Here is a 72,089-nt window from a genome sequence, read left to right as displayed (position 1 = left end):
AAATTCCCTCAGACTTCAAGAAGAATATAATAATTCCAATCCCAAAGAAAGCAGGTGTTGACAGATGTGAAAATTACCGAACTATCAGTTTAATAAGTCACAGCTGCAAAATACTAACGGAAATTCTTTACAGACGAATGGAAAAACTGGTAGAAGCCGACCTCAGGAAAGATTAGTTTGGATTCCGTAGAAATGTTGGAACATGTGAGGCAATACTGACCCTACGACTTATCTTAGAAGAAAGATTAAGGAAAGGCAAACCTATGTTTCTAGCATTTGTAGACTTAGAGATAGCTTTTGACAATGTTGACTGGAATACTCTCTTTCAAATTCTGAAGGCGGCAGGGGTAAAATACAGAGAGCGAAAGGCTATTTACAATTTGTACAGAAACCAGATGGCAGTTACAAGAGTCGAGGGACATGAAAGGGAAGCAGTGGTTGGAAAGGGAGTGAGACAGGGTTGTAGCCTCTCCTCGATGCTATTCAATCTGTACATTGAGCAAGCAGTAAAGGAAACAAAAGAAAAGTTCGGAGTAGGTATTAAAATCCATGGAGAAGAAATAAAAACTTTGATGTTCGCCGATGACATTGTAATACTGTCCGAGACAGCAGAGGACTTGGAAGAGCAGTTGAACGGAATGAACAGTGTCTTGAAAGGAGGATATAAGATGAACATCAACAAAAGCAAAACAAGGATAATGGAATGTTGTCGAATTAAGTCGGATGATGCTGACAGAATTAGATTAGGAAATGAGACAAAGTAGTAAAGGAGTTTTGCTATTTGGGGAGCAAAATAACTGATGATGGTCGAAGTAGAGAGGATATAAAATGTAGACCGGCAATGGGAAGGAAAGCATTTCTGAAGAAGAGAAATTTGTTAACATCGAGTATTGATTTATGTGTTAGGAAGTCGTTTCTGAAAGTATTTGTATCGAGTGTAGTATGATGTATCATGCAGCGTAACTTGCTGTGACAGTGCGAGAGAGAGACAAAGATATTGTTTATTACTCTGTGGCGGTCAGCGCTCACATAATTATTCTTAGGAGATAGAGTTCTTTTGTTCTTGTTAAGAGTATTTTTTTAGGGGTAGAGAGCCATGCTTGTGATGTAAAAAATCGACGCCATTGCGAGTTTTTGATTCACATTGTAAAATATAAGTGCATATGGAAGGAAATCAGTTAATAGAACAATAAAATATTGTTAATTTCAAGAAGGTACGTCTTATTATACACCCAGCGATGTACTGCTATTGTGATTTACTAATAAACACCAGTTGAGAACAGTTCCGATGGGAGCGTTCAGTTCTAGTGAAATAGTTCGATGTTTTCTTCGGAAAAGAAGTCACTTCATGGATCATTCAAATCCACAATAGTAACTGGACATTTCTCAGAACTGAAAGCAATCTGATTGCTATGCAACAGAGCCCCGAAGAATATTTCTCCGTATTTTGGTTACCACTTTCAGCTCAACACGGTATCTGCAGCATCTGGAGCAGATTTCTACAACAGCGGAAGCGTGTAATCGCCATCAGTTTCACACACCGCCCTGTGTCCGCTGTATGTATTTACCCACAACAGTGAACATACAGTTACTCACACAAATAGAAAGACAATACTAGGTGGTGTGGGGAAACATTTCAGTATAATGGCCCTGTAGAGCTAAACAGTAATTAGCCTAGTAAGAAAAGGAGTCGTTATAAAATGTCTACCGTTAGACAGGACACGATCCTGATACAACACTCATAGTGAACCTGCAATATAAATATGTTAGTAATTTAGTAAGTAATGTTTCATTGTGTGTATATATGTCTAGTCTTATAGAGTAACTACATTATGGTCCTTTGTATGTTTCATGCTAACGCTAACGTGCGGGAGTATCTTGTGAAGAGAACGAGTGCGCCGTCCCAGCAGCCGAGCAGAACATTTGAATTACTAGCTTTCTTGAGCATTTATGCATTGTAGTGACCCTTCATGTAGAAATTTTCTAAGTATAAATAGAGTTGCTATATTACTTTTACTAGAATTCCAGTATTTCAGTGGATATAGTAAGACAACATTTTATGTATTATCTATGCACTGTTTAGGAGATTAACGTTTTTGCGTGTGTAAAAGTTTAATAGTCACTTTTGTAGGACTTATTTAGAGGAGAAACTGTCAATTGCTCATTTACGTGGTGATAACGAGATCTATGTTCAAAGCCAATAAGCAAGCACGCATCACAATGCCACAAAATGAATTAAATAGTGTGAATGCATCGTCAACTAGTGCCACAGAATTTATTACCGCCGTAGTTAGCGATATGTCGATTACGGCTGAGCAACCAGCAATAATTAATGCGCTCATGTCGTCGACACAAACGGTTGCTAGTTCCGACATTCATATGTCGAAAGAAGTCCAGAGAAATATGCAGCAACCAACAAACAACATGAATTTCATCTCTGACACAGACGCGTGCGAAAACGAAATGACTGTACCGAAAATTGTGTCGGTACAATCCTCATTAAGCCCAGTGCAATCGCCAATTGCTGAGAATACCGATTTGTTATCCCAGCTGATGTCAAGTTTGACTGTCATAACACAAGGGATTAAAGCATTGGAAACCACGCAATCCACGTTTGCAAATGAGATGAATCGTAGATTCCAAGCATTGGAAACCACGCAATCTAATCTTGCAACGGCACAATCCACGTTTGCAAACGACATGAATCGTAGATTCCAGGCATTGGAGAGTGCGCAATTTAATTTGGCTCAGGAGCAATCTAATAAACTAAAAGAAATAAATGATAATATTACTGAAAAATTCCAGAGTTTGGAAACAAAGCAGAGTCACTTGATTACCAGTCAGGCACAACTCATAGTTACACAAGAACAACAGTATCAGGAATTAACAAACAAATACAAAGACATCTTATGTCGTCAAGATACACTAAATCATCAAGTGCAAGAAGTTATTCATGTACAGAACACTATTGCGCAAGACGTGAATACAATTAAGCACGATAACGAGCAAGCTGTCATTGAGCTTACTCGGAGGATAGACACTCTCAGTCTCGAAGGCGAGAATCACACAGAGAAACTTTTCAATGAACATAAGATCGCATTTTCTAAGGACATTGAAGTTTGGGCGAAAGAGCAAACCGAGACAGTGCGAAATTATGTTGACAAAACCTTGAAAGAAACAGTTTCTAACGAGCAAGTTAACAACGAAGCTGCACAAGAACAACTTAAAGCAGAAGTTAAAGAGATTAAGGAGAATATAGGAGATGAATTTCCTGCTTGGAAAGCAAAGATAGAAAATACATTAAAAGCATGCCAGCAGGGTCTAGTTAATACTAGAGGGGCACATACTACTTGCAGTTTATCAAAAGCAGACATTATTCCTGATGAAACCAGTGAAACCGAATCCATGCAACAATATCCATGTATTGGTGCATATTTACGTAATCAACCAGAATCAAATTATCGAGATTATCATTCACCGCGTAGTAGCCACCAGAATACACCTGTGACTATGAATGAAGAAAATATGCTTAAATATCGTCAATTCCAGATATTTATTCCCGAAAGGAAGTCGATCAATCCCGTGGTATTTATCAAGCAATTTAAAGGGATATTGCCGCGAATGTGGACTGAGCAACAAAAAAATTATGTACGTTGCAGGATTCATACATGGAGATGGATCGATGTGGGCGTCAGAAGCATCCGATTGGTGTCAAGATTATGACCAATTTGAACGCGCTTTCTTGCACAAATACTGGAATAAAGGTGTACAAGAAAGACTACGTAAGGAAGTTTTCGACCCACAACCTTTTTCTTTCAAAAATGGATCTTTAAGAAAGTATTTCGAGAAGTATATAAATAAAAGTAAATACTGGAATGAACCAATCCCGACGCAGGATATCATTCGAATATTAAAGGGCAAACTTCCACTTGAAGTTAAGGAAAAACTTTTACATGTGCCTGAACAACATGTGGAAGATTTTCTAGCCACATTGGATTCAATAGACATTCTGTTCGAAGAATCTCGTGTGCGCTATAACCAACCAAGTTACCAACCTAACAAATACAATAGTAACAACAAACAGTATGGAAACAAACCTTTTGCACACAATTCACCAAACCCACAGGTGAATTATTTCCAGAAAAACGTGAAATTTGGTAACGAAAATCCCGACCAGTGTAACCATGACCAACAATGTGAACAAACATATAAACGGAAATGGAGGAAGAATAATAAGAAGAGGAAAGGATACTATCAAGAAGGGAATTATCAGCAAAAACGGCGATATCAGCAACCAACCCAAGAATATCACAACCAAGGACAAACTTCAGGTTGGGTACCAAATGATAATGCAAATGAATGGAGAAATCAACCACCAATAATAACCGACGTAACGGAGCAGACATCTACTAATAATGGACAATCGTCAAACTAAACTCGACTGTCAGAAGCCCCGTCGGTGCAGTCGAGGAAGTTTTCAGGGGCGAAAATTCGAGCGTCAAATTTTTCAGGTACAATGAAGGCAGATTATTAATAAAAGAACTTCAGCAGGATATGATGCCTTGTCAAGAGGAACATATCACTGTACCTGTTGCGAAAATTCAGGCGGCGATTGAAGGCATTAATGTGCAAGTTACTTTAGATACAGGAGCAGCAGTAAATGTCGTTTCTGAGAAGTTATTTCAAAGAATACTTCAGAAAGCAAATCCACCGATTTTTCCTGTTCAGTGTTGTAGAATTGTAGGTCCTACTGGTCATAAGTCTTCTCAGGTTAAAGTGCAGACTCAACTCCAGTTAGATATAGGAAATGTAGCTATAAATTGCACGTTCCTTGTAATAAAAAAATTGGTTGAGGACTGTATCCTGGGTATAGATGAATTTAGAGAGAGAAATTGGCATATCGATTTTTCTCTAGGCCGTGCCAGTTTTACAATAATGGATCAGAACATCAACTGAATCTTCTCAGGGAATATAGTACCCATGGAAAGTATTGTCAGGGACGAAAGCTGCAAATAAAGTGGATACATAGCAAACCTGTACGGTATTACCAAATTAATTACTTGCAACCAGTTTTAAGCCCTGAAATTATGGTATATGAAAAGGTGCAAGAACCTGAATGTTTGCAACAACACCAAAGAAAGCAATTATATGATCTTCTACAGGAATATCATGAAGTCTTTCAAGAAAGACCTGGTGTAATCGAGGGATACACATGCCATTTAGATGTGATACCACACCAAGTTTTCTGCCGTATTTTTTATCCAGTACCGTGGCACCAACGAAAGGCAGTTGATGCGGAAATCCACCAGATGCTTGAATGGGATCTGATCGAACCTTCGACGAGTCCATACTGTAGTCCGCTTCATGTTGTCTCGAAAAAGGGAGGAAAAGTTCGTCTCGTGCTAGACGCACGGCAGATAAATAAGATTATCATGCCCGTGCGAACTCACCCGGAAAACATCGATGAGCTAATTCAAAAGTTCGAGGGGATGAAATACTTAACAAATATTGATTTGAGAAGTTCATTTTGGCAGGTGGCTCTAGACGAACCATCAAAAAAGTACACCGCATTTGTACATGCAGGTAGAAGCTATCAATTTAAGGTTTTACCTTTCGGGCTAAACGTGAGCTCAGGAGTTTTCATAAATGCTCTAGATCATGCATTGGGACCTGCACTTCGAAGCAATTTAACTTTATTTGTGGACGACATGCTCATAGCTACAAGCACATGGGAGGAGCACGTTGATTTATTGAGAAGAGTGTTAGAACGTTTCAAGGAAGCAGGCATAACCGCAAATCTGCAAAAGTCCCATTTTGCTCGAGATAAAATCAAATTTTTGGGTCATCTTATAAATGGAAAAGGCATCTTACCGGACTCCGAGAAACTAAAGGCAATCAAAAACTTTGCAGTTCCAACAACAAAAAGACAGTTAAAGGGCTTCCTCGGAGTTGTCTCTTTTTTCAGGCGTTTCATTCACGACCACTCTATTAATGCAGAACCGTTGTACAGCTTGTTGCGCAAAAATACTCCGTGGGTGTGGACGCAACAATGTCAGAATGCATTTGAAGCAATAAAACATGCCTTAGTCAATTCACAAATATTATATCATCCAGATATGAGCCAAGAATTCGGTTTAATGGCAGATGCTTCGGAAATTGGAATAGGTTCATGCCTCTTCCAAGTAAAGATGTTAGATAGGAAATCAACTTTCTGTCCAATAGCTTTTGCTAGCCGACTCTTAACTGCTTGTGAAAGAACATATACGACTACCGAAAGGGAAGCATTGGCCGTAGTCTGGTCATTTAAGAAATTTTACTATTACTTATATGGAGCGAAGACAACAGTATACTGTGACCACAAAGCGTTAAGTTTTTTGCAAACATGTAAATTATTACATCCAAGATTAGCAAGATGGACGCTCTCACTCCAAGAGTTTCAATTTGAAATTAAATACCTAAGCGGACAGGATAATTTCATCGCTGATGCACTGTCTAGAATGCCAGATGGAGATTTGTCAACTATCAACATCACCGGCAATCCGTCCGAATTTAACGTTCTTATAATGACTGATAGAATATATAGGAAACATTTTCTTGACATGTGTAAGAACATGGAAAAATTACAGAATAAAGATCCTCGTTGGCATTCAATAAAGGAAACTTTAGCAAAGCCTGGAAACGATGATCTGAAGAGACTGTACAAAGTTGAGGACGATGTCTTATTTTTCAAAGGGCATCTTGATTCAGATAATTGGAAGGTGTGTATTCCCGAGAAGAATGAGAATGACTTAATTTTGCACACGCACATCACTTGGGGACATTTTGGAGTATTAAAGTGTGCTCGGAAGATTCAAGCATATTGCTACTTCCCAAACATTTGCATGAAAGTGCACAGACAGTTAAGGAAATGTAAAATTTGTCAGCTAGCCAGACCAGAAAATTTTTGTGTGAAAGATTTCCTACATCCTATTATACCCACTAAACCGCTGTCAATCATTTCGGTCGACGTCTGTGGTCCTCTACCATCATCAAGGGGAGGATGCAAATATATTGTAGCTTTTCGTGATATATTCACTAAGTATGTCAAACTTTATCCATTAAAATCAGCTACTGCTGCATCCATAGCCAAGAAGCTGGTCAAAGATTATATAGTCAAAGTAGGCAAACCAGAGGCTATTCTTCCTGACAATGGGTCAATGTTCACTGGATTTCGTTGGAGGCAAACAGTTGCCAGTTGTGGTATAAAACAAATTCTAACATCAGTGTACCACCCTTCAGCGAATCCCGTGGAACGAATTTTTCGTGAATTAAACCGGTTCATGAGAACATATTGCCACAACCAGCAACCCAAATGGATCTTCACGATTTTCAGGAAATTGTAAACAATATGCCACATACTACGACAGAATACACCCCATACGAACTGATGTTTGGAAAACAGGAACAGAATGACTGGATTCGACCAATTCCTAAAGTAGCTATTAACAAAATAGACCTACAAAATAAAGTACGACAATCCTTACTCAATATAATGGACAAGGCAAGAAAAAGGAAAATATATTTTGACAATCGACTTGGAAAATTAAAACATATAAAGTGAAAGACCAAGTTTTAGTAAAAACTCATCCTAAGGCTTCACTTATACAGAGAAAGAACACAAAATGGCAATTATTGTATCAAGGACCATTTGTGATTACCAAAATACCCCATCCAGGAACTTATGTTTTGAAGGATGTGAAGAATGGAAAGGTGAAAGGAATGTATCCTCATCACTTGTTAAAGCAATTTCATGATGACTGAAGATTGAAAATACTATTCTTATCAAATAATATTGATTAGAGAATTTTCATTAAACCTATGAATCATATTTAGGATAGTTTATTTTTTTTTGCAATTTAGTAGTTAGTTTTTCTTTTCAGGCATACTGTACGAGATATATGCAGACATTATGTATAGGTTTTCCACTGTAAGGATAAGTTTTCTTTTCAGTATGCAGAGAATTTAGCTATAGTATGAATGATTTCTTTTAAAAAATTTTTTATTTAGTAGATAGTAATTTCAATCAGGTTTCACAATGCATAATGACCATGGGTTAGTGACTCAAATGAATCTGGTCTATGGCAAGATATTTTTCCTTATGTCAATTTAACAATGTCAGTGTATGTTTGCATTTGCTTTTTTTTTTTTTATTTGCTGAGCTGAAGTCATGCTGTTCGGAAGGGGTAACCCGTTCTCAGTTTTAAAAAGGACGCCTATTAGTTTGTTTCAATATTTTGTGATGAACATTGTCTTTATAATTGTACTATTGTTGTAACATACCTGTGTATGTAAATTATGTTATGTCAATTGTTACTCGCGAAGTTACCAACTGAGCAAATGCCTTTCAGTTATAAGCACATCAACAAGTGTAAAAGTCCATCTGAAAGATGACGAGCATAAGTTGACATGGCAGCACCAGTTGGATTTGTGTATAGTGCATTATAGGGTTGTTGATAGAAATGAAGAACACCTTACGACTTCCGAATATTTCGAATTCAGGACAGACAATTAGAAAGAACTTTAGATTAGATTCTATTTCAGCTCAGCATAGATCAAATACCTTTTCCACGGAACTTACACTGACTCTTATTTTCATGTTAACCATATGCGGAAAACCATAATACCCACGAGGAGACGGTGAAATGGGAATAGAATTCCATCAGTTACCAGGAGATGACAGATAGAAGGGAATCGTAGATGGACATAAACCAACGCGTCGACAGTTCACCTCAAGACACAGAAGATTAACAGTGTTGTGTTTCTTTTGTGAACAGTATTTAAATTCATTTAAAAAAAAAATCCATATTGTAAATATTTTTTTTATTTTTCATTGTAATTCAATTAATTTTCTTTGCAAATGAGAAATACGAGGATGGTAAATCTACCCCGAGGTTTTCCTTTGTGGGGCTTGGCCGAATGGCTAGATTATCCGTTTGAGACATCCCAAGGCGAGTGACAGAAGCTTTGAGTAATGATGAAAAAGGTTTCTGATCACATCTCATGCCATCCTCGACAAATGAATAAAAGCAAGCATGTAAGCTATGCATATATGCTGCATCAGGAATTCAGCACCGGCTTTGTCAGCAGTGTATGCACCCAAATCAATAATTTACATTTAGATAGTCATTCACTAATACCAAAATATCATAAGAATTACAGTGGACATTAATACTCTAGTAGACATTAATACAGTGTCATAAACAATTACCGATACAGTGTTGTGTGAACGCTCGTGTTTGTTTTTGCCCAGAAACATTCATCCACAAGAGGGGCATATATGATGTATCATGCAGCGTAACTTGCTGTGACAGTGCGAGAGAGAGACAAAGATATTGTTTATTACTCTGTGGTGGTCAGCGCTCACATAATTATTCTCAGGAGATAGAGTTCTTTTGTTCTTGTTAAGAGTAATTTTTTAGGGGTAGAGAGCCATGCTTGTGATGTAAAAAATCGACGCCATTGCGTGTTTTTGATTCACATTGTAAAATATAAGTGCATATGGAAGGAAATCAGTTAATAGAACAATAAAATATTGTTAATTTCAAGAAGGTACGTCTTATTATACACCCAGCGATGTACTGCTATTGTGATTTACTAATAAACACCAGTTGACAACAGTTCCGATGGGAGCGTTCAGTTCTAGTGAAATAGTTCGATGTTTTCTTCGGAAAAGAAGTCACTTCATGGATCATTCAAATCCACAATAGTAACTGGACATTTCTCAGAACTGAAAGCAATCTGATTGCTATGCAACAGAGCCCCGAAGAATATTTCTCCGTATTTTGGTTACCACTTTCAGCTCAACACGGTATCTGCAGCATCTGGAGCAGATTTCTACAACAGCGGAAGCGTGTAATCGCCATCAGTTTCACACACCGCCCTGTGTACGCTGTATGTATTTACCCACAACAGTGAACATACAGTTACTCACACAAATAGAAAGACAATACTAGGTGGTGTGGGGAAACATTTCAGTATAATGGCCCTGTAGAGCTAAACAGTAATTAGCCTAGTAAGAAAAGGAGTCGTTATAGTGGCCATGTATGGAAGTGAAACGTGGATGATAAATAGTTTGGACAAGAAGAGAATAGAAGCGTTCGAAATGTGGTGCTACAGAAGAATGCTGAAGATTAGATGGGTAGATCACATAACTAATGAGGAGGTATTAAATAGAATTGGGGAGAAGAGGAGTTTGTGGCACAACTTGACTAGAAGAAGGAATCAATTGGTAGGACATGTTCTGAGGCATCAAGGGATCACCAATTTAGTACTGGAGGGCAGTGTGGAGGGTAAAAATTGTAGAGGGGGACCAAGAGATGAGTACACGAAGTAGATTCAGAAGGATGTAGGCTGCAGTAGGTACTGGGAGATTAAGAAGCTTGTACAGGATAGAGTAGCATGGAGAGCTGCATCAAACCAGTCTCAGGACTGAAGACCACAACAATAACAACAACATCCATTTAAAAAGCATAAGTCTGTGTTGAAAATAATATTTGCTTACATTTTAGAATATCTCATAGTATTTACATACATGAGCTCCTCCTTACATTCATACCACTAAAAATCAATTTTCAGAATCTATTGTGGCTCCAGAGATATCTGCACTGAAATGCTTAAGTGGGACATGAATCTCACTACTTATGGCAGTGACTGTAACAGAAGACTCTCTGACCATTAAAATTCATAAATTAAAAGAATTTAAGTCAGTTCACGAGGTGTGCTGGGATAGTCTAATGGTTAAGCCAACTATTTCCGAAAAGTAATGAAAGAGTTTCTGGAGCAAACTCTTCAGTAAGTCTTATGTATATACTGAGTGACCTCAGAAGATGCATCTGCTGAAAGTTATTAAATGAGGAACAGAATGTACAGCGTGTATAAACATAGCCATTGTATACAAGGAAAGCAAGACTTCATCCAAATAGATCTGCTGCTAACTTGGGTAAATGTAATACAACTGAGTTGTGGTACGTGCTGCAGTGACTGCATGCTGAAAAAATGTTCACACCAGACAAGCCACACAGCACACAAACATGTTAGAGCATCACAAAATAGCACAGACCAGTAGAGAATGGAGCAGTGTTGGTAAGTGCACAACAATATTCCAGTGTGTACTTGTCAATAAAATTGGGAAACAAGAAATGACATCCAAACACAGTGCATACGAGTGAACCATTTCCTTTGATGTATTGACACTGCACAGATCTTGTTCACTGTTGCACAGAGTGGTGCTGTTTGACATTCACACGAGATGTACAGCACTATGCCAAGTGGGTTTGCACATCTGTGAATGGCCAGTAAAAATCATCCACAAAGCAACAACAACCATAACACCACTCTCATTATTACTTCAGTGAAATGAAATTGACTAATGACCTCAGCAGTTGAGTCCCATAGTGCTCAGAGCCATTTTTTTTTTGAAATGAAATTCCAAGGTACAGAAAGAAAACAGATCAAGGGAAGAATTTCAACTTTGGCTTTTGTCACACTTTCCATCTCAGGAGGCAGCACAAGGAGAGCTCAGCTGATTGCACAAGAGGAGATCTAGTGCTGAGGAATTAACACATATGAACAAAATGAAACTTCCTGGCAGATCAGAGCTGTGTGTTGGACAGAGATGCGAACTCGGGATAATGTGCTCTACCAACTGAGCTACCAAAGCACGATTTGTGACTAGTCCTTACAGCTTTACTTCCGCTGTGAGGACGGGTCTTGAGTTGTGCTTGGGTAGCTCAGCTGGTAGAGCACTTGCCCATGAAAGGCAAAGATCCAGAGTCTGAGTCTCACTCCAGCACACAGTTTTGATTTGCCAGGAAGTTTCATACCAGCGCACACTCCACTACAGAGTGAAAATCTCTTTCTGAAAAGATATGAACTAAAGTTGATCTTTTACAGATGAGACAGGAAATGTCAATGACAATTAAGATTCTGGATCTGATTAAGTGTTCTACACAGGGGATTTAATCAAAGATTTATTTTTAACATGTACAATATTTACATATCAATAACAGAAATTATATTAGTGAAGTAATACAAAGCAAAAAGGTAAAATGTATTTGAAACAATACTGTTTGTGCATTATCACAGAAGTATAAACATGTTACATTCAGGTATGTGAAAACAGTCAAAGGTTTCATGGTGCCTGTTTACATACTAACACAGCCATTCATGTCATGTAAGACAATATAAAAATCAGACTACGTTAACCATCATTAACATGTCAATATATATGTTAACAGTGTGTTACTGCTACAAAAAAATATTTAAAATCTGAATTTTGAAACAGTCATATAGGCTTTGGATATCCATCTCTTTGGTTTAAAATACTTCCTTTGTTTTTGATGCTGTTTGCTATTATTGTCATGGTGTTCTTTTTCAGACTCATTTGGTGGAGGATCTGGAATTTTGCTGTATTCACTGCCAGATTTCTGACGACATGACTTTCTACCTTCAGCTCTTTGAAAATACCAGTTATTCATATCCCACTTCCCATTTCTTTTAGCTTTCCTTGCATATGCTCTTTCAAAGAGCCAATCACTTTTGTGTTCATTCTCTCTAGATTCTGCTCGTGCTCTATTCATGTCAATTACCCAATCCCCAGACATGTTGCTATGCCTGTAGTCTTCATCTTTATTCCATTTGTATATATTATGAGTATTTTTCTTTCTTGTGTCATACAGTTTGCTTTTAAAATGTTTTTCTTCTTTATAATGATATTGCTTCTTTAAATTTCTTCCTTGGTCACGATACTTTTCCTTCATTTTTTTAAAATCCTTGTGTTTCCATTCATCCTTTCCATTGTTTCTTCTGGTTTCAGCAGACTCTTGGTTAGATTTTTTGTACTTTTTCTTATCATGATCTTGTTTTTTCTTCTTTTTCTCATTTTTGATTTCACGTGTCAGTCTTTTGTCATATTTACTTAGTTTTGAATGGAGGTGGTGCTGAGTAACAAATTTATCATCAGTTTCTATCTTCGGCAAATTTTCGAAATTAGAAATCTTTCCATGTCTTTCTATAGCACTCCTCTGCGATAAAACTTCCACAGTAGGATCATCTATGACTTTTTTACGTGATGGTGTTTCAGTTGCAGTATACATATTGTTTTCCTCATGAGGGCTGTTAGGATGTTTTCTATAGTGCTCCATGGGGTGTGTATTGTGGTGATAATTAATAAAAACCTCATTAATGAAATCAGAAACAGTGCAAACATTACTTTTCTCAACATTTAACACAGCACTTCCTTTTGGATTTAAGGTAACTTCAATTACCTGCAGGGAATCCATAGCTTTTTCTAAGTGCAGTGCATGGAGGTTAACACTGCTAAAAATTTCATCAATTTTTCTTTTGTCGGTCATTTGAGGACTGTTTTCCAGGACTGAATAAAGCATGTCTTTAATATACTGCAGATGTGATTTAAGTTTTGTGGTAGCTTCCATGTTTAGTAATAGTGCTGACTTAAAAATTGGAAAGCTTTGCATCAATTTCTTTGCTTCGTTTCTTATATCCCTTATGTCATCGTGATGCAATGCAAGTACAGATTCAGTGATTTCCTGGACAAGATCTTTCACAATATGTTTTAACATACTTTTGTTTGGATCTTCTGTACTAACAGGTGAGTCCTTGGAATCAGTGGCAGCCTGGCATCTTTCAGAAATGTGTGTAGCTGTAGATATAGAAATTTTAGATGGTGACTTAGCTAGTGAACCGATCAGCTCCTCTGACAATGCACTTTTTCTTGTTTCTGCTTGGCCTCCCACCCTCACTTGTGCACTTTCTGGAATACTTGTCCTTGTCATGTGTTCATGTATTTTCTTCTTAGAAGTGTTTTCCTCTTGTGTTTTTACTGTTACACTTTCAGTGTACGCATTAATTTGTGAAGAACATCCTTTGACTGTGACAGTTTCTGTCGTTTGCGAGGCTGTGGCAGTCTGTCCCTTTCCTTGTGTAGTAATAGTTCCTCCCTCAGTTTGAAGTGCTTTCTCTGGAGAGTTCATGTAGTCAATAACTCCATCTCCCTTGGAGCGATTCCGTAATAGATTACCAATTCTGTCATGAAGCTCATCATCAGAAATGTGACCATTCAGAATATCCTGCCGTAAGTCATCCAAAGATGTTTCAAAGCCTGACACCTTAGCTTCAGTATGTGGACAGGTAAGATTTAGCAAAACTGTGAGGAACACACCATAATTTTCATTAAAATGTTTCAGTTCTGTATAAGCATTACCTGTAATATGCATTACATGATTGTCATAGTTTTTCAGTGTCAGGCAAATGTGATTCTTTAGTTTGAAGTTCTCAGCTTGCAATTTCTTCACTCTTGAGCCCATGTCGTTCACCTCCTCTGAGTAACCTAAAACAAAATACTAATAATTGAAATAAATAGATCTTCAAAGGCATAGAATATAACTGCATCAAATTGCAGCAAAGGCAGTAGCAATTAGCACATGGGTGGTTTCATGTCAAATCATACAGGTGATGTCAACCCGTGGTCATGAATTTTTCTGGAAAAAATATATATTAGACCTCTATATCATAAGTGTTAAGAAATAAAGTATTTTCGTTCATCTTAATTTTTGTAAATGATACAGTCCTTTGAAAAATGCATATTTTGTAAAGAACTCTTAAAACAGTTGAGAATAAAAAAAATATACCTAGTAGACCAAAAGTACTAGAGACCTGGCACATGTTTTGCATTAAAGCTCCCTCATAGTGTGTTGAAATTTATTTGACACCTGCGCTCTTATGGGACTCCTTTAACTTACAAATTTAAGATGAAAATACGAAATTTAAGTTAATTTTTCCACTGTTTTTCTAATTTGGAAAGCCACAGAATGCTACCTTGTCATATTACCTAACACTACTGTAGTAATTATAAATAGTATCTTCTCTACACCAGATACCTGTATTATATAAATATTTATTACTGAAAATGTGGGAAATATTTTTCTGTGTAAATTTTTTTTTAACATTTTGCATACTTCACGTCGCTGAATTTCTAGAGTAAAATACGCATATTGGCACCACTGTTTCCAGCATTCTTCTGTTAATCACAAATGAATGAGAACTTGCACATAAACCATTCTGCATCAAGTTTTGTATTTGGTTTGAACTTTCTGTTAGATACAATATCAGTCAGGAAATACAGCAGTGAAAGAGTGAAGTGTGTACTATGAAAAATAGACAAAAGAAGGTGCTTAAGAAAAGTGAAAACACTTCACAAATGTTGGAAATCTGTCAGAGGTATTGCAGAAATATATTGGTCCTCAAGTAATGGTATTAGCATCACATCCATTGTGCAGGAATTGTTACAATCACTACAAGAAGAAATTTAGTGACACCCCATCTGAATGATCACCATCACCTGAACATGTAACTGAAGAAGACAGTGCAGACATTTATATTCCTGGATGTGAAGATGTTGATGCGTTGAATGTTAGCACTTCTGCTATAGCCTCTTCTATGTCCCCCCCTTAAATGTCCAAGGAAGCTAAGAACCACAAGAAGATAACAGTATGTAAAAAGAAAAGTGGAAGAAATTGAAATAAGTTTTACACAAGCAACACCTTCAAAACTTTGTGAAGTGCATACTGCAGATGCACCTGGTGCAGAACCTGAAGATAGTGATATGTAAACGAAATGTGATGTGTGGTTTCAAAACCTAAATATTGATATTCCAGCAGCCACTTATACTGAGAAGGTACAGTTACTGACACTGACGCCAGGTAGCTGCCTTAACCAGCAGATACAGAAATACGTGCCCACCGCCTCACATTATTTGATTTCAAAAGCTCATAAAATAAAGAACGAAAAAGGTATTTGGGCATGCCCACATTCCTATTGTAGGCAAAACCAAAATGGGTAAAATGCCAGCCATTGAAGGAAGCATGCACATGTATTTACTGCACTAACTTCCAAATTGTCTGTTTTGCCATAAACAGTGTCATAGGAAAGAAGTACAGAGAGATGGACCTGATGCGTTTGTGTATGTGTCATGAGCTGCAAGATAAATGCTGGCTGCAGAAGTGTGCAATGTGTCCTGGTGCTGAAATGATGACTGTTGAAGCATTACACCTTTAGGATATTGACAATGATGTAACCTATCCATTATGGGAGGGGGAGAGATGCTGAAGAAGACAGAAGAGCCAGAGAAGTTTGTTACAGAGGTTAGTCACTGGGTCATGACAGGAATAGCTCACCATCACATCCAGAGGTTTCAGAGACAGGCCACAGCAGAAGCAAACTCAGCCACATCCCAGAATACTGACACGTTAGTTCTTCATTTTCACTTTGCTGAGAACTGGTCTGTTGCTTTGCAGAGTAAAATTCAAAGTCTCCACTAGCACATGTCACAGGTTCCAGTATTCAATATTCACATGTGTTGCTCACTTCCTTGACAAATCACACTGTTCTGCTATTGTCAGTGATAATCTCATTCATGACAGTGCACATGCATGCTATACTGTCAGCATGATAACTGATGACATAGCATCTCAAGGCCGTGCATTTCCTAAACATGTGCTTGTGACTGATGGTACATCATCTCATTTTAAAAACTGTTTTTAGCTTTATAAGCTTGGTCGACACTGTAGTACACGAACTAAGACAAAAGAGATGAATATTTTCAGGAACAGGTCATGGAACAAGTGCATGTGATGAGGTAGGAGGTCTCTGTAAACATCTTGCAATCTTGCAACAAGAATTAATCTACAGCACAAAGCTGTTAATGCTATAAGAAATGCAACTGAAATTAGTAACAAAGATGTAACTCTTAATTCTAAATAAAGTACATTAAGGGAATTCTGTTCAAAAAATAAATAAAAAATAGAGAGAGAGAGAGAGAGAGAGAGAGAGAGAGAGAGAGAGAGAGAGAGAGAGAAGAGTGGTCTCTTACGAAGCCTGTGGTATGAATTAAATCAAGTCACTACTGGGTTGCATGCCGGAGTAGCACATACATTGCAGGAACATTTCTCCACGAAATGCAGCATGTTATTGTACGTGAAATGCAGAGATCACAATATACATTAGAAGACTTTGTAATGAGTTACTTCACTTCTTGTGTGTATGACAATCAGTGATGGGTGGGACAGATAATAAGTGTCTCTCATGAGCTGCAAGATATAACCGTCTCCTTTATGACACCTCATGATCCTGCTAATATTTTCAAATGGCCATCATCAAAAAATCAGTGTGTAGTTCCCATTTCCCAAGGACTGCTGTTGTTGGATCATCCCTGTCCACATGCAAATTCAGCTTGGCTACAAAGGTTCAATGATAACCTTATGAAAAATACAAATGAACTCTTTTCAACAATGCAGTGTTGATTGTTACATTGTAGGCAAAGTATGGAAAGTCATGAAGTAGTGAAATCATGACAGAAGATCACAATAATTTGTGAATATCATCATAAAAAGAAAAATGGGGATAAATATTCTGTATCACATTTTTGTTATAAAATGCTCTCGTACAAAATTGTGAATTGTTTTACCACTCATTTATAATGTTGTACAGTAATTATTTTGACTCAGAAATATTAGTTTTGCATGATATTTACTTAAACTCAGCAATCAATTTGAGAGTAGAGCTAGGTCTACCTAAAAAATTTCTCACATTTTGTACAAACAAGGATTGTCCACTCTTATCGCACATTCCCTCAGTACAATGACCAACTAACGTACCATGAAATTTTTAGAATATTTACAATGGGGTTTTTGGAGAAAATAATTTCTAAATAATAATAATAAAAAAAAATTCAGATTCTTTTATCTTTATGTACACCTATTTTGACTGTTTAAGCATTTCATGAATTAATGCCATAACTGATAGTTTGCAGTTCTTCCACTTTATCATTTCGCAAGACAGTTAACATCCTGTGACTATTCATATTTTCAAAATATAATTTTGAAATTAAAGTTACAAATTTTCGCAGTTTATTTAAAAAAAGGTTTCTTTATTACAATTTTTCAATTTTCCTTTTTGTTACATTTCCACAAATACTCTCATTTAGAGATGTCTGTAACATTTTAACAAATCATCAGAAAAACTAAAAAATTGTCATTTTGGAGAGGTATCACGTGGAACTTCAGTACATATTTTTTCAGCAACGTTTGAAATAGTGATGTGACACATTTACTCTTGACCCGTTTTGACATGAAATCACTCGTTTCTCAATTCGATGAATCATCCTCAATGGGGAAAAAAAAAAATCATTACCTAATTACTGAAAGAAAAAAGTAAAAGATACTGGTACGAGACTGCAGACTTTTAATGCAAGTGCAGAGAGCAAAACATTAGGACAAATAACTAAAACTTAGTCATTGTTGTATTACTTGTGGGAAATGTATGGCAGCAATTAGATAAAATCATGTCAACATTTATGGTCAGAGAACTTACAACTAGACCAGTTAAAAGTGAACTAAACTGTAATTTGTTGTACATCAGCAGTAATATTAATGTCAGGCACGCATATACATGTGTAGGGCTGATTTGCGGCCGAGGTTGTTGAGAAAAATTATGGCTCAAATGTGAAACAATCTAATCTGTGTTATGCAAAGCTATGACATCCTCTACACATAGAATTGTGGAAACAGATATTCAAGTATCATTTAAATGAAATGGACTCTAAATAAAATTATTTTATTCATACATCAAGAACAGTTCTCTCTCTCTCTCTCTCTCTCTCTCTCTCTCTCTCTTTCTCTCTCTGTGTGTGTGTGTGTGTGTGTGTGTGTGTGTGTGCGTGCGCGCTCAATGAAGTCAAATCATTCACGAATACTGGCGTATCATTTCAAATCTGAAGGTAAGATACAAATTGAACACATGAAATTTTACAGAAAAAGATGATATACAATCAAAGAATACGATAGAGATGAAACGAAAGGAAAAAGGAAAAGATCTTGAGAAGCACTACTGGATGAATAGTAACAACAAAAAGATATGGTACTTTCCTTCCAGGAACCTGGAACAAAAATGATAGTATTTTGTTTCAAAGACATGGTGAAATGAGCTATGCATCCTGGCAATACTATGAGTGATAAAACTTAACAAGGTACTTTGGATTTCTGGAACCATTTCTTAAACTTAGGTTAGCATAATGAGTTTACTCAAGGCAGTCATAGTGTGGCAACACATCACAATAGTAACATTTTCATGCATGCAATTGTTGCTCCCATCTTCCATTGCCTCCGCTCCCCCCCCCCCCCCCCTTTTCCTCCCAATGCTGTAATATTAACTGTTAGCCACGTCTGCAAAAAATGTCTGTTGTATTCCTACAAAACTGGCAGGACTTGTGTGACTCTGAAGTATATGTGTGGCATTCCCCATGATTCTATCTCATGGCAACCAAACTCTGTTGTTAATTATTTACACAATTCTATATTAATTTCATATTTTAGTAACCGGCAAGCACAGTGATAAACATCCTATCATGAAGTTTTAGCACCCATTATGATATTTAACACCTGTAAAAAACAAGCTATTTTCTTAATTTCGATTCAGTCATTTTAAAAACAAATTAGGCTTTCTACAGGCTGAAGTGTAAAATGTTAGATACCTTTATTGGGTAAGTAGGTTAGAGAATTTAAAAAGGGAAGTGGATAGGTTGAAGTTAGATATAATGGGAATTAGTGAATTGGAGTGGCAAGAAGAACCGGGCCCCTTGTCAGGTACATACAGAGCTATCAAAACAAAATCAAATAGAGGTAATACAATAGTAGGCCCAATCATGAATAAGAAAACAGAAATGTGGGTAAGATACTACGAAAAGCACAGTGAACACATTATTGCAGTCAAGACAGACACAAAGCTAATACCACCACAGTACAAGTTTATATGCCGACTAACTGCAAGAAGAGAACAGAATCTTTTGAAATATGGTGCTATGGGAAAATGTTCAAGATTTGATGGGTATATCGATTAAGAAATGACAAGGTACTGATTCAAATTGGGAACAAAAAGAAATTCATAATGCAAGTTGACTAAAAGATGGTATCACTTGATAGGACACATCCTCAGGCATCAAGGAATTGTCTATTTGACTATGAAAGGAAGTGTGTGTGTGTGGGGGGGGGGGGGGGGGGGGGTGTACAAATTGTAGACAAGAGACCAAGGCTTAAATACAGCATGCACGGTTGAACTGATATAAGTTGCAATAATCATGCAGCAATGAAAAAGCTTGTACAGGATAGACTAGCACTGACAGCTAAAAACAACCAGTCTTCAGACTAAAGGCAACAACAACAACAACAATTTTAACAAACACAAAATTAGTTGTATACCTGACACCTACAACTGCTGTACAGATTGCACACTTAAACTTGGCCCTAGAGCAGAGGATGCTTGGTGTGAAAGCATGTGATCAGCTCATGGTGCATTGGCTGCTAGGTCAATCCCACCTCCCTCTCACAGAGCAGCCAGCTTTTCGCTTTCAGAAAAAACGAAAATGTAATAGATGAATACATCTCAGAGTGGCATGAAAGTTGATAGCAAGTTGCTAGAAGGGCCAGGTATAGACACTTTGCTTATTTTTGTAAATAATATTATCAATCACTATGAACAACACTGCACACAAATCCACACAAGATACACAGTGGCTACTTACTGCTATGGCATTCAATACTGTTACAGAGCTGAGACTGGCAATGAGCATAAACATTCTGAAGCAGCAAAAAACCAGTCAACTTTCACCGGTAAGAGACAGGTAAGTTAAAGTGAGCCATCTGTGATATTTGTGTGTGGGCTGTGTCATATTTCACATCACTCACTTGTATCTCAACAGTAACACAATATATGGTAGATGCAACTCATAAAGAAAGTTGAGAAACAAGAATAGGTTATGAAATGAATTTGTCAATTGTAGGAAAAAAGTGGGAAAGGTACTGGTACAGGATGGAAAATGCCGTGTCGGGTAGACTGATCGTCTGGTGCAAGTCTTTCAAGTTGACGCCACTTCAGTGGCTTGCATGTCAATGGGAAGGAAATGACGATGATAAGGACAACACGACACCCAGTCCCTGAACGTCTCCGACCCAGCTGGGAATCGAACCCGGGTTGTTAGGTATGACATTCTGTCATGCTGACCACTCACTGGTGTAAGATAAATACATAAGATATATTACATGCATAAAAGAGAAGAAAGTTGAAACTGATATTTCCAACAGTCAAAATTATTTGTCTTTGCCAGGCGACTTCATATTGGTCACATAGGTTAATACCTTCTTTTTTGAGTGTCATAAAAGTCATATTAAGACTGAATGTATTTTGCTTTATTTTAATGTATGTTCAATGGTGAATGTAACAATATGGTTTTTCTTACAATTTTGTTTGCTAGGATCATAAAGAAGGGAGATAACACTGACTGATATTAAAAAATCTGGTATGTACCAACTCCAGTGTAATGGTTGTGTTGATCTGTATTTAGGGCAGACCAATAGAACATTTGAAGCAAGAACATGGAAAAACATGGAAATATGGCACCGACCATTTAATCTTCTATGTAGGAACACAAAGAAACACACAGCTGTAAAAGAGAAACAATTTACTGGGTCACAGAGTGACATCGACAAAAATGTAAAGTGTTGTTCGTGTAGTGCTGCACGTGCACGGTGGAACTGGTGATGACAGTCACTAACCGGGCTGCCCCTCATGGTGGCCTCGGGTATTTGCAGGCACGCTGTTTGACGGTGATGTGCAGTACATTTGCCAAAGTAGCCTGCCTTTGTTCACTGTGGGCGGTAGGTGCAGTAAACAGCAGGTTACTACACTCCTCCTTCCTTGTGTGTGTGTGTGTGTGTGTGTGTGTGTGTGTAGGTGGGTGGGTGGGTGGAAGGGACAGTGGGGGAGCAGGTGTCGCCATCCATGATGCTGTGCACTGTGCACAAAGACTCATCCATGGCGGTGCTGGGGATGGTCGTCAAAGGCATGAGAAGTTCCTGATCTGTGCAGAATAATGCATACAGACAAAATTGAGTGGAGGAAAGGCACGCCACCACCTGCAGACCCCAGGACTGGCGACAGTGGAGGGGGGAGGAGGAAGGGGGGGGGGGGGGGGGGAGTTTAGATCTTGGAGCCACAACAAGGGGCACCAGAATGGACAGCGATGATGGCGGAATGGAAAGGAGAGGCACTATTGATAGAGGCCTGGCTTCTGTCACCACTGAAGGCAGTGCCAACTCAGTGCAGTGGGAGGTGTCAGCACCTGCTGCAGAAAGCAAACTTGCCATCAGTGCTGATGAAACCCTGACTATTGGCCTGCTCAACCCTTGGAACAGCCGGGGCCGATGAAGAATGAGGTGCGCCCACAGCTTGAGGAGGGGGCCCCGTGCTCATCCTAGAACACAGCTGATTCTGGTGGCATACTTTGACTTGATCTTCGCTGCAAACCATAAAGATATGGCAACTGTGCTGACTGTGGATGACAGGTGGAATCCAGCTGACAGCGGTGTACGAACTCAGTGGGACTCTAGGTCGCAATTGCTGTCATTCTGTAAGAGCATTAAAAAAATAAAAAATTTAAAAAAATGTGAGAGCCTACTCAGCCAGGAAATCTTCCACATAATTGTGCAACTTCATTTCAAATGTTTGGACTAGGTATTCCAATTCGCCATTTGTCTTCACATGGAAATGGCAAATACCACTGTGTACAAAAATCCTTAAAAGACTGCACCACAAACTGAGAAACACTGTCCAAAACCAAGGTGCAAGGCATGTCTCCTATGGAGAATATCTTCAAAAGGGCCTTGACTTTCGGATTTGCCGCCGCAGAGTGACATGCAGAAAACAAGACAAAGCATCAATTACTAATAACCCGAAAATTTCTAAAGAAGGACCAGCAGAATCAATGTGGACTTATTCTTCTGCTTCTTATTCTTTTCATTTATTTTATTATTCAATATCTGGGGATAATAATTTTTACTCAAGATTTTCTTTTGATGAGAAGTGTTGTGAAATATGGTCCTAATAGTACTGCAAAGAATAAACCTCGTAGTGCTCGAGTATGAATAGATTCTATAAGACTGTGGTGTGCTCATGTTACGGTTGCCCCTGAGGCTTAAAAAACAGCTGTATTAAGTAATGGAATTTGTATAGGATAAAAAGGTTGAATTTCTATTTGGGGTCATAGTATTCCTCATTCAACTGTTGGTGCCAGTCTTCTGCTAAAGAAAGCTCAGAAGAATGATACAAAGAATAAAACTTCTGATGCAATAAATAAAATTATTCCTCATCGTAATCCAATGAATACAAATCCTGTACGTAATCCTTAATTTATAGTTAATAATGTAATTCCAAATCCAATAATGAATCGGTTAATATTGAATAGGTGGAATCATTTTGCTAATCCTGATATAGAGCTATTGCTCCAATTGATCCCGTTAATGGTCAAGGTCTGTAATCTACTAAGTGGCATCGGTGGTTTGAGGGAGTTGTTAACATAAGTTCAGTAACTTCTCTAGATTATAAAATTCTTAAAATTGGGAAAACATGAATTAAAGCTACTGCTGATTCTAGAATAAATAGAAGTATTTGTCCAATAATTAGGAATTAAATGAAATAAATTTATTGCTATATGGCCCTGTATTTCCTAATAAGGTTAATAATAGGTGTCCAGCAATTATATTTGCTGGTAGTCATAGTGCTAGTGTACCTGGTCAGATAACATTCCTAATTGTTTCAATTAGTACTATAAATGATATTAGTGCAAGGGGGTTCCTTGAGGAACAAGGTGTGTAAATATATGATTAGTGTGATTGATTCATCCAAACAGTATAAATCTTAATCATATAGGTAAAGCGATTGCGAATCTTAATGCTAAAAGTCTTGTTCTAGTAAAAATATAAGGGAATAATCCTATGAAATTATTGAATAATATTATAATGAAAACTGAAATAAAGATGAATGTTGTTCCATTAAATGATTTTGGTCCTAATAATGTTTTAAATTCATTATGTAAGGTTAAGTTTAGTTTATTTCAGATAATATTAATTCGTGATGGTGTAAGTCAAAATATTGATGGGATTAATAATAGTCCTAGAAATGTTCTAGTTCAATTTAACGATAAGCTAAAGATGTTAGTAGATGGGTCAAATGTTGAAAATAAATTTGTTATTATTTTCAGATTAGATTTTTTTATCTCAATTGTTCTTTTTTCTCCTTTTTTAATAAGATTAGGTTTAAAGGAGAAAAAGAATTTATTTAACTAAATAGAATTAAAGTGGCTGAAAATATAAGAAATAGAGAGAATCATATGAGTGGAGATAGTTGAGGGGCTGCATAGGGGTCAGCCATGGTGAAAAAATAGGGTGTAGCGCTGCTTCCCGACCCGAACACTGGGGCAGGCCACAACGAGGCGTTCCTCCTCCTGATCGATGACACATCACAGTGTATACTTGAAAGGAGAGACAGCATTGGTCGTATATTTTTGTTTATTATCGCAAAATCGATTTTCTGTCACTTAGTGACCATCTTCAGTGCTGTAATATATAACTTAAATTAGTAAGCACTGGTGATCGCTGTAAGCTTATTGACACCAGTGCTTACTAATTTAAGTTATATATTACAGCACTGAAGATGGTCACTAAGTGACAGAAAATCGATTTTGCGATAATAAACAAAAATATATGACCAATGCTGTCTCTCCTTTCAAGTATACCCATTATCTGGTCGTAGAGCACAGGACACTATGGAGTCGCCAATCAATAAACATCACAGTGTGTCAACAATTTTGTGTGAAAGATTCCCCAGTCATCCCGATGTAATAAGCGAGGAGCCTCCCATCTGCGAGCTGCATGAACCACAACATGGGGAGTAAACCCTTCCATCGAAAGGTGAATAACACATTCAAGAAGGAGAGGCAATGGCTGATCATATAAAAATTCTGAAGAAGATCTGCCCGGCCCAGCAGAAATTGGGCCATCCATCTTGTATCGTGCATACAACATGCTGGAGCACTGGATCCACTGCCAAAGCAGAGGCAATACCAGAACTGATAAAGAGAAAGCCATCCACTGTGTGTGCATTGCCTCCATATCCAGTTGGAAACAAAGTACTTCCTCCTGCTTGAACAAGGAGTCACGTGAGTTGGGAAAAAGAACCAGCATTCGCATAATTGAGACATGGGATGACAATGGATCTCATAATTGTACCAGGACAAAAACAGAGCCCAACACTGCAGACAATGAGTGGCTTTGTCCGGTAAGGCACTGATGGCCTAAACATTGAAAGTAAGGGCTTGTGGTTAGAAATTAAATGAAGTTTCGCACACATGAATTTTTTAAGGCCCAGACAATAGTAAAAGTATATTTCTCCATCAAAAAATAATGTTGCTGAGCCGAGTTGAGTGTTTCTGACACAAAGGCAATGGGCTGTTCGGAGCCATCTGAATGTTGATGTACCAGGACATACTGGAACACATCTATCGCCAGGACTGGATGCTTGCCGGGTTGAAATATGACCAAACACGGCACTTAGTGAAGACTAAGCTGCACAAAAGCATGCTAACAGACTGCAGACCAAACAAATGGAGCACTTTCACAAACCAACAGATGCAAGGGCTGGGTGATAGTACCCACTCTGCGAATGAGCTTGTGACAGTACCCCACTTTGCCAAGGAGTGCCTGAAGTTCTCATAGCCATAATGGCAGCAACATATTCTTCAAAGTGGCACACTTCCTGCTGGGGAATTACATGGCCCAAATAAACAATGGAAGGTTTGGAGAAGTTGGATTTACCTAGGTTACATTTAAGGCATGTGGTCTGCAAAATAGTAACAAAGAATGGAGGTTACATAGGTGACCCTCCATGATAGCACCTGTCATGACAATATCATCAAGAGAGTTAATGCGATGAGGGACAACAGTCATAAAATTTCTAAAAGATGTTGAAAGATGGCAGGTGCACTCAACTGTTTTGATGATTCATCCAACAGGATCTGAAGGTAGGCTTCACTCAAGCTGGTTTTCGAAAAGAACTGACCCCCCCCCCCTCCCCCCGCCCACTTTGCAAAGGTCTATCTACAACTGACTGTGCATTAACAGTGACCTCGAAGTCACCACAGAGCCAAAGCCAACTGGACGGCTTCTATACGATCACTAAGAGCATAACCCACTCACTTGAGGAAATTGGTCTAATCATTCCCAATGATGTTAAGCAATCCAGCTCCATCTTAACCTGGTCACATGAAGCTACTGGCACCAGCTACATCCAAAAAAAGGGAGGGCAGGCAGAGGGTTTGAGGTTGAGGGGTCCCATGAAATTGTTTGCAAAAGCTAACCCTGGGGCAAAGAGAACCAAAAGCTCAGAACACAAAATATCCAATTTGTTACATGTTAATTGGCCTGACACCAGGTACACTGCATCTGCAATAGAAAAACCAAAAGTAGCAAAGGCATCTAACTAAAACAGATTTTCAGTATTTGCATTGTTAACCAACAAGTACGTAATGGAACTGACTTGTAAACTGTTTTGACTGTAAATTCACCAGGAACAGCAATCTGCTGTTTGCTATAGCTTACAAATCAACATTCAGTGTGTGCCAACAGTGGGAACCCAAGCCTGTCTTACATCTATGTGCTGAGTGGCAACAAAGCGGCCACCGTGTCAACTTATAGGATTAATGGTTTAGCTATCACCCGCACTTCAATGAACAGTTTGTTCTGGCTTGTAGACAATAATAAACGATGATGAAACAGTATGAATATCAATGTTCACCGATTCCTGTAATGACTCCTGGGGTGGAAGGTTGGGATGGAGATCGAAATACCCCTGCCACGTGCCCTTTCTTTTACATTTAAGAAGCCCACTGCTTGGGGCAGGCCGCCTGCTGGTACTGTGCAAAAGAAAAGGAGCACGAAGGAAGTGTTGTTCATTTTCCCTGCTGCTTATAACATGTTTTACTACGTCAGCCCAGTTGGCTTCTTTGTATTGTGGCTCCCTCCTCTTCCCCCAGTGAGCCAGGCTCCATGCACCAGGGCTTCACACTGTCAACAATGCCATCAAAATCTCCTCTAATGTACCATCTTCAAGCTGAAGGGCATATTGATTCAACTCCTTATTTGGGACCAAACAAATGACTGTCTCTGACAATGTTGTCGGCACAAGATATCCGGGACGAACCAACACTTAATGAGTGAGGCTGTGAAGCTTGGCCGTACAAGCTCAATATGATTGCTGTGGCTGTTTGTGACACTGGTAGAATTCAACACATGCAGCAACCACTTGCATGCACTTCTGGTGAAAGGAAGACAGCAAACTATGCATATTGTCAAAAGAAAGTGATGCTTGTTTCTGCAGAGAAGCTAACTGGCACACAAGGTATGCACCATTAAAAAAGAGCCTTATCGACCTCTGTGCTGACCACCTGGAATGCCATGAAATGTTGACAATGTCTCTTCTCATACATGTCCCAGCCCTTCGGGAATTCACCACGGGGGACGAACGGTGGTAGGTGCCTGAGCCTGGGTAAACGTGGCGAACAAACATTCCAACATAGCCATATGCACTTGCTGTTGTTGCAGAAGTTATGGGGATAAAGCCTCCATGGAGGAGCTGAATGCCAGAAAAACCACAGAATCCGAAACACACAAAAATTTGACCCTCGATGTTGCCATTTGTGTTCTGATTAGGAACACAAGGAAATACATGGCTGTAAAAGAGATACAATTTATTGGGTCATGGAATGGCATCAAGAAGAGTACAACAGAAGTAGTCTATATGTCTCAAACCCATTTACCAACCAAGGGCATGGAGGCCCGTTCATGCCTTTATAAAGACACTATACATGTCATGTGTCAATAGTGTAGTGCTGCACGTGCACAAAGCATCTGATAATGGCAGTTGGTGACCAGGCTGCTCCTGGTGACCATCTCAGGTAGTTGTGGGCACACAGTTTGAATTTCAGTACACACTAATCTTGCCGCAGTGGCCCCACTTACATCTGCTGTTAGCAGAAGGTGTAGTAACCAGCAGGTTACAGCATTCAACATTTGCAGAACACTTCCAAGAAAACACCCACTGCCCTACCACAACAAAAACAGACATAAAAATAGTCAGATTCAGTAGCAAGAAACATTTTTGAACCGTATAAGAGAACTTCCAAAACACATAATAAATGAAAATACAAACATTAGTGTGTTGTGGTCTTCAGTCCTGAGACTGGTTTGATGCAGCTCTCCGTGCTACTCTATCCTGTGTAAGCTCCTTCATCTCCCAGTACCTACTGCAACCTACATCCTTCTGAATCTGCTTAGTGTATCCATCTCTTGGTCTCCCTCTACAATTTTTACCCTCCACGCTTCCCTCCAATACCAAACTGGTGATCCCTTGATGCCTCAGAACATGTCCTACCAACCGATTCCTTCGTCTAGTCAAGTTGTGCCACAAACTCCTCTTCTCCCCAATTCTATTCAATGCCTCCTCATTAGTTATATGATCTAACCATCTAGTCTTCAGCATTCTTCTGTAGCACCACATTTCGAAAGCTTCTATTCTCTTCTTGTCCAAACTATTGATCATCCATGTTTCACTTCCATACATGGCTGCATTCCATACAGACACTTTCAGAAATGACTTCCTGACACTTAAATCTATACTCGATGTTAACAAATCTCTCTTCTTCAGAAACGCTTTCCTTACCACCGCCAGTCTACATTTTATATTATCTCTACTTCCACCATCATCAGTTATTTTGCTCCCCAAATAGCAAAACTCCTTTACTACTTTAAGTGTCTCATTTCCTAATCTAATTCCCTCAGCATAACCCGACTTAATTAGACTACATTCCATTATCCTTGTTTTGCTTTTGTTGATGTTCATCTTATATCCTCCTTTCAAGACACTGTCCATTCCATTCAACTGCTCTTCCAAGTCCTTTGCTGTCTCTGACAGAATTGCAATGTCATCGGCAAACCTCAAAGTTTTTATTTCTTTTCCATGGATTTTAATACCTACTCCAAATTTTTCTTTTGTTTCCTTCACTGCTTGCTCAATATACAGATTGAATAACATTGGGGAGAGGCTACAACCCTGTCTCACTCCCTTCCCAATCACTGCTTCTCTTTCATGTCCCTCGACTCTTATCACTGTCATCTGGTTTCCGTACAAATTATAAACAGCCTTTCGTTCCCTGTTACCCCTGCCGCCTTCAGAATTTGAAAGAGAGTATTCCAGTCAACATTGTCAAAAGCTTTCTCTTAGTCTACAAATGCTAGAAATGTAGGTTTGCCTTTCCTTAATCTAGCTTCTATGATAAGTCGTAGGGTCAGTATTGCCTCAGGTGTTCCAATATTTCTACGGAATCCAAACTGATCTTCCCCAAGGTCGGCTTCTACCAGTTTTTCCATTCGTCTGTAAAGAATTCGTGTTAGTATTTTGCAGCTGTGACTTATTACACTGATTGTTCGGTAATTTTCACATCTGTCACATCTGCTTTCTTTGGGATTGGAATTATTATATTCTTCTTGAAGTATGAGGGTATTTCGCCTGTCTCATACATCTTGCTCACCAGATTGTAGAGTTTTGTCAGGACCGGCTCTCCCAAGGCCGTCAGTAGTTCTAATGGAATGTTGTCTACTCCAGGGGCCTTGCTTCGACTCAGGTTTTTCAGTGCTCTGTCAAACTCTTCACGCAGTATCGTATCTCCCATTTCATCTTCATCTATATCCTCTTCCACTTCCATAATATTGTCCTCAAGTACGTCACCCTTGTATAGACCCTCTATATACTCCTTCCATCTTTCTGCTTTCCCTTCTTTGCTTAGAACTGGGTTTCCATCTGAGCTCTTGATATTCATACAAGTGGTTCTCTTTTCTCCAAAGGTCTGTCTAATTTTCCTGTAGGCAGTATCCATCTTACCCCTAGTGAGATAAGCCTCTGCATCTTTACATTTGTCCTCTAGCCATCCCTGCTTAGCCATTTTGCACTTCCTGTCGATCTCATTTTTGAGACGTTTGTACTCCTTTTTGCCTGCTTCATTTACTGTATTCTTATATTTTCTCCTTTCATCAATTAAATTCAATATTTCTTCTGTTACCCATGGGTTTCTACTAGCCCTCGTCTTTTTACCTACTTGATCCCCTGCTGCCTTCACTACTTCATCCCTCAAAGTTACCCATTCTTCTTCTACTGTATTTCTTTCCCCCATTCTTGTCAATTGTTCCCTTATGCTCTCCCTGAAACTCTGTACAACCTCTGGTTTACTCAGTTTATCCAGGTCCCATCTCCTTAAATTCCCACCTTTTTGCAGTTTCTTCAGTTTCAATCTACAGTTCATAACCAATAGATTGTGGTCAGAATCCACATCTGGAAATGTCTTACAATTTAAAACCTGGTTCCTAAATCTCTGTCTTACCATTATATAACCTATCTGAAATCTGTCAGTATCTCCAGGCTTCTTCCATGTATACAACCTTCTTTTATTATTCTTGAACCAAGTGTTAGCTATGATTAAGTTGTGCTCTGTGCAAAATTCTACCAGGCAGCTTCCTCTTTCATTTCTTAGCCCCAATCCATATTCACCTACTACGTTTCCTTCTCTCCCTTTTCCTACTACCGAATTCCAGTCACCCATGACTATTAAATTTTCGTCTCCCTTCACTATCTGAATAATTTCTTTTATTTCATCATACATTTCTTCAATTTCTTCATCATCTGCAGAGCTAGTTGGCATATAAACTTGTACTACTGTAGTAGGCGTGGGCTTCGTGTCTATCTTGGCCACAATAATGCGTTCCCTATGCTGTTTGTAGTAGCTTACCTGCACTCCTATTTTGTTATTCATTATTAAACCTACTCCTGCATTACCCCTATTTGATTTTGTGTTTATAACCCTGTAGTCACCTGACCAGAAGTCTTGTTCCTCCTGCCACCGAACTTCACTAATTCCTACTATATCTAACTTTAAATTATCCATTTCCCTTTTTAAATTTTCTAACCTATCTGCTCGATTAAGGGATCTGACATTCCACGCTCCGATCCGTAGAACGCCAGTTTTCTTTCTCCTAATAACGACGTCCTCCTGAGTAGTCCCCGCCCGGAGATCCGAATGGGGGACTATTTTACTTCTGGAATATTTTACCCAAGAGGACGCCATCATCATTTAACCATACAGTAAAGCTGCATGCCCTCGGGAAAAATTATTGCTGTAGTTTCCCCTTGCTTTCAGCCGTTCGCAGTACCAGCACAGCAAGGCCGTTTTGGTTATTGTTACAAGGCCAGACCAGTCAATCATCCAGACTGTTGCCCCTGCAACTACTGAAAAGGCTGCTGCCCCTCTTCAGGAACCACACGTTTGTCTGGCCTCTCAACAGATACCCCTCCGTTGTGGTTGCACCTACGGTACGGCTATCTGTACCGCTGAGGCACGCAAGCCTCCCCGCCAACGGCAAGGTCCATGGTTCACTAGTAACCAAGTGCTATTTAAGCTGATGGCAGTGGACTTGCACAACATAAAAATATTAATATATTTGTCATCAGTGGAAGTGCTGTGCGCAAAAATCGACCATAAATGTGCAGAAGAATGTTAGGAATTCTGTAACAAAAAAAACTATACGTAACAATAATAGTAAGTTGAGGCTTCAGAACTGTCTGTGATTCTAGCGAAAAAAAAAAAAAAAAGTTAAAGTGACCACTGAAAATGCTTTAAAATAAAGCAAATCACATTTGGTCTTAATAACACCCTTATTACAGTCATAAAAGATGTTATTAACTGCCATAACCTGTATAATCATGATGTCAGAAAAAAGACACAAAGAGGACAACACGTACAGCTGATTATAATATATGGTATCTTACCAAGGTAATGTCCTACAGCAAGTCCTACAACAACTGAAGCTGCAATTACCATCAGTATGTTGAGAGCTGTATTAACATCTTTGTTGGGATGATGAACATATTTTTTGTTCTTCGGTCCATTCACCTCTTCATCTGTCTGTGCAACATCGTAGTCCATCTCTCCAGAGAGAACTGAAAAGATTGTTCACAGTGAAACTGGTTTCTTGTTCACATCATTTTTAAAATTAAGTATAGCAAATACACTCTTTAATGTACACAAGAAAAGGAGGTATCCTTGGAAAAGGCCTGGAGACATAGGAATATATCAACAGGATTGTATCATAGTGAGAAAGAGATTCAAAAATAATATATTCAAGTATAAGGAATAAGGTATACGATATTAGCTAGTAAGGTATACTGAGAAGCTCATATAGACACAGATCACACTTTTGTAATGGTAAAGAGTACACTGAGGAGTAAGAGAACTGGTAAGAAGAAGCAATACGTAAGTCAGTAGGACAGTAAGTACAAAGGAATATGAGATACGTTTGAAGTTCTCTGAAGCTGTATAAACTACAGTAATGAATACAGCAAGTGGCCCTGGTGAAGTGGAATGGGTATCATTAAAATGGGCACCCACAAACGCTGAACAGTCAAATATGGGTACAAGATACACTACACTCGTTCGTCCTCTGTTAGAATATTGCTGCGCAGTGTGAGATCCTTACCAGGTGGGATTGACGGAGACATCAAAAGGGTGCAAAAAAGGGCAGCTCGTTTTGTATTATCACGTAATAGGGGAGAGAGTGTGGCAGATATGATACGCGAGTTGGGATGGAAGTCATTAAAGCAAAGATGTTTTTCGTCGCTGCGAGATCTATTTACGAAATTTCAGCCACCAACTTTATCTTCCGAATGCGAAAATATTTTGTTGAGCCCAACCTACATAGGTAGGAATGATCATCAAAATAAAATAAGAGAAATCAGAGTTCGAACAGAAAGGTTTAGGTGGTCGTTTTTCCCGCGCGCTGTTCGGGAGTGGAATGGTAGAGAGATAGTATGATTGTGGTTCGATGAACCCTCTGCCAAACACTTAAATGTGAATTGCAGAGTAATCATGTAGATGTAGATGTAGATAACTGCAATGAAAAATTTGATGATGGAAGAAACACTTCACTTTATTGGTAAAAGTAGGAAATACAAAAATGTTCAGGGTAAAAAGGAATAGTGCAATATAAGACACTTAGGAATGAAATTAACAGGAAAAGCCAAGCGGCTGGAGCAAAAATGTGAAGACGACGGGAAAAAAAAGGTCACTGGACGTGCAGACCCAGTACATAGATCAGTCAAAGCAACTTTCTGTGAAATTACAAGAAAATCTGTCAACATTAAGGGTGCAAAAGAAATCCCACTGCTGAACACAGAGAAGACAGCAGAATGGAAAAAATACATTGGAGAATTTATGAAGGGGAGGAACAGTCTACTTACAAGATAGAAGCAGAAATAGGTGTTGATTTGGAAGATGTAGAGGATTTACTATTAGCCACAGTTTGAAAGCGCTTTCAAAGGTCTGCAATCAAATAAAGGAAAAGGCATAGATGACTTTCCTTTACAATATCTAAAATTATTGAGAGATGTGGCAAACAAATGACTGTTTTAGTTAGCATATAGAATCTATGAGGCTGGAGACATATCAGCTTAACAGCTGATGCATCAAAGTTGCTGACAAGAATAAGGTAAACACGCCAGGGAGGGAGTTCTGATGCTAGATTTGATCATGGGGGCAAGACTTTTGAAAAATCAGGATACCTACTTAAGATTTATTGACCTAGAAGAAGCAATGGAGTTAGATGTTTGAAATTTTAAGAAAAATAAGGATAATTTAGAGATAAAAATTGATTACATACAATACATATAAGAATAAAGAGGACGCAATAAGAACACAAGACCATAGAGACAAGGGCTCAGTAAAAAAAAGGGGTGTAAGGCAGAGGTGCAGTCTTTCTCTGTTACTGTTCAAACTGTACATCAAAGAAGCTACGACAGAAATAAAAGAAAAGTTCAAGAGTAGGACTAAAATTCAATGTGAAAGGATATCAGTGATAAGATTTCCTCATGGCACAGCTATTCTCAGTCAAAATGCGAAAGAATTACGGAACCTGTTGAATGGAACAAAATGTCTACTGAGCACATATTATAGACAGAGTGAACAAAGAAAGAAGAAAGTAATGAAGAGTAGTGGAAATAACAATAACGATAAACTTGAAATCAGAATTGAGAGCAACATAATAGACTAAATGTTGGATTTCTATTACTTTGGAAGCAAAATATAACATAACATGGAGGTTATAGTAAACAGACTAGGAAAGGCAACGAACTAATTCTTCACTAAAAGGAAGAAATTCTTGAGAAAGTACATCTGGAGCAAAGCACAATGCAGAAGTGAATTGTGGACTGGGGGAAAAGTGGAACAGAAAAGAGTCAAAGCATTTTGGGTTAGATGTTAGAGTATGCTGAAAATTAAGTGAACTGGTAAGATATGGAATGAAGAGGTTCTATGTAGAATCAGTGTGGAAAAGGATCTGATGGACAGAACAGGATGATAGGAAAAGTGTTAAGAATCAGGGAACAGAGTGTAAAAACTAAAGGAGAAAACAAAGATTGGAATACATCCAACAACTATTTGAGGACACTGGGTGTGAACATTATTCTGAGACAAAGATGTTGGCACAGGGAAGAAGTCAAGCTAAACCACATCAAACAAGCCAGAAGACTAAGAGGATGGGGGAAGTGTAGGAAATATCAGAATATTTGAACTCCAACTAACACTAAAGTCCACTTTAAACAGGTTTTTAAGTTTTCCGATGTATAGAGAACTACACTGATCTCTGACAACAGCAGCAGAGTAGCATAACAGGAGCAGCAGTGGCTTCTCTCAAAAGTACCCGTTCTTCTCCTAACATACAAAAATAAAATAAAAAATAGGAATCTAGAAGTGATTACCATGTTTACCAATGTTGGTAGAATAGCACTAGTCACAATTTGTTTTTAATAAACTTTTTGAAAGTTGAGTGCTCTCCTTCATGATAGGACTTGCTGGGCACCACATGTGAATGAATGATTAAATGAAAGATAAGGAAAAATTGCAGTATATTTTTTCCACAAACAGGTAAGATCAGTGCTGTTTAGGCATGGCAGTATCTTTATAGATTACAAATAAACAATTGGGAAGCTTCTGCATCGTTCTTAAGCGATTAAGCAGGAAGTCCTATCCGACTAGTATATTCTATGCAAAATATACTAGAAACAATGTATGCACTGTGAAATCCCGTATGTGCCTACATTTATGACCCTAAACAACAGAAAATGGATTTGATCCAAAAAATGAGTACATGTATCTCCTTGCAATAGACATATACTTATCTCTTATTTCAATGAACCTGGCCACACTCACAAACTATAAGCTCTCCGCAAAATATGTCATCTATAGACTGAATATGCAGAATAAACAGAAGCTAAACGATGTCAAAGTTAGCGTAAGGAGGGCTATGCGTGAAGCGTTCAGTGAATTCGAAAGTAAAATTCTATGTACCGACTTGACAGAAAATCCTAGGAAGTTCTGGTCTTACGTTAAATCAGTAAGTGGCTCGAAACAGCATATCCAGACACTCCGGGATGATGATGGCATCGAAACAGAGGATGACATGCGTAAAGCTGAAATACTAAACACCTTTTTCCAAAGCTGTTTCACAGAGGAAGACCGCACTGCAGTTCCTTCTCTAAATCCTCGCACAAACTAAAAAATGGCTGACATCAAAATAAGTGTCCAAGGAATAGAAAAGCAACTGGAATCACTCAATAGAGGAAAGTCCACTGGACCTGACGGGATACCAATTCGATTCTACACAGAGTACGCGAAAGAACTTGCCCCCCTTCTAACAGCCGTGTACCGCAAGTCTCTAGAGGAACGGAGGGTTCCAAATGATTGGAAAAGAGCACAGGTAGTCCCAGTCTTCAAGAAGGGTCGTCGAGCAGATGCGCAAAACTATAGACCTATATCTCTGACGTCGATCTGTTGTAGAATTTTAGAACATGTTTTTTGCTCGAGTATCATGTCGTTTTTGGAAACCCAGAATCTACTATGTAGGAATCAACATGGATTCCGGAAACAGCGATTGTGTGAGACCCAACTCGCTTTATTTGTTCATGAGACCCAGAAAATATTAGATACAGGCTCCCAGGTAGATGCTATTTTTCTTGACTTCCGGAAGGCGTTCGATACAGTTCCGCACTGTCGCCTGATAAACAAAGTAAGAGCCTACGGAATATCAGACCAGCTGTGTGGCTGGATTGAAGAGTTTTTAGCAAACAGAACACAGCATGTTGTTATCAATGGAGAGACGTCTACAGATGTTAAAGTAACCTCTGGTGTGCCACAGGGGAGTGTTATGGGACCATTGCTTTTCACAATATATATAAATGACCTAGTACATAGTGTCGGAAGTTCCACGCGGCTTTTCGCGGATGATGCTGTAGTATACAGAGAAGTTGCAGCATTAGAAAATTGTAGCGAAATGCAGGAAGATCTGCAGCGGATAGGCACTTGGTGCAGGGAGTGGCAACTGACCCTTAATATAGGCAAATGTAATGTATTGCGAATACATAGAAAGAAGGATCCTTTATTGTATGATTATATGATAGCGGAACAAACACTGGTAGCAGTTACTTCTGTAAAATATCTGGGAGTACACGTGCGGAACGATTTGAAGTGGAATGATCATATAAAATTAATTGTTGGTAAGGCGGGTACCAGGTTGAGATTCATTGGGAGAGTGCTTAGAAAATGTAGCCCATCAACAAAGGAGGTGGCTTACAAAACACTCATTCGACCTATACTTGAGTATTGCTCATCAGTGTGGGATCCGTACCAGATCGGTTTGACGGAGGAGATAGAGAAGATCCAAAGAAGAGCGGTGCGTTTCGTCACAGGGTTGTTTGGTAACCGTGATAGCGTTACGGAGCTGTTTAATAAACTCAAGTGGCAGACTCTGCAAGAGAGGCGCTCTGCATCGCGGTGTAGATTGCTCGCCAGGTTTCGAGAGGGTGCGTTTCTGGATGAGGTATCGAATATATTGCTTCCCCCTACTTATACCTCCCGAGGAGATGACGAATGTAAAATTAGAGAGATTAGAGCGCGCACGGAGGCTTTCAGACAGTCGTTCTTCCCGCGAACCATACGCGACTGGAACAGGAAAGGGAGGTAATGACAGTGGCACGTAAAGTGCCCTCCGCCACACACCGTTGGGTGGCTTGCGGAGTATAAATGTAGATGTAGATGTACGACAATACTTAACGTACATCATCAGGATGCACAGCAACATGGAAACTTTTCCTGTAATCTCATCATGATAGGTGTCAAAGACACTAACTTGTTCATGCAACTCAATATCAGAATGCAGAAAGGAAGAAATGATAGCGGGACCAGAAACACCCGACACCACAAGCAATACGGTGGCTTGAAGATGGTATAGATGTAGATACTGTTGAAAGGCTTAGTGTGGTGTTATCTTGAGAAAGTTCACACAATTCCACATCATTGTAGCTCAATCAACTTTTGCATTATGTTCAGATGAAAATTATTTTCGCTCCATGTTGCTGGAATATGAGAGTGACTTAATAAATCAGATACAATCAGAATCTTGTTCAGTCTACAACTTCCAATGAACTGGAAGCTGGTGTGATAGTTACTTCCTCTACAGTAAACAATTAAGTGAGGAGAGGAACATGACTTTCGTGTCTGGAGATGATCAGAAAGAAAGACACTATTTGGCCAGACAGTGAATATTTTAATTGCATTTGGCCACTCTTAAGTCATGGTTACTATTCAGTAGCACACTTTCTGTTACAAAATTGTAATCTGTTTGCTACTGCAACACTCCCGCCTTCTCCCCCAATTCTACTGTTTCCAATAACAAATTAACTCTTCTCTGAAGTCTTAGTAAATATTTCACTATCATACCAGTTTCTCCATGACATCTATAATTTCTAACATTATATGTTCACATTTTCAGATTGTTATCTTCGTTCATCCTACTTCTGAAAACACACCCTGTACAGACCCAAACAAACGCACGAAATCAGATACACTTTGGATTATACTGCAAAAATGGAGTTAATCACCACTGCATTTTCTGTGGATACACTGACTCTGCCTTTAATTCAGTACTTTCTATCCTCTTCTGCAACCTTGCCCTAGAGCAGTTTCTGTAGAAGAATGTTGGGCAGGGACTTGGAATCTCTGTCTGCCACTCCATCAACAATCTGAGAGCCATCAACATCCTCTGAGGCAGAGAATGACTTCCTTGACCAGAAGCCTTTTGCCATCATGTCTCATTATTTTTATTCAAACTCTTAGCAGCCACTAGTATCAAATATTAGTAGCTGTACATAGTAACTGATGGCCAGGGCGACATTACAGTATGTGCAAAAATAAATGGCTCATACATACCAGCAAAAGTGACACCAGTCAAAGTTCATAAGATAGAACGACTACAAACAGAACTTTGGCTTTTACACGAGGACTGCACAGTGAGATGTAACAACATTATTGATCGCCGAGTATTGCTTGCTGTCTGGAATTCTTACCTTTTAAAATAACTAAGCATCTTGAGGACATTCAAAGAATGATTTTATTCATTTTATATTTTGTACTGTGGTTTTATTAATTTCACTTCTTGACAATTTTATTGACATTTTTATTTCTTGACAATTGCATTATGCACTGCATGTCTCACTTTTGTTGTTACCAGGCATATCTTAGATAATGCCATGCATAAGTAAGGTGGTTTTTGTTCACAGCTGGTGGCATTTATGAGAAAACATAGGGGTGCAACCATGTTACTAGCTATGATTTCTTTCGTGGTCCCTCCCGCCCTCAGTATTAGTTCTGGTGGCAGCTTATCTTTGATGTATGTGTACACAGGTGTCTCACTGCAGTTCATGCGGCAGTCTGTTGACCGTCTTGCTGAGCATCCACAACATGCGGCGGACTGGGCACTTGTATGGTAAGCTACTTTTGAGGTTCATAAACTGGCATCTTATGGTTGTTATGGCTACATTTCTTACATCCACATCACACATCTAGTCATTCACAGTTGGTTCATAGGTTACATTAGGCTGGCAATATCTCCTTATTTGCTGATACATTCAAGATTTTTCAGTTAGGCCCCATTTACCAGTGTGTAGTGATTGACTCAGAGAACCTTTTCATACCTCACCCACACAGGATCTCAAATGCAACCTGATCAATTTTCTGGATTTTTTAAATAACTGGTACCGCTTTCTAGTACGGTACACAATCAAGGTATGACACCGATTTTCACATCTGTATGGGTCATTTAAATGTTAATTAATTTTTTGAAGAATCCCTCTTAGGTTTCCTTGTTTTTTTTTTTGTTTTTTTTTTTTTTTTTTTTGGAATGTCTGAAGATGGAACTTATATGTTCTAACCTGGGTCATGTGTATGATTTTATCCAAATAAAGGATTTTTCAAGTACAAACAAAATGGAGTTATTTATAACGAAAAATACAAAAAAGAACTGCACAGTTCTTTATGGTTTTTAGTCATCTTTTGGATGTTGCAGGTCTTCTTATGGCCACGCTTTTGACGAAAAGACTGAAGAAGAATTTCACCTTATGCAAGACACTGGTTTATATTTTCATTTCACCCAAACACGTTTCAGGACTTTATGCACTATCTTCAGTGGACTTGTTGGTTTATTTTCTTTCTGAAAAATTACTGTTACATGTCAACTTCTTGTGTTAAGACATATGGTACTGAGCTGAGGCAGTATGTTGTTAATTTAGAATATGTTTAAGGTGTTTGTCAATGTATTGAAAATGAACAGCATACTACAATGAGATTTTCACTCTGCAGCAGAGTGTGCGCTGATATGAAACTTCCTGGCAGATTAAAACTGTGTGCCCGACCGAGACTCGAACTCGGGACCTTTGCCTTTCGCGGGCAAGTGCTCTACCACCTGAGATACCGAAGCACGACTCACGCCCGGTACTCACAGCTTTACTTCTGCCAGTTTGGAAGGTAGGAGACGAGATAGTGGCAGAAGTAAAGCTGTGAGTACCGGGCGTGAGTCGTGCTTCGGTAGCTCAGATGGTAGAGCACTTGCCCGCGAAAGGCAAAGGTCCCGAGTTCGAGTCTCGGTCAGGCACACAGTTTTAATCTGCCAGGAAGTTTCAGCATACTAAAATGGTGCAGACCCACCCAATCCACCCATGCAGAACTTCCTATTCTAGTCCTATCAAAGGCTTATCCTACACCCTCAGAGACCAGGCCACCTGTGAAAGCATCCATGTTGTGTACTAGCTTTGCTGCAATCACTCCTCAGCTTTTTATATTGGTATATACTAATCAGCTATCCACCAGGATGAATGGCCGCTGCCGAACTGTGGCCAGCAGCAAAGTGGGACCCCCTGTTGCACAACATACAGCTGAACATAACATGCCTGATTTCAAGGACTGCTTCACAACATGGGCCATATGGATCCTTCCCTCCACCATCAGCTTTTCTGAACTGCGCACATGAAATATATCCTTACAACACATTCTCCACTCCCGAAATCATCCCGGTCTCAACCTATGGTAAGCTACTGTCCCCACACCCTCCACCCAACAATTTCTGGCCACTCTGCCCCTATCAATTTGTAGTGCCTCGAGAATTTCAGTGTAAATTCTAGAGAAACTTGGCCTTCCACCATCTCGAACACTCGATATTTTAAGTACGAGGGTGAGAGAGTGGAGATGTGTCTACCTTGCCGCCGGTTTCTGTGTGTGCAGGATGGACATGTATCGGTAGAATATGGCAATAGTGACGGTCGATCAGCACACACAAGTGTTTGCAGCGCATGCCTGAGAAGCTGCATGTCCAGTACAAGAGCAAGCACACTCTATTCCATGACAGTGTAATGACTGTATTGTTGTGAAGAAATGAATTATGTATTGAACTAAAGACACTTACATTTGACTTTCAGATGTTGGACTTGTGAGAAGCAAGAACTGGTTTTATAGTGGTTATTAAACCAAACACATTATAATTGTATCTGTTAGTATCTAAAGGTCCAAGACGGAGTTGACTCGTGAGAGTTGAATGCTTGTGTGAATCTTGTGAAGTTGTTTTATTGTGGAGATGAAAATATAACAAAGTTGAACAAAAGTATCCTGAGAGTACAGAATCATTTCAAGAGTGGAAAAAAAGGTCTATTTTGAAATTCCCTTAACCAGCTAGAGTCTTCGGAGAAGAAGAGTTTGTGAAGATTGACACAGCCGTCTGACCTGAGAAGAAGATTTGCTGCCCACAATGTGTAAGTCAACTGCGAGAGACGTGCGAGTCTTGCACCCCAGTACCACACTGTCTTTCCTGTCCTCCGAAGACTGTTAGTACGTGGCGACCTACGTGACAGGACCCGAAGAAAACTGGAATTTAAAGACAGAAACGGAAAAAAGATATTAGGTGCTGCCATAGCAACCAAGTCTAACAACATACGAGAACTGTTTCTAGTAATCGTGCAGAGTCCGATGAACAAATGGAAGAAATTTGCGAGTGCAACGCTGTAAAAGACATGAGAAAGTAATGGCGGAGAGAACTGGAGAGATGACCTCAACATTTTGACTAAGAAGGTCGGGTGTGGAGAGTAAGCAGTCTTCACACACATACATCACGCCGCTGCCGTCGCCGTAACCAGCCACCGACGCCGACTGCACCAGCTGCTGCTCACCAGTGCTGACTCCGTGTCCACTCGCTGATGACGAAGCTGAAACCAACGTCCGGCGCTGCCGGCACCAGTGCTGTCCACCGGCGCTGATTGCACATCTTCGTACCAATGCAGCTCACCAATGCTGGGTGAGTGAAAAAACAACAATTTTTTGGTAGAGTTGAGGGGACGATTGCACGTTAAACTGTTATTATAGTTATTGTATTCAGTGGTGAATTTTCTTTAGATGATCACTAGATCTAAGATCAATAAAACTATGGATCAGGAACAACAACGTGGAACAACTTCAGAGCCAGCCAGGGCTGGGGAAGTCGACAGGGGAGTGCCAGACTGGACGGAGTTAGTAACGTTAATAAGTGCCATTTGAAGTGAAAAACTAGAAGCACAAAGTGTAACTTTAAGTGAAAAATTAAATGCTCAAAATGCTTCGTTTGGAGATGAACTGAATGCTCAAAACGCTTCATTGAGAGATGAACTGATTGCGAATTTAAGCCTTAAGTTAGATTCAGTGAATACCCAATTAAATAGTAAATTAGATGCTCAGAGTGAAATTTTAAGTAATCAACATGTAATCTTGAATAGTCAAGCTGCAAATGTAGTTTTAATAAAGACTGCATTTGACCCTCTTAATAATAAGGTAGAAAATCTGAAGTTAGATTTAAAGAGTGGACTCACTAGATCTTTGAATACTCACATTAATCAACTATTTATTGAATTTAACCAGAGAAAGGATGAGCAACTTCGCGATTTAACTAAAAAATTAGAATTTGACATTGAAGATAAATGTAATTATGTAGAAAAGGAACTTGTTGAAAAATTAGGATCATTTCAAAGTGTATGCAATGTTAACTACGATGCTGTAAAGCAGAGGCTGCACGCCCTGAAGGATAGTATTGAGAAACAAGATAAGCTAACTCCTTTTGTCCAATCACAAATTGCAGGCGTCAACACTCGAGTTGATACCATGGAAAGGGATTTTAAAGAGAAATTAGCGACATCCGCTACCTTAAATATATACAATCTGGAGGAACAAGTAGAAGAGTTAATAGACAGAAAAGTGGCCGAGAGGGTAACCCCTAACAACATTTCTTCAGATTTAGCTTTGGAACTTAATGATACGAAAAAAGGCATAGACAGTTTATGGAAAGAATTCAAACTTATCCAGGACAAGGTAAACAAAAAAGTGACTTCTTCTAACGTGGTGTTACCCAGTGTGGCAATAACCGACCTACAATGGGGAGCAAATTCAGGACTATCCAGGCAGTTTCCAAAATTTATGCCAGACGGGGACGTACACCCAACATATTTTCTGAAACGATTTAACCAAGCCTTGCCAAAAAACTGGGAAGACTCAGAAAAGATAGACTTCACGGTAGGGTACCTTTTAGGGGAAGCTTCAGAATGGGGCACTGTGAACACTGAGAATTTTTCGTCTTGGGCCGACTTCTAGAAAAAGTTTAAGGAGAAGATATTTTGACTGGCATCTGACATGAGCAAAGTGCTTGGATAAACCAATGGATGAAGAGGGCTTAGTTAGAATCTTAATAAGATGGTTACCTATCTATGCTAGGAAGGATATATTATGTAGTGGGTGGAAGACAGAAGAAGAATTGTTATCCTTTGTAGACACAGTGGATGCATTGAATAAAGACCGAAATGAGAACGTACATCGCCCAGTAATGTCGCAGGAATTTGCACCTAGTGGCAGTGGAGTACAAAATGAAAACGCAATATCCTGATTTGGCAACCAGCTGGTACTTACAAACAATGAGAAAAACGTTATGCGATCTGGATCCAGGGCCGGGGCCCAAGTCGTAGAAATATATTAGGAAGCCTAGCTCATAATAAATATGTTAGCTTTATGCATAAAGTATTGACCCAAGAATGGTTGTTGCTAGTAGAACCTAGCTTAACTACCGTTAATCCACAACCAATTATAGTTGGAAGGGTAGAAGATTTCAAAGTTAACATATTTACTGATTCTGGTAGTGAAGTGTCACTTATTTCTAATTATTTCTTTAATACATTAGGAACTAAACATAACTTACCGCTATTACCGGTAACAGGAGTGTACATAGTAGGTATTATTGGGACCAAAAGTAAGGTTGTAAAACAAGAAACCCAGGTAAACTGCATCATTGGGACTGTCCCATTTCGTCAGACACTTTTAGTAGAGGAAAATATCAAGAGGGATGTGTTGTTTGGTCTAGGCTGACTATCAGAGTTTAACGTCAAATTGAATGTTGAGGACAATTGTCTTTATTTTGGACTAGGTGACGATAAATATTGTGTAAAGTTTGTCACTGACCCCTATAATAGTAAACAAATAACTGAGAATCAGCTTTTATGACTAACAGTGACAGCACAATTGTCACCAGAGACTGAAAACTTAAGTCATGCATCACACCAAGCTGACATACAAAATAAAGTAAGTGAATCCTCAAGTTTAACCAACAACCAGAAATTGGATTTAGCTAAAATTCTATTGGAATACGAAATGGTATTTTCTGATAGTCTGTGTAGTATTAGTGACTACGTATGTAAATTTAAGATCAAAGATAAAACTCCATTTTTCTGTAAACCGTAACCAATACCAGTGAGCTTGAGAGAGGCGGTTAAAGAAGAAATAGATAAAATGAATGACAGCAAAATAATAGCACATAGTACGAGTGTTATGAATAACCCTTTAGTAGTGGTAACAAAAGGCTACAGGGGATGTGCGGTTAGTGCTAGATGCACGCACTTTGAATAACACATAGAGACAGAACGAGACAGACCAATTAATATTGAGGAATTACTGTCCAAATTTGAAAAATCACGGTATTTTAGCACAATGGACCTGACTGCTGGGTATTGGCAAATTTGGTTACATCTTCATTCAAAGAAGTGTACTACAGCATTTCTATTTGATGGGAAACCATATCATTTTAATGTGTTACGGTTTGGACCCCCCACCCCCCCTTGAACCATGGACCTTGCCGTTGGTGGGCAGGCCTGCATGCCCCAGCGATACAGATAGCCGTACCGTAGGTGCAACCACAACAAAGGGATATCTGTTGAGAGGCCAGAAAAATGTGTGATTCCTCAAGAGGGGCAACAGCCTTTTCAGTAGTTGCAGGGGCAACAGTCTGGATGATTGACTGATCTGGCCTTGTAACACTAATCAAAGCGGTATTATTGTGCTGGTACTGCGAATGGTTGAAAGCAAGGGGAAATTATAGCCATAATTTTTCCTGAGGGCATGCAGCTTTACTGTATGGTTAAATGATGATGGCGTCCTCTTGGTTAAAATATTCCAGAGGTAAAATAGTTTCCCGTTCAGATCTCCGGGCGGGGACTACTCAGGAGGACGTTGTTATCAGGAGAAAGAAAACTGGCGTTCTATGGATCGGAGGGTGGAATGTCAGATCCCTCAATCGGGCAGGTAGGTTCGAAAATTTAAAATGGGAAATGGATCGGTTAAAGTTAGATATGGGGGGAATTAGTGAAGTCGGTGGCAGGAGGAACAACACTTCTGGTCAGGTGAATAAAGGGTTATAAATACGAAATCAAATACGGGTAATGCAAGAGTAGGTTCAATAATGAATAGGAAAATAGGAATGTGGGTAAGCTACTACAAACAGCATAGTGAACGCATTATTGTGGCCATGACAGACACGAAGCCCACCCCCACTACAGCAGTACAAGTTTATATGCCAAGTAGCTCCACAGATGACAAAGAGATTGATGAAATATATGATGGGATAAAAGAAATTATTCAGCTAGTGAAGGGAGACAAAAATTTAATAGTCATGGGTGACTGGAATTCAATAGTAGAAAAAGGAAGGGAAGGAAACGTAGTAGGTGAATATGGAATGGGAGTAAGGAATGAAAGAGGAAGCCGCCTGGTAGAATTTTGCACAGAGCACAACTTAATCATAGCTAACACTTGGTTCAAGAATCATGAAAGAAGGTTGTATACATGGAACAAGCCTGGAGATACTGGAAGGTCTCAGATAGACTATATAATTGTAGGACAGAGATTCACAGATTCAGGAACCAGGTTTTAAACTGTAAGACATTTCCAGGGGTAGATGTGGACTCTGACCACACTCTACTGGTTATGAACTGTAGATTAAAACTGAAGAAACTGCAAAAAGGTGGGAACTTAAGGAGATGGGACCTGGATAAATTGACTAAACCAGGGCTTGTACAGAGTTTCAGAGAGAGCATAAGGGAACAATTGACAAGAATGGAGGAAAGAAATACAGTAGAAGAAGAATGGGTAGCTTTGAGGGGTGAAATAGTGAAGGCAGCAAAGGATCAAGTAGGTAAAAAGATGGGTAGTAGGAACCCTTGGGTAACAGAAGAAATATTGAATATATTGATGAAAGGAGAAAATATAAAAATGCAGTAAATGAAGCAGGCAAAAAGGAATACAAATGCCACAAAAATGAGATCGACAGGAAGTGTAAAATGTCTAAGCAGGGGCGGCTATAGGACAAATGTAAGGATGTAGAGGCACATATCACCAGGGGTAAGACAGATACTGCCTACAGGAAAATTAAAGAGACCTTTGGAGAAAAGAGAACCACTTGCATGAATATCAAGAGCTCAGATGGATACCCAGTTCTAAGCAAAGAATGGAAAGCAGAAAGGTGGAAGCAGTATATATAGGGTCTATACAAGGGCGATGTTCTTGAAGACAATATCATAGAAATGGAAGAGGATATAGATGAAGATGAAATGGGAGATATAATACTGCATGAAGAGTTTGACAGAGCACTGAAAGACCTGAGTCGAAACAAGGCCCCTGAAGTAGACAACATTCCATTAGAACTACTGACGGCCTTGGGAGAGCCGGTCCTGACAAAACTCTACAATCTGATGAGCAAGATGTATGAGACAGGCGAAATACCCTCAGACTTCGAGAAGAATATAATAATTCCAATCCCAAAGAAAGCAGGTGTTGACGGATGTGAAAATTACTGAACTATCAGTTTAATAAGCCATGACTGCAAAATACTAACACGAATTCCATACAGACGAATGGAAAAACATGTAAAAGCCGACCTTGACGAAGATCAGTTTGGATTCCGTAGAAATGTTGGAACACGTGAGGCAATACTGACCCTATGACTTATCTTAGAAAATAGATTAAGGAATGGCAAACCTACGTTTCAAGCATTTGTAGACTTTGACAATGTTACTGGAATACTCTCTATCAAATTATGAAGGTGGCAGGGGTAAAATACAGGGAGTGAAATGCTATTTACAATTTGTGCAGAACCCAGATGGTAGTTATAAGAGTCGAGGGGCATGAAAGGGAAGCAGTGGTTGGGAAGGGAGTGAGACAGGGTTGTAGCCTATCCCCGATGTTATTCAATCTGTATATTGAGCAAGCAGTAAAGGAAACAAAAGAAAAAATCAGAGTAGGAATTAAAATCCATGGAGAAGAAATAAAAACTTTGAGATTTGCCGATGACATTGTAATTCCGTCAGAGACAGCAAGGAACCTAGTAGAGCAGCTGAACGGAATGGACAGTGTCTTGAAAGGAGGATATAAGATGAACATCAACAAAAGCAAAACGAGGATAATGGAATGTAGTCAAATTAAATCGGGTGATACTGCAGGAATTAGATTAGGAAATGAGATCTTTAAAGTAGTAAATGAGTTTGGTATTTGGGGAGCAAAATAACTGATGATGGTCGAAGTAGAGAGGATATAAAATGTAGACTGGCTATGGCAAGGAAAGCGTTTCTCAAGAAGAGAAATTTGTTAACATCGAGTATAGATTTAAGCATCAGGAAGTTGTTTCTGGAAGTTTTGTTATGTAGTGTAGCCATGTATGGAAGTGAAACGTGGACAATAAGTAGTTTAGACAAGAAAAGAATAGACACTTTCAAAATGTGGTGCTACAGAAGAATGCTGAAGATTAAGTGGGTACATCACATAACTAATGAGAAGGTATTGAATAGAATTGGAGAGAGGAGAAATTTGTGGCACAACTTTACTAGAAGAAGGGATCAGTTGGTAGGGCATATTCTGAGGCATCAAGGGATCACCAATTTAGTATTGGAGGGCAGCGTGGAGGGTAAAAATTGTAGTAGACGGAGACCAAGAGATGAATACACTAAGCAGATTCAGAAGGATGTACGTTGCAGTAGGTACTAGGAGAGGAAGAAGCTTGCACAGGATAGAGTAGCATGGAGAGCCGCATCAAACCAGTCTCTGGACTGAAGACCAGAACAACAACAATGGTTTGGACTAAATATCTTGGTATCCGTTTTTATACGCACACTGGATGAGGAGTTAGGAAGGGAATTGTTAAGGGACTTAATAATATATGTGGACGATATCCTTATTATATCTGCTACATGGGAAGAACATTGTATAACCCTAAGGAAAACCCTGAGTACGTTTAAAGAAAAAGGTATTACAGTAAACTATCCAAGTCACACTTTGCGAGGCAAGAGCTTAAGTTTTTAGGGCATATCGTCGGAGTGCAGGGAATTAGACCAGATTTAGAACATATAAAGGCTATTAAGTAATGTCGATCTCCTAGAAACATAAGACAATTGAAGGGATTTATTGGAATGGCCAGGTATTATACACAGTATATACGAAGTCAGGAACTGAACGACCCGAGACTTTTGCATTTATTATGGAAGGTAATACCATGGGTTTGGGACCAAGAGGTCAATGATGTGTTTGAGAATGTGAAAAAAGCATTAGCAGAATCACCTATATTACACCATCTGGTTATGGGTGAACCGTTCAAAATTGCAACAGGTGCTTCTGACTACGGTATAGCAGCAGAACTTTTTCAAGGAGAGTGGGGTCTGGAAAGCACCGGTCACAGATCTATAGCTTTTGCTAGCTGGAGTCTCAACAAACATGAGTTAAGCTACACAGCAACACAAAAAAAAGTATTGGCTATAGTACGGAGTATACAAAAATTCCAAACACTAATTTGGGATTCAGAAATCCATGTATATACAGATCATCAAGCACTATCCTTTTTAATGAACAGTCGATTGTTGCATAGTAGATTAATGCAACGGATGTTATTCTTACAGGAGTATGACATTAGGATACAGTACATAAAAGGTTCTGAAAATATTGTACCTGACGCTTTGTCTAGATTACCTGTAGATATGAAAGACTTAAAACTTATAGAAGGACCCAGCATAATTTTTGTGATTAATTTTATAGCAATATAATACCCACACAACAGGGTACAAGAAATGGCTCAAAGAATAACATCCATCATGATACCTATTTTACAGAGATATATGCCATGTGTATTAGAAAGTCTTTACTTTAGAAAGTCTCCTAATCAAGCAGAGAAATGGAAAGTTATAGGGAATAATTTATTTTGGAGAGATAGTATAACCTCTCAACAGTGGCGTTTATGCATCCCAAAGTTGATGGAGGATGAAATTGTGCGGTATGTCCACACAGGGTATGGACACTACGGAAGAAAAAAGTGTATAGCCCACATGAACAAGTTCTATTATTTTAAAAAGTTGGGGCATAAGGTAGCATCTTTAATTAGAACTTGTGAAACCTGTTAAAAAGTGAAAGAGAGTAACACTCATGTTAGATACAAAATGTATCCAATCATACGTAAGGCATTACATGCTCTTACAGTAGCGGACTTCTTTGGACCAATTCCAAAAGGTAAAGGAGGAGTTGCATACATTTTTGTTCTCTCAGAATGTTATTCTAAGTATGTTATGTTGTATCCTATTAAGAAAGCAAATACACCAACAGTGATACACTGTCTGCAACAATACTTTCTCGAGGTGGGCAAACCAAAACGATTCCTCTCTGATAATGGATCACAATTTGTTAGCAACGACTTTAAAGAATTCTTAGCGTGGAAAGATATTCGTCAGGTATTAATCTCCAACTACAATCTGTCTTCTAACCCATGTGAAAGGGTTATGACAGAAATTGGGAAATTATGCTGTATATACTGCCATGAAAAACATACGTCATGGGTAACGAAAGTTAAAGACTTTGAGCTTATTTTAAATGAATTACCACATTTATCAACTGGGTTAACTCCTTAGGAAGTAATAGGTAAACCCTTTGTGAGAGAACTCCTTATTAAATATTTTACTTGGCCGGAACAACCTAGTGTTGATTACTAACTTAACCAAATAATAGTTTCTAAGAACTTAGTTGAACAACGAGTGAGTAAATATAACGAGAAGGCTGTTGAACCTAAGTATAATGTTAATGACCTAGTCTTAGTAAGGCAGCATCTCCAGAGATCTGCCCTGAAGAAAGAAACACCTTTTTTTTTTTTTTTTTTTTTTTTTTCTTCAAAAGTATGAGGGACCTTACCAACTGCAAACGGTGGTACATCCCAAAGCCTTAGTTTTAGTGGATCCTCTAACGGGATCACAAAAAGGAAAATACAATGTAGAAGACATAAAGTTGAATATCCCCCACGGATGTTAACGTTCTGTGTTAATTGACGGAGTGACGGCCATCTGATCCCTAGTTGTTTTCAGTGTTTCTTCAAACTTAGTTTTCCTGCACCGGATTCCCTTCAATTCTAAACTATTCTGTAATGTATTCTTGAATTCTTAAACTATCCCATACTTTTGAAACCGAATACGACTCCAAGATTAGGACCAATTTAAGAGAATCATAGATGAATAGTGATCTCTAAACATGAAATGAGATGAATAGAATACAGTACTAGTATAAAGGTAATATCGGGGTACTATTCAAATTAAGTAACTTCTAAACATCAGAAACTGAATGGAGTGCTTTATGTGTGTGTGAAATATAGTGAATGACTAAACAACTATATTATCGTAGTGTATAATTTTCTATTTTTATAGAGTAGTTCATACCTTTTGTGAGATGTAATGTAAAGGGGAGGGTTAGTATCACTTTTGGAAGGGGGTGGGTAGTGTAAGTACAAGCAGGACTAACACTAACCACACACCCCAACTTTCAGACCACCCTCGCAGACAAGTGTAAATGATTCTTCACCATTTGCCATTCAATAGGTGTTGCTAAGATTTTTCTTCGGGGGCTTCAAAGGTGAAAGTGAAATTGTCCGTTCTGTAGGATACATTTAACATCATACCTCCTTCAGCTTCTCACTCAAGTACAGGCGAAGTATGGATCCTGGAGAAGGGGGGGGGGGGGGGAAGGGTTTCTTGTCTTTGAGGCTGTCTTCTTAGCAACCGTCTCTACTTTTTCCTTTCTTACTTCTCTTTTGAGTACCTATCAATCTTTCCCTCGTCTATCACTGAAGTCCTTCTCAATTTCTGTGGTTCACTATAACCTCAACTTATTTCACATAAGTCAGCTGAAGAATCAGGATACACAAACACACTTAAGCATACACACAACATAACACGAAGATGCAAACAGGGAAAGTACAGACTGAAATGTTGTGAGAACCGTCAAGTGTTGTAGGGGGAAAGTATCTGCACACACAAAAATATGCATACATTGCTGTTTGCGGTGACAGTTCCGCATCACATATACGTACGTACTGAGATGTACGAACTATTATGAGTATTGTTCTTATTGGTGATGGTTCTGCAACGTTAATTTTGTTGATCTCAAATATACAGGGTGGTCGATTGATCGTGACCGGGCCAAATACCTCATGAAATAAGCATCAAACGAAAAAACTACAAACAACAAAACTTGTCTAGCTTGAAGGGGGAAACCAGATGGCGCTGCCGTAGGTCAAATGGATATCAATTGCATTTTTTTAAATAGGAACCCCAATTTTTTATTACATATTCGTGTAGTACGTAAAGAAATATGAATGTTTTAGTTGGACCACTTTTTTTGCTTTGAGATAGATGGCAGTGTAATAGTCACAAACATATGGCTCACAATGTTAGACGAACAGTTCGTAACAGGTAGGTTTTTTAAATTAAAATACAGAACGTAGGTACGTTTGAACATTTTATTTCAGTTGTACCAATGTGATACATGTACCTTTGTGAACGTATCATTTACGAAAACGCATGCTGTTACAGCGCGATTACCTGTAAATACCACATTAATGCAATAAATGCTCAAAATGATGTCCGTCAACCTCAATGCATTTGGCAATATGTGGAACGACATTCCTCTCAACAGCAAGTAGTTCGCCTTTCGTAACGTTCACACACGCACTGACAATGCGCTGATGCATGTTGTCAGGCGTTGTCGGTGGATCACAATTGCAAATATCCTTCAACTTTCCCCACAGAAAGAAATCCGAGGACATCAGATCTGGTGAATCTGCGGGCCATGGTACGGTGCTTCGACGACCAATGCACCTGTCATGAAATATGCTATTCAATACCGCTTCAACCACACGCGAGCTATGTGCCGGACATCCTACATGTTGGAAGTACATCACCATTCTGTCATGCAGTGAAACATCTTGTAGTAACATCAGTAGAACATTATGTAGGAAATCAACATACACTGCACCATTTAGATTGCCATCGATAAAATGGGGGCCAATTATCCCATAATGCTGCACCATACATTAACTCGCCAAGGTTGCAGATGTTCCACTTGTCGCAGCTATCATGGATTTTCCATTGCCCATTAGTACATATTATGCCAGTTTATGTTACCGCTCCTCCCCCCCCATGAACCATGGACCTTGCCGTTGGTGGGGAGGCTTGCGTGCCTCAGCGATACAGATAGCCATACCGTAGGTGCAACCACAACGGAGGGGTATCTGTTGAGAGGCCAGACAAACGTGTGGTTCCTGAAGAGGGGCAGCAGCCTTTTCAGTAGTTGCAGGGGCAACAGTCTGGATGACTGACTGGTCTGGCCTTGTAACAATAACCAAAACGGCCTTGCTGTGCTGGTACTGCGAACGGCTGAAAGCAAGGGGAAACTACAGCCGTAATTTTTCCCGAGGGCATGCAGCTTTACTGTATGATTAAATGATGATGGCGTCCTCTTGGGTAAAATATTCCAGAAGTAAAATAGTCCCCCATTCGGATCTCCGGGCGGGGACTACTCAAGAGGATGTCGTTATCAGGAGAAAGAAAACTGGCGTTCTACGGATCGGAGCGTGGAATGTCAGATCCCTTAATCGGGCAGGTAGGTTAGAAAATTTGAAAAGGGAAATGGATAGGTTGAAGTTAGATATAGTGGGAATTAGTGAAGTTCGGTAGCAGGAGGAACAAGACTTCTGGTCAGGTGACTACAGGGTTATAAACACAAAATCAAATAGGGGTAATGCAGGAGTAGGTTTAATAATGAATAGGAAAATAGGAAAGCAGGTAAGCTACTACAAACAGCATAGTGAACGCATTATTGTGGCCAAGATAGATACGAAGCCCACACCTACTACAGTAGTACAAGTTTATATGCCAACTAGCTCTGCAGATGACGAACAAATTGAAGAAATGAAAGATGAAATAAAAGAAATTATTCAGATTGTGAAGGGAGACGAAAATTTAATAGTCATGGGTGACTGGAATTCGAGTGTAGTAAAAGGGAGAGAAGGAAACATAGTTGGTGAATATGGATTGGGGCTAAGAAATGAAAGAGGAAGCCGCCTGGTAGAATTTTCCACAGAGCACAACATAATCATAGCTAACACTTGGTTTAAGAATCATGAAAGAAGGTTGTGTACATGGAAGAACCCTGGAGATACTAAAAGGTATCAGATAGATTATATAATGGTAAGACAGAGATTTAGGAACCAGGTTTTAAATTGTAAGACATTTCCAGGGGCAGATGTGGACTCTGACCATAATCTATTGGTTATGACCTGTAGATTAAAACTGAAGAAACTGCAAAAAGGTGGGAATTTAAGGAGATGGGACCTGGATAAACTGAAAGAACCAGAGGTTGTACAGAGTTTCAGGGAGAGCATAAGGGAACAATTGACAGGAATGGGGGAAAGAAATACAGTAGAAGAAGAATGGGTAGCTTTGAGGGATGAAGTAGCGAAGGCAGCAGAGGATCAAGTAGGTAAAAAGATGAGGGCTAGTAGAAATCCTTGGGTAACAGAAGAAATATTGAATTTAATTGATGAAAGGAGAAAATAAAAAAATGCAGTAAATGAAGCAGGCAAAAAGGAATACAAACGTCTCAAAAATGAGACCGACAGGACGTGCAAAATGGCTAAGCAGGGATGGCTAGAGGACAAATGTAAGGATGTAGGGGCCTATCTCACTAGGGGTAAGATAGATACTGCCTACAGGAAAATTAAAGAAACCTTTGGAGATAAGAGAGCGACTTGTATGAATATCAAGAGCTCAGATGGAAACCCAGTTCTAAGCAAAGAAGGGAAAGCAGAAAGGTGGAAGGAGTATATAGAGGGTCTATACAAGGGTGATGTACTTGACGACAATATTATGGAAATGGAAGAGGATGTAGATGAAGATGAAATGGGAGATATGATACTGCGTGAAGAGTTTGACAGAGCACTGATAGGCCTGAGTCGAAACAAGGCCCCCGGAGTAGACAACATTCCATTGGAATTACTGACGGCCTTGGGAGACCCAGTCCTGACAAAACTCTACCATCTGGTGAGCAAGATGTATGAAACAGGCGAAATACCCTCAGACTTCAAGAAGAATATAATAATTCCAATCCCAAAGAAAGCAGGTGTTGACAGATGTGAAAATTACCGAACGATCAGTTTAATAAGTCACAGCTGCAAAATATTAACACGAATTCTTTACAGACGAATGGAAAAACTAGTAGAAGCCAACCTCGGGAAAGATCAGTTTGGATTCCGTTGAAACAATGGAACACGTGAGGCAATACTCACCTTACGGCTAATCTTAGAAGAAAGATTAAGGAAAGGCAAACCTACGTTTCTAGCATTTGTAGACTTAGAGAAAGCTTTTGACAATGTTGACTGGAATACTCTCTTTCAAATTCTAAAGGTGGCAGGGGTAAAATACAGGGAGAGAAAGGCTATTTACAATTTGTACAGAAACCAGATGGCAGTTGTAAGAGTCGAGGGACATGAAAGGGAAACAGTGGTTGGGAAAGGAGTAAGACAGGGTTGTAGCCTCTCCCCGATGTTGTTCAATCTGTATATTGAGCAAGCAGTAAAGGAAACAAAAGAAAAATTTGGAGTAGGTATTAAAATACATGGAGAAGAAATAAAAACTTTGAGGTTCGCCGATGACATTGCAATTCTGTCAGAGACAGCAAAGGACTTGGAAGAGCAGTTTAATGGAATGGACAGTGTCTTGAAAGGAGGATATAAGATGAACATCAACAAAAGCAAAACAAGGATAATGGAATGTAGTCTAATTAACTCGGGTGATGCTGAGGGAATTAGATTAGGAAATGAGACACTTAAAGTAGTAAAGGAGTTTTGCTATTTGGGGAGCAAAATAACTGATGATGGTGGAAGTAGAGATAATATAAAATGTAGACTGGCTATGGCAAGGAAAGCGTTTCTCAAGAAGAGAAATTTGTTAACATCGAGTATAGATTTAAGTGTCAGGAAGTCATTTCTGAAAGTATTTGTATGGAGTGTTGCCATGTATGGAAGTGAAACATGGACGATAAATAGTTTGGACAAGAAGAGAATAGAAGCTTTCGAAATGTGGTGCTACAGAAGAATGCTGAAGATTAGATGGGTAGATCACATAACTAATGAGGAAGTATTGAATAGGATTGGGGAGAAGAGAAGTTTGTGGCACAACTTGACCAGAAGAAGGGATCGGTTGGTAGGACATGTTCTGAGGCATCAAGGGATCACCAATTTAGTATTGGAGGGCAGCGTGGAGGGTAAAAATCGTAGAGGGAGACCAGGAAATGAATACACTAAGCAGATTCAGAAGGATGTAGGTTGCAGTAGGTACTGGGAGATGAAAAAGCTTGCACAGGATAGAGTAGCATGGAGAGCTGCATCAAACCAGTCTCAGGACTGAAGACCACAACAACAACAACAACAACATGTTACCGCTGTTGGTGAATGACACTTCATCGCTAAATAGAACGCGTACAAAAAATCTGTCATCGTCCCATAATTTCTCTTGTGACCAGTGACAGAACTGTACACGACGTTCAAAGTCGTCGCCATGCAATTCCTGGTGCATAGAAATATGGTATGGGTGCAATCGATGTTGATGTAGCATTCTCAACACTGACGTTTTTGAGATTCCGGATTCTCACGCAATTTGTCTGCTACTGATGTGCGGATTAGGCACAACAGCAGCTAAAACACCTACTTGGGCATCATCATTTGTTGCAGGTCGTGGTTGACGTTTCACATGTGGCTGAACACTCCCTATTTCCTTAAATAACGTAACTATCCAGCGAACGGTCCGGACACTTGGATGATGATGTCCAGGATACTGAGCGGCATACATAGCACACGCCCGTTGGGCATTTTGATCACAATAACCATACATCAACACAATATCAACCTTTTCCGCAATTGGTAAACGGTCCATTTTAACACAGGTAATGTATCATGAAGCAAATACCGTCCACACTGGCGGAACGTTACGTGATACCACGTACTTATACATTTGCGACTATTACAGCGCCATCTATCACAAAGCGAAAAAAGTGGTCCACCTAAAACGTTCATATTTCTTTAAGTACTAAACGAATATGTAATAAAAAAATGGGGGTTCCTATTTTAAAAAATGCAGTTGATATCTGTTTCACCTATGGCAGCGCCATCTAGTGGGCCAACCATAGTGCCATCTGGTTTCCCCCTTCAAGCTAGACGAGTTTTGTTCTTTGCAGTTTTTTTGTTTGATGCTTATTCTGTGAGATATTTGGCCCAGTCACTATCAATGGACCACCCTGTATATTTACATGTGCCGTGCCAGTCCTCTGAGAAAAGACATAGTATCTACTGGGAGATGGTAAATACAGGCAGACATAGCACCTACTATGTGTGGGCATGATATTTGTTTATACAGTAAAAGTGAGGAGTGAAAGAGGACTCTAGGGTATAAGATGAAGTATTAAAAAGCAGAATATGAGTGTAAAGTAGATTTGTAATTTTACCAGAGAATATTTAAGTATAGTATACATAAAGATGTATGCCAGGGCAATGAACCAGGAAGCCTACTCAAGAAGGATATGGAGGGCGCACTCGACATTTAGTGGGTCAGAAGAATGGTGGATAGGCAGGCCTGTGAACGGCTGACCTATACTGCGTCGACAGGGGCACCAAGAAGGGGATTGACCTGTACCATAGGAGGATAGGAATGAGGACGGGGTGTACCCACCAAAACAGAAGGAGAAAGGGTACTCCTAGGACCAACCTATGTAAGATATAGGTACTGTTCCTAAAGGGAAAAAGGGCAGTACCATGATAGAAGTCACACGTTTAACGGGATGAGTCTGGTAAGTTTGAATTCTATGCATAAATAGCCTCATTAAGTTTCGGGTTTACAAATATCCAAGAAGGGAACACTTTTATTCAACCCAGAGTTTCTCCAGATTACAATAGATAATGAATAAGTACATACTTAGAAAAAGTAGTACGGGAAGTAAGAACAATGCAGCAGAGTATTCATGAGTTATGAACACCCGTAATTTTCAATTGTAAGAGGAGTAGAAAACAGAGCTAACTCCAATATGGATTGAAGGGGTCATGTATTATAATTATAGTAAAATATGAATGGTTATTAATAGAAAGAGAGACATCGTTAAAAGGTAAAGAATTATCCTGTGTATAAAATATTGCATGTTCGAGCTAAGGGGAGGGATGTGTAGTGCCTCGAGCATTTCAGTGTAAATTCTAGAGACACTCGGCTTTCCCCCGTCTTGAACACCCGATATTTTAAATACGAGGGTGAGAGAGTGGAGAGTCTACCTCAATGCCAATTTTGTGTGTGCAAGATGGACACGTATCGGGAGAATATGGCAATAGTGACGGTGGATTGGCGTGGACAACTGTTTGCAGCGCATGCCTGAGAAGCTGCATGTCTAGTACAAGAGCAAGCACACTCTAGTCCTTGACGGTGTAACGACTGTATTATTGTGAACAAATGAATTATGTATTGAACTAAAGACACTTACATTTGACTTTCGGATGTTGGACTTGCGAGAAGTAAGAACTGGTTTTATAGTGGTTATTAAACCAAACACATTATAACTGTATCTGTTAGTTTCTAAAGGTCCAAGACGGAGCTGACTCATGAGAGTTGAATGCTTGTTTGAATCTTGTGAAGTTGTTTTATTGTGGAGATGAAAATATAACAGAGTTGAACAAAAGTATCCTGAGAGTACAGAATCATTTCAAGAGTAGAAAATAAGCCTATTTTGAAATTCCCTTAACAACCTAGAGTCTTCGGAGAAGAAGTGTTTGTGAAGATCGACGCAGCTCTCTGACCTGAGAAGAAGACTGACTGCACACAATAAGTGTCAACTGTAAGACGGTCTCTCCTGTCGTCCGAAGACCGTTAGAACTTCCTCCCAACTTACATTTTATCATCCTCACTGTGCACTGCTCTCTGCCAATGGACCCATCAATCTTTCCCCTTCTCTAATCATCTTCTTTCCACACCATTTTTTCCCCTTCCCTCCCTCCCCCACACCTTCCCAATGCTGCACCAGGTAGCCTTGTCGGCCACCTCTAGTCCCTGGACACTTCGCCAGGCAGCACTGTTTCCTGCTATTCATTCCCTTTGCCCACTCTACTACGGATCGTTGCTCTCATTTGAAGTGCTTCAGTTTCAGTTTGGCCTGAGCGGCCTGAGATAGAGGTCACGGGTGTATGAGACAAGTTTGTTTGTGTGGTTTTCTTTACTGATGAAGGCTTTCAGTGAAAGCTTAATTGTCAGTCTTACTGTCATGCCTATTTGCAACATAACATGTCATCTTTATGGTGGGTAGCTATCTATCCTTTCCATAATTTCAGTACATTAAATGTCCTTTTCTTCATATGTTGCTCTGGCAGATGTAATTTACGTTCTGTTTACTACATTCATTTAGTGCTTTTTGTATGCCATTACAGTTGTTTGAGTGTGTGGTTGAGTTATTTTTTATTTTTTTATGTATGTTCGTTTCTTATATAATAGTGTGTAAAATATTTTCAGAGTTACTGGTGTCATGGAGCTTGTTCCAGGTGTTGATGGCACTCGTCATGCCTGGGTGACTTGGATTGTGTTGTTTACTAGCCTTAACCAGGTTTAGCGGAAATAACAATCTACTATGGATTGGCTGGATTGTGTTGTATGTTAGTATTGTAGAGGGTGTCACAGGAGCAATGATCAATACTCGGGGATGTGACAGGGATGATCATTTGAAGCAAAAAACTTCATATGGGTACATGCCCTGTTTCGAGATCAAACATCTTTTACATACATTGTTATTTATTTTATGTATTATTAAATTCATTGTCAGGTTTACACATGCACAACAGTTATTAAACATTACAACATGGGTTTTACAAATTATCAACTGAAAAAAAATTTTTTTTAACCCGTCCACTTCTAAGAATTACCATACATACCATATTACAGCTCCTGTATCGCCCACAATAAATGTCCAAATATCCCACAATCAACATCAATGCATAAGTATACTCTTGGGAGAACATGTTTTGTTGCTTGCCTGAGTGCCTCTGCACATTTCACAATGAGGGCAGCAACGTCCATATGCGAATATACAATTCACCTCACTTATACACCTATCATTTGTAAACCTCAGACTTCATACAACTTCATAAACAAAACTCTAACAGTGTAACGTCTGGACATCTTAGTGGCGGTTAACTGTACTACCACGATTAATCCATCGATTACGATATGCGCCACTGGCCCAAAAACAAATGTACATTAAATGTGTTGTACCTTGGAAACCATGCAGAATATGGCAATTGCCTATGTATGTACAAAGTTTTTTTGCTTCAAATGAGTGTTTCTGCTATATCAATGAATATTGACCAATCTTCCTGAGAGACCCTGTACAGGTGTAGTGGAGATGGTGATTCAGTGAGAGTTCAGCTAAGCTCATTTAATTACTTGATCAATTCAGTTCCAGAGCATATGGTGATGTATATGATATTATTTGCTGATTTCTGTGAAATTTTTTTATTAAATTATTTACATTTGTAATATAGGATGGACGATGTTATCTTTATTACATAATCAGATTGAGGTGTCAAAATGGCACTTGTCCCCAACGTGTTGGTGTGAATATTTTATCTTAATGATGAAAACCAATAGAGTTATAATCTGCTAGAAAAAAATGGGAAATGACTTTAAAGTCACTCCCATCACCCACCATGCAGTGTGTCAACTTAATTTGCACAGACAGTACATGGAACAGATTTAGAGACATCAAATAGATGGTATGATAGCAAGACAGATATTTCAAAAGCAGATTTTAAACTTCAAAACATTTCCAGGAGCAGATGTGCACTCTGGCCAGAGTTTATGGAATATTAACTGATGCTTAAAACTAAATAAACTGCTTAAGAGACAAGAAATTTAGGAGATGGAGGATGGAAAAATTGAAAGAACCAGCAGTTATGGAGAATTTCAGAGGGAGCACTAAACAACAACTGAGTGGAAAATCAGAAAAGGGACAGAACAGAGGATGAACGGGTAGATTTGAGAGATGAAATGGTGGGGGCTGAAGTGGTTCACTTAAGTAAAAAGGCAAGGCTCACTACAAATCCTTGGATAATATAGAAGATATAGAATGTATGATATGGGAAAATATAATTGCACGCAAAAGGGGAATAGGCCTACATATATGTCTTATCATCTTCGAGACTCTGGCTCTCTCAAAAGGTTTAATAAATGAGACTGACAAAAAGTGGAAAATGGCAAACCAGGGATGGCAAAGAAAAAATGCAAGGCTGTACAAGCCTACTTCACCAAGAGAAAGATAGATGCCATCTGTAGGAAAATTAAAGAATTGTTTGGAGACAAGTGAATTCTAGAGCTCAGAAAGCAATCCAGGACTAAGCAAAGAAGAGATAATAGGAATATACAGGAGGACTAAGCCAATATTATAAAATGAGATGTAGTAGATGGGACAGGAAAAATTATGCTATGAGAGGAATTTGATGGAACCCTGAAAGACCTAAGTTGAAACATGACCCCTACATGGAATGAACGATATTCACTCAGAGGTCTCTAGAGAACATACTATGACAAAATTGTTCTACCTAGTATACAAGGTTCATGGTATAGAAAAAATACCATCAGGGTTCAAGAAGAATATAACAATCCCAATTCAATACATGGCAGCTGTGGACTGGTGTGAACACTACCAAACAATCAGTTTAGTAAGTCTTGGCTACAAAATATTAACATCAATTACTTATGCAAGAATGGCAAGACCGATAGAAGCTGGCTAAATGAAAAAAGCAGTTTGGGTATCAGTGAAATGTAGGAGCACAAGAAGCAATACTGACCCTACGACGTATCACAGAGCAAACACTAAAGAAAGGAAAACCTACATTTATAGTGTACTGTAAAATCTATTAACACCAAATTTAATTGCTATGTAGGGCCTAGGTCTTAGGAAGTTAGGAGGTATTTGTGTGGAGTGTGGCCTTGAATGAAAGTGAAATGTGGGCAATAAACAGCAAAGAAAAGAAAAAAATAATAGGGCTCGAAGCTTTCGAAATGTGGTTCTTTACATAGGATTGCTGATGGTCAGATAGCTAATGGTAATTAATGAGGAAGTGTCGAGTTGGCCTGGGAAGAAAATAAATTTATGGCATAGGCCTAAAGTGACATCAAGGAACCGGCAACTACGTAATGTGGGAAGGGGAATGAGAGAGACAGAGAGAGTAGGGAGGAGGGGAATTTGTAGAGGTACACCAGGGCTTGAATAGAGAACTCAGGCACAAATGTATGTAATTGCTGTAGTTATGCACAAATGTATGGTTTTGAACAGGATAGACTAATGTATAGAGCTGCATCAAACCATTCTTCGGGCTTAAGATCAGAATGACAGCAATAACATGGATGATTTGACTGTTACTTATCGAGTGACTGATAACAACGTTAATCTGGGAAACATACTGCTACTCTGACAACAAAGCATGACAATATATTCCTAACGTCGTACCTTCATCACACTCTTCTTGGTCGATGACTTCCACGGATTCACCATCGCTTCCGTCGGAAGGTGTTCCGTTATCCTTAGTCTTATTTGTTGCAGTTTCATTTATTACCATCCAGCTGTCCGACAGTTCGGAATTTGTGCTCTCCTGCTCACTTCCATCCATTTGATAATGCCCTCTATGATCCACAATCACTAGTGATAAGAGTTTAGCAAACTGTTTTCATTATTTCCTTGATCACAAAGGACTGGAATTTCCAAACTCACTCTGTGTACAAACACACCCTTTCACAACACACGTCAGATTAATTAGGTACTCGTCAATACTGGCATCAGAGATACACAAACAATTTCAAATATGCAACTGCAACTTATATGACTAACCTTCATCTAATTTTTAAGTATTATTTGATACGTAATACCTAAATTACACGTCATATTAATAAGATTCGGAAAGTATACAATGGCAAAAACACATTCCTTGCTCCTTCACACTACATTTTCACTACGCAGGCCCAAATGAAACATTTTACCTGCGCAAAAACAAATGCGCAGACAAAACGTATCGTGTGGACAGATAATGACAGCAAAATTGTTTTCGAGTCAGTTGTGTGTTCACAGTGAATTCGAAAGTAGAAGGTACGCGTCAGTGCGCTAGAGAATTTCTTGCTGAATTTATTGAACTATTCTGAGACACACATATTTGTGGGAAATTAAGAGCAAGAAATACAGCGATCAAGTTAAGAAAGCAGCTGCTTATAGATCTTTAATAAAGAAAATAGGCGCAACTGACTCGATAGCAACTATGGAAACGTTAATACACAGTAAGGTCGTTGTGGACTGTTTACCGCAAAAAGACTAATCAAAGGTGGGGCAAGGGCGGCGAAATATATATGTGCAAATTCCGCGACAAGAACGGATATTTGCAGTATAAAAGCAGTAGCTTGAGTACTGTGTCAATGAAGAGTAAACTTTAAAATTTTTCTTATGTCTCATCCATTGTACCAAAAACTGAAATTGGTCGGGCATACGGAGCATATTAAAAAATAGTAAAATTTTTGTTTTGCTTATGATTTCATTAATTATTTTACACACACGCACACACACACACACACACACACACACACACACACACACACACACACACACACATATATATATATATATATATATATATATATATATATATATATATATATATATATATAAAACAATAATCAGATATTGTACTCTAAGGTCCAAACACTATGTGTTAGTCTTTGTGGACTTGAGGAAGGCATACAACTCCACAGACCGTGAGGTCTTTCTGAACATCCTAAATGAGTTCAGAGTTGACCTTAAATTGCAGGCATTAATTAGAGCTACCCTAACAGATACAAAGTAAAATTCCTCGGGTATCTCTCGGATTCCTTTGATCTAAAACAAGAGTCAGGCAAGATGATGGCCTGCCTCCAATGCTTTTTAACTGCATCGTGAAAATATCATGAAGACCTGGCGCGAATGATTAATGGAAATCAACTACAGCCCAGTGCGAATTGCAAGCAAATCGATGGGGATCGAGGTAGACTCCTTGGCTTTAGCTGATGACATTGCCAATCTTTCAAACGACATAGACATTGCTAGAGTTCAAATCGAACAGTTAAAAGAAATCGCTGAACAAACTGGTCTGCAAATATCATTTGAGAAAACAGAAGTCATGACTAGCATTAAAGACGCCCCACGAAAACTCCGTACGAAATATGGGGTCATCGCCCAGATAGACAAATTTAAGTACCTGGGTGAGATATCATGAAAAATGGACTGAACAGGGAAGCCCTTAGGGAGCAGGTACACAAACTAGAAACAGCTTACCAAACATCCCACATGATCTACACCAAGGAATGCCTTTCCCAGAACAGTAACATATATCACTACAAAACAGTTTTGAAGCCAGTAATTCTGTATGCAGTCGAAACCCTATCCCTAAATGCTGGTAAAAGACTCACCGAAGAACTGGAGAAAAAAAGCGCAAAATCATTAGAAGAACTCTAGGATCCAAGTACAAGAATTACATCCATCAAAATAGATCCAACAAGAAGTCTGCAGTAAACAGTAAAATAGAAAAAATTACAGACACAGTCTGTAAAAGATGGGCACGATTTTATGATCACCTCAAACGAATGGATGGAAATAGATTAATCAAAAATATATTTATCTTTTTTTGATTCAAAACCTAAAACTATGATGCAATGGTTTAAAAACACCAAAGAAGACCTCCAGATGCTACATATCAAACCTGAAGATGCTTTTGACAGATTTCTTTTCCGAAAGAAGATAGTGACAAATGGGATAACCCAATATGAGCAATTGAAAAGAAGACATGGTGTCCTTTGGACAGAAGAGTGCAAGCAGATCCACTCACAACAAATGAGGGAAATCTGTGCTCAGAAAAAAGCGAGGTCCAGTACTAAGTGCAACAAGACTTAACGTGGTCCTAGATGGCCCCAACGAATATACATGTATGTGTATGTATTGCAAAGTAATAATATATGGGCTAAAATTATAATATATCCTGTAGCTTTAAATGCAAATATATATGATATCCAATATTGCTCTAAAACCCGACTGAAGGATGAATGAATGAATAAATAAATAAATACATAAAGCTGGTGGTCGACTGAGACCACCAGAAGTGTTCTTTCACTGCCAGTTTGGTTAGTGGCTTCTGACATCATACATGTATCTTCCTTTATACCGACTCAGCATTAATAAAGTGCCGGCATATTTCGATTTGGGTTGTATAACCGTACATCCTATATTTCATCCGTAGTGGAGCACTATATTAGTGACCTATGGCGACTGCATTCATATTTAATTTGGGACATCTATGGTTAAAACACAGCTACAAGGTGGCGCACGAAAACCAGCCCTTACAGGACTGTTCACTGCCGCCTGCCAATTGTCATCTATTGTTTCGACACTGTTGTGACTACATTTGTATTGCCAGTACGAATTTGCATCAGCTTATTTGTTATTTCTTTATCATCTACTTATTATATGTTTATCCACGGGGTGATTCAAAAGAACGTTTACAAACTTGCATGGCACATCAGGCATGCAACAAGGGTCAGTAATCACAATGGAACTGGGGGTCGCAAAGGACATCCAGGACAACATAATGGAGTTGCAGTTATTTAGTCACATGCTGTAGCTAGGCGCCCACTGTAGGAGATGCTCAAAGTGCTATATCTGTAATTACGTGGATACCAGAGCACACATAAAAAAAACCTAGAGAGAGACAATGATGACACGAGGCAGGAAGACTGCCTGCAGACGGGACACAAACCCACACTAGAGTCAAGCAATAACATTCGACACAACACTGTCAACAGGTCAAGTATGAGCCACAATCCAAATTGACAACAAAGAGCAAATCCAATCCCAAAGCAAAGTCGTCAATGAGTAGTCGGTAGTACGGTGAACATAGTAATGAATGCCGTTGGGTGAAGTCCATGACTGACTGCATGATCAAGGTGCAGCAGTATTTATGCTGGCCATGAGGGACACTATTGGCCAATGTATTCACTTGGATAGGTGGTGGGTGACTCAGTAGGTGAGTACAGCACTGTGATCAAACTGCCCTCTCCTGTCTGTCGAGGTCCATTCCCTCCGGCAGGCCTTCAACTTCCGCACAGCCTAATACCAGATCCTTCTCCATCATAAACCGATGGATATAGATGAAAATGCCCCAGAAGATGCTGTGAAAGGTGGAAGGAATGTACAGGCTATGATGAAGTCTCATCGACTGTAGACTGTGGGGAGCAAGTGCGGTTGGCAGTGTCCATCAGAACAGTGTTGGATGTGGGCATGCCAGGGGGGAATCACTAATCCAAAGGGAGCCAGAGGGGCATAAAGCCTGGATAATAAGGATTTCCAATGGGCAAAATCCCCCTCTTTCTTTATTTTTTTTAAAAAAAATTAGTTTAAGCAAGAATCTTCAAAGTTTTGATTTAGGCTGGCTGAAGGCCTTATCTTAACATTAAAACAAACTAAATTAATAGATGGCTGAAGGCCTTGGACAGTACTTGACACTAAACGAAGATCACAATGTAAAAACAACAGAACAGTGGTGTTCAGAAGTGTTCCAAGGGTCGGCCTGAGGAGGTAACTCTAACATAAGTTTAGGTGAGACAGGCAGAAAAGGGTAAGACTATATAATCGGATGGCAACCCGACCCAGGGACTGCTGAAGGACCGACCACAAACCTAATCAGTTCCCTTCCGCCTGAACAAAGGCACGACAACCGAAAATGTCAAAGAGGACGAAGATACCAGCAGCACTACGTCTTCAAATATTGGTGTCTAAATACAGCCAAGGCACAATAAAATGGTTCAAATGGCACTATGGGACTTAACTGCTGAGGTCATCAGTCTCCTAGAACTTAGAACCACTTAAACCTAACTAACCTAAGGACATAACACACATCCATGCCCAAGGCAGGATTCGAACCGGCGACCGTAGCGGTCGTGCAGTTCCAGACTGTAGCGGCTAGAACCGCTCAGCCACTCCGGCCAGCCAAGGCACAATAACCACTGAAAAATATTAACAAACTCCAAGGGCTGTCGAACTAGAGGCCATGCTGGACAGCGTCAACACGACAAGGAAAAACACACCATGGAAGACTACGCTAATAACCTCATCCCAGCCCGCATCTCGTGGTCATGCGGTAGCGTTCTCGCTTCCCACGCCCGGGTTCCCGGGTTCGATTCCCGGCGGGGTCAGGGATTTACTCTGCCTCGTGATGGCTGGGTGTTGTGTGATGTCTTTAGGTTAGTTAGGTTTAAGTAGTTCTCTAAGTTCTAGGGGACTGATGACCATAGATGTTAAGTCCCATAGTGCTCAGAGCCATTTGAACCATTTGAACCTCATCCCTCGCTGCTCTGTCCCAACCGACCGATTGTCTACTCCAGTATGCAGAGAGCATTGACACAACTGCTCAGTCGAAAGCTAGACACAGTTCCATGAAAACACTTCCACAAGAACTCGAACAATCGTAAAAGCAATCACTGTGGAACAACAAGGACGAATGACAAGTCGACACACACAGAGAACCCAAAGTGGTCGGCGACCAAATATATGCCGTCCGATGAGACGACCGACCGAACGACCAACCAACGGTCGTTCCCAGTCCAGTCTCCTTTCGTTGGACAGTGCATGTGTGTCCCCAGCGATTGGCGAGTACTGGCTGTTCGGACCTCAATGGCGCGGCGTCCCGACTGAACCCCCGACACATGACGAGCCAGAAATACTAGCGGTTGCTTCAAAGATAATACGACAGAGCTCTTATCGATACGTGCTGCTGCTGCCACTCACAGGCAAGCAAGCCAGCAAGTTAGTGATGCCAGTAAGTCGAATAAGAAACGAGGCGACAGTTCCATAAAGACAAGCTGTCAAGCAAGAAACAGCATGAACACGAGCCGTGCACAGTTCAGATGTGTTTGGTGCTGTTCGTGGTGCAGAAGACCTTGAAGACAGAGGCCATGAATTGTGGGCACTGTTTGCCCAAAAACGCCTGTAATTCAGGTAAGTTGGTTGGACAAGGTAAAGGAGAGATGGCGGCAGCGTTCTGATTTCCTCTTTAGAGAGCCGATGCCCCCAGTACTCCACTCCTGGCTGAAAAATACTGCACTTCTCCAAATGACAATGCAGGACCCTGGCCTGCAGGATCATGAACAGGGTGCGGACGCTTTCCAAATGCTCCTGGCAGGAGGATCGAGTGACAATAACGTCATCCAAATAACTGACAAAGCCAGAATATGCTTTTCAACTGTTCCAGGAATCGCTGGAATATTGCAGGGGCTGAGGAAATGCCAAAGAAGAGTCATTGTAGTTATACAACCAAACATTGTGTTAAGGACAACAATTTTCTATCTAAGGATAGCTGGAAGTATGCATCAGTAAGGTCTCTCTTGGAAAAATATTCCCCCCCCCCCCCCCCCAGCCAGCCTGGTGAGGAGGTCTTCTTGCTGGGGAGTAGGATAAGTTATCTGCGATTGAGTATTGATGGTCGCCTTGAAATTCCCACACAAGCAAAAAGACCCATTCGGCTTCCAGATGAAGACGAGGGTTGTGGCCCATGTACTACATCTGACAGGTTTGAAAACCCCAGCTGCCCACAGGAGACTGAGTTCCTGCTTCACAGCAGACCGTAAGGTCATCTGAATAGGTCTGGTGTAGTGAAAACGAGGCGTTGCATCCAGCTGAAGGCTGATGTGTGCCTGAAAGTCTGAAGCACACCCAAAATCCAGTTGAAAGAGAGGCGAAAACGCCATGCAGAGGTCGTCCAGTTCTTGGAAAGGTGGAAAGGGACCGCTATGGAAACCAGCTTGACTTCAACTGAGGCAGAAAATCCAAACCCCACAAAGGTATCGAAGCCAAAATATTGATATCTGACAGATGGTGGCCGACAAAGAACGTCAAAAGCCAAGTCATGTGTCCCAGCTGGACGTAAGTCGCCTGATTGATCAAAGAGACAGTGGTCTCAGTGTTCACCTGAAAACTGATGTTCTGGTGAGACATGCGAAGCGGAGAAACAGTTTCTGTGTGAAGAGATCGAGCTGGGGACTCCTGCAGCTCTCTTTGAGAGGCGACTGGAGGCTCAGAAGGCATAGAGGTGGACAAAGACGAATCAAGACGTTGTTGCAACCTGGCTGTCGTCCTACGCTTACGACACTGAGGTGGCCCACGTGTTGGTGTGTGAATTGTCGCCACTTGCAGCCTTGCTGTGGGTCATTCATTAGCTGCCTGTGCAATTTCGAACGAATGAGCGATGTGGAAGATGTCCTTTAACGACAGGTTATCCAGTTTCAACATCGCCATGCGAATCTCTGGGTGAGGCTCCAGCTCAATCATCACATCACATCACGAATCAAGAAGTAAGCGTAGGAAACCTTACAGCCTTGATTGGCGAAATAAAATCACATTTGCTCCCGAGTCCTTGTAGGCCAGTGATCCATGAGCGGTATGATTGTCCCTGATGTTTATGGCATTGATGAAATACTAGACTAGAGGCAACCACACGGTACCTCTGGGAATAAAATTAGTCAGCACAACGCATTTCTTCTGAAAGGAGAGGGCAACGGGTTCAGACAGAGGCGCCAATTTTCAGAGGAGAATAAAGGTGTCCGGCAACGCCCAAGACAGAATGATCGGTGGCTGCAATGAATCGTTCATGACTTGAAATTCTGTGAAATGTTGCTTCAGTCGATGCAAATATGTGTCCCAGTCCTCCATAGCGTCAGTGAAGGGAGGAAATGATGGAGGACAGAATGTTGTGTCGAGTGCAGCGAGCGCTGAGCCTTCTGTACATGAAGTTTGTCCGCTAAGAGCTGAAGTTACTTTTATAAGTGTTGTGGGTTGGCAGGAGAGCCAACACCGGGTTACAAGAGGAAGCCGAAAGGCACGCGTTTTAGCTTACGCAGGCTGGCGTGAGGTATTATTACAGTATCAATAGTAACTGGTAATGGCGCCTTGCTAGGTCGTAGCAAATAACGTAGCTGAAGGCTATGCTAACTATCGTCTCGGCAAATGAGAGCGTATTTTGTCAGTGAACCATCGCTAGCAAAGTCGGTTGTACAACTGGGCGAGTGCTAGGAAGTGTCTCTAGACCTGCCGTGTGGCGACGCTCGGTCTGCAATCACTGATAGTGGCGACACGCGAGTCCGACGTATACTAACGGACCGCGGCCGATTTAAAGGCTACCACCTAGCAAGTGTGGTGTCTGGCGGTGACACCACAATAACAAGTCCATCTGTGTCTGTTGCTTGTTGATCAGCTGTTGCTGTTACTCGATGAGGCTAGTCAGTTTAGCTTCCATACTGTGGAACAACTCCTTTTTCTTCGTTGCAAATTCCTACATACGCGAGTAGCCAGATACGAGTGCACATGTCAGAAAATCTGGAGAGAAATGATGACGACGCAAGATGGGACGACCATCTGTGGACGGGACTCAAACTCACGCCAGAGTCGAGCAACAGGGCTGACTGAACTGTGGATCCGATACGGCACAGCAAGTCAATAGCGACGTGTGCAACAATGTAGTGCAACAAACTTTCGACATAGCACTGCCAACAGGTCAAGTACGAACCACAGTCCACATTGAGACTAAAAGTAAGATCAATACCAAAGTGAAGTCGTTGACGAGTAGACAGTGGGACAGTCGAGATAGTAATGAATGCTATTATACGAAGTACATGACTGACTGCACTGTCGAGGTGTGATGGTACTTATGCCAGCCACGAAGGACACCATTGGTCAGTGTATTCACCTGGAGAGACGATAGCGCACAAATTGGATGACAATAATGCTGTGGCGACACTGCCCTCTATCATCTATCGATTCCATTTGATCCAGCGGGCATTCAACTTCTGCGGAGCCCAATATCAGGCAAAGTTTTGTCCAGATGCATTGAGCCACATCTAACTTTGACACTGCATTGAATGGCGCACCCTCTCAAAGGTACTTGGTGTATCTCAAATACATACTACCGCTGCAACAATCCTGCCAACTAGGTCCTCCGACGATGTAACAGATGTTTCATACACAAGATCCTTCAAACACCCACACAGGAAAAAATCGATTGGGGATTGATAGGGTGATTGTGGTGGCAATGTGACTGGCCCACTGTGACTGATCCAGTGCCCAGGAGGGGTTGACTTCAGATGTGCCCTCAACTGTCTGCTGAAATGCGTGGGGTGTCCATCATGCTGAAATCGAACGAGGCGATGAATAGGCATGGAAACATCATTCAGCTTGTGTGGCAGAATCTCTCTCAGGAATACGAGATACAAGAACCTATCAGGTCAGTCTGTTGTTCCCAGTTAAACAGTCTCCGAGGAGTCCAGCCCACACGTTACGGATAAACTTGCATTGTGAGGCATGCATACATGTAGCATGTGAGTTCACATCCAATCACATATGCGGGTTGTGAACGTTCATTACACCCTTGAGCGAGAACGCAGCCTCATCAGTAAAGAGAACACTTACTGTAAGGCCTCAGTCTGCGGCAGATTCCTGCAGAAACCTCCTTTTGCAAATCCCATGCATTTGTTGTAGTCCTCCCATTGCAATGCCTGCATTTGTTGGAAATGAAATGGATGGTGTCCTTCGTCATGTAAAATGCGCCAGATGGAGGGTTTGGGTATATCAATGGGGTGGGATACACCTCGTGTTGTTGTTGATGGCACACAATGCATCCTTTCAAGAACACTTTCTTCCGCTGCAACTGTTTGTGTTTTTCATTGGCGACCAGCATCTGTTTCGCGCGCAGGTAATGAGACAGTTTCGCACAATCAGCGGTGCAGGGTGGCGAATAATCTGTGGCAGGGCACCTCTCTATCAGGATATTTTGCATGATACAGTCGCATGGCTTCTCGTCCCTTACAGTTGGCTGCGTCATGAATCAAATGCATCTCAGTCATTCAGCGGTACATATAGCTAGCCAAGTTACTCCCAATGCTTCCACAGTGTGAACAGCCAAGGTCTCTGTGTTTCCATCCGTATTTGTAAAACAATGCCCTCTCGTGACTGTAGAGCCCTCTTGTGGCGTTTGTAGCCCCTGCGTCCTATGTGATTACTGATCCTTGTTGTATGCCCGATGTGCCTTATCAGATTGTAAAAGTTTTTTTGCATCGCACTGTGTTTGTTATTGCATCTGTTCATGGCAGATAACAGTTAGTGCGTAACTGGCAAGCAGCCTGTACTCAGGGCCAGTTTTTTGTGTGCCACCTTGTGCTGCGATAATGCCCCCCCCCCCCCCCCTGTGCATTCAGAGAGCAGTTCTTCTTCTACAGTACCCGGAGTTATTGACAACACCCTCCACACACGTCAAATTATCAAAAGTGACAGTGACATTCTTTACAACAGAGCTCTGATGATGAAAAAAATGGTGGTGAGCACTACACAGCCTACTCCATGACTTCGGAATGGACTCTGCTTTACTCACAAATCAGGGTGCTTCCGAGCGACATCAATCTGGCGAGTCAGATTCGCGTGCACTCGCGTTTACTGAGGTATCACCCATACCGCGAGCAATTTCAATCACTCCAGGCTGCATCATCTTCCAATTCGCCTACTGCACAAGTCGTCCCACACATGAAGCCTATTTGCACTGCCGTTCATCCCCTACAGACGTAGCCGTGGCAATCTTCCAGACTAGGGAGACATCTTAAGCTGCCACCTTTTTGACCACATCAACCAAGTCTTCGGTTCGCCATTATGGACAGCACTTTCACTTCAAGTGATGTCACCAGTGACAGCACGAAATTCATCATACTACTTGTCACCTGGCTGAACACACGGATACAATCAGCAATATCATCCTTGCCCTGCCCTCAGACAACAAGACAAGTTTGCTAAAACGCCACTCCTCCACTGCCTCACCCACTCCCCAGGAAAACAATTACACTACGTAATCTACAAAGAAGATTTAAAGGTCAGGATTCTATCGCATCTATGGCGTCGGCTACACGCT

The 72,089-nt window shown here is 40.0% G+C and overlaps 1 protein-coding gene across 1 annotated transcript; it reads right to left on the bottom strand.

Moving 5' to 3' along the window:
* Window positions 1–11,995: 11,995 nt before the first annotated feature.
* LOC124621938 lies at window positions 11,996–62,049 on the bottom strand. Its single transcript, XM_047147448.1, has 3 exons — window positions 61,586–62,049; window positions 31,816–31,986; window positions 11,996–14,386 (listed from the first exon to the last, which is right to left on the bottom strand). The coding sequence occupies exons 1-3, from the start codon at window positions 61,743–61,745 to the stop codon at window positions 12,300–12,302; spliced, it is 2,418 nt and encodes an 805-aa protein (XP_047003404.1). The 5' UTR covers window positions 61,746–62,049; the 3' UTR covers window positions 11,996–12,299.
* Window positions 62,050–72,089: the final 10,040 nt, after the last annotated feature.

The sequence above is a fragment of the Schistocerca americana genome, chromosome 7, assembly GCF_021461395.2.
Source record: "Schistocerca americana isolate TAMUIC-IGC-003095 chromosome 7, iqSchAmer2.1, whole genome shotgun sequence".
NCBI classification, from domain to species: domain Eukaryota; kingdom Metazoa; phylum Arthropoda; class Insecta; order Orthoptera; family Acrididae; genus Schistocerca; species Schistocerca americana.
The sequence above is the reverse complement of the archived record's forward strand: the minus strand, read 5'-3'. Positions and strand labels throughout refer to the sequence as shown.

What these genes read in the sequence shown, in the direction of transcription:
- LOC124621938 (XM_047147448.1), bottom strand. Translation starts at nt 61,745, where the DNA reads ATGGATGGAAGTGAGCAGGAGAGCACAAATTCCGAACTGTCGGACAGC. An exon ending in CCAAGAAGAGTGTGATGAAG is followed by an intron (nt 31,987 to 61,585) that starts GTACGACGTTAG and finishes CAATCTTTTCAG; the next exon opens with TTCTCTCTGGAGAGATGGAC. An exon ending in TGCTGTAGGACATTACCTTG is followed by an intron (nt 14,387 to 31,815) that starts GTAAGATACCAT and finishes ATTTTGTTTTAG; the next exon opens with GTTACTCAGAGGAGGTGAAC.